The sequence below is a fragment of the Barbus barbus genome, assembly GCF_936440315.1.
Source record: "Barbus barbus genome assembly, chromosome: 2".
Lineage (NCBI taxonomy): Eukaryota > Metazoa > Chordata > Actinopteri > Cypriniformes > Cyprinidae > Barbus > Barbus barbus.
The window spans coordinates 9,414,392-9,486,480 of record NC_136730.1 but is presented as its reverse complement, the minus strand read 5'-3'; the positions used below and the strand labels follow the sequence as shown (position 1 = coordinate 9,486,480).

At 38.9% G+C, this 72,089-nt stretch overlaps 5 protein-coding genes across 5 annotated transcripts in view; 2 read left to right on the top strand and 3 right to left on the bottom strand.

The window, feature by feature from the left end:
* Window positions 1-1,650, top strand: part of slc6a5 (solute carrier family 6 member 5) — a gene marked incomplete at its 5' end in the record, with an annotated part of 9,313 nt that extends 7,663 nt beyond the window's left edge. The window contains one exon of the mRNA XM_079434917.1: window positions 386-1,650. Within this exon, the coding sequence (XP_079291043.1) occupies window positions 386-544 (159 nt within the window). The 3' untranslated portion in view covers window positions 545-1,650. The remainder of the gene's footprint in view (window positions 1-385) is intronic.
* Window positions 1,651-25,804: 24,154 nt separating this feature from the next.
* nitr12 (novel immune-type receptor 12) lies at window positions 25,805-36,139 on the bottom strand (the record flags this gene model as incomplete). Its single annotated transcript, XM_079434914.1, has 5 exons — window positions 36,066-36,139; window positions 35,595-35,948; window positions 35,122-35,499; window positions 34,913-35,041; window positions 25,805-25,941 (listed from the first exon to the last, which is right to left on the bottom strand). The coding sequence occupies exons 1-5, from the start codon at window positions 36,136-36,138 to the stop codon at window positions 25,805-25,807; spliced, it is 1,071 nt and encodes a 356-aa protein (XP_079291040.1). The 5' UTR covers window position 36,139.
* Window positions 36,140-39,343: 3,204 nt separating this feature from the next.
* On the bottom strand, window positions 39,344-41,687 carry LOC306888214 (uncharacterized protein). Its single transcript, XM_079446408.1, has 6 exons — window positions 41,626-41,687; window positions 41,106-41,456; window positions 40,892-40,939; window positions 40,635-40,787; window positions 40,457-40,509; window positions 39,344-39,623 (listed from the first exon to the last, which is right to left on the bottom strand). The coding sequence occupies exons 1-6, from the start codon at window positions 41,666-41,668 to the stop codon at window positions 39,516-39,518; spliced, it is 756 nt and encodes a 251-aa protein (XP_079302534.1). The 5' UTR covers window positions 41,669-41,687; the 3' UTR covers window positions 39,344-39,515.
* Window positions 41,688-41,953: 266 nt separating this feature from the next.
* On the bottom strand, window positions 41,954-44,627 carry LOC306888205 (uncharacterized protein). The gene is made up of 6 exons (XM_079446396.1): window positions 44,552-44,627; window positions 44,020-44,370; window positions 43,826-43,942; window positions 43,511-43,663; window positions 43,336-43,373; window positions 41,954-42,477 (listed from the first exon to the last, which is right to left on the bottom strand). Exons 1-6 carry the CDS (start codon window positions 44,592-44,594, stop codon window positions 42,370-42,372), a joined length of 810 nt encoding a protein of 269 aa, XP_079302522.1. The 5' UTR covers window positions 44,595-44,627; the 3' UTR covers window positions 41,954-42,369.
* A 4,553-nt stretch (window positions 44,628-49,180) lies between these two features.
* On the top strand, window positions 49,181-51,336 carry LOC306882154 (uncharacterized protein). The gene is made up of 4 exons (XM_079436638.1): window positions 49,181-49,302; window positions 49,394-49,738; window positions 50,547-50,891; window positions 50,975-51,336. Exons 1-4 carry the CDS (start codon window positions 49,266-49,268, stop codon window positions 51,196-51,198), a joined length of 951 nt encoding a protein of 316 aa, XP_079292764.1. The 5' UTR covers window positions 49,181-49,265; the 3' UTR covers window positions 51,199-51,336.
* The last annotated feature ends 20,753 nt before the right edge of the window (window positions 51,337-72,089 follow it).

Below are 72,089 nucleotides of genomic sequence, written 5' to 3'. Positions count from 1 at the left end.
CTAGCTGAAATTGGTTTTTAGAAACTTAGACAGAAATCTTTTGAAATTGCATTTTATTTCAGTTAATATTTATTTCAAGTAATGAAAATGTTCTTTTTATGGTTTTATTTTTATTTTTACTATATTAAATAACTCTGGTAAGAACAAAATTTTTGCATGCATAATTATAAAGAATTATGGAAATATCGTGGATAATAAAACAACATGTTTTATACACATGAACAATGTTAACATCAAAATAATGAATCAAAGTGAGACTTTTCAGTAATTCTGTTAAACTCTATTTTTTGAAAAAGATCAAACAAGCGTAATAAATGAATCAATTTCTAGGATGCAAACCAAGCACCCAGCATGCAATTTAGATGGCCCTTCTCATTCTCTGCAGCGTCTGAAATTGGTGTGCTCTCCTCAACCCGACTGGGGTCCATTCCTGATGAAACACCGCGGGGAACGCTACAAGAACATGATCGACCCTCTGGGCACCAACTCTCTTGGCCTCAAACTTCCCCCCAAAGATTTCCAGCTATCAGCCCAATATCAATAATCCTCCTCAATTCCCTGTGAGTGTGAAACTCCCCGAGGCCTGTGAGGGTGAGACCTGCACTCACGTCAAACTCTTTCCCTATTCAACCTCCCCTCTTTTCCATAGCGTTCTCTTTCAGCCATATTCCCCCTCTTCTGACACTTTTAGAGGGGTTTTTCAGGTGGAATACACAGACAACTCCCTATGATTTTTTTGTGTTTTCTGAATAATTATTCGTAGTCAGTCTGAGAGTTTCGCACACATTCTGATACACCGATCCCAGCGGAACCTTTTTCTCAAAGGCAATATAATGATGCAGTTGCAACTGTTGAGGCAATATTTGACTGATCGCGCATCATGCAGTGGTTGTTTTTTAATATTTTGTTTCATTCCGAAGTGACTGCTGATGTTAAAAAGAAAATAATGAAGAGAATAACATTTATATTTCTTGTCTATTTGCTTGTCATCTCTTAAATGTAGCAAACATAATGAGATAAAATGCTGAGTAGTGCACAGTGAACTCGAACTCTTTTCTGGTATCGTACTATCTATCGCTCTCCACCTGTGTCCACTTATAGCCGTACCTTGTGCCTCAAACTTCCTCTGTTTATAAAATACCGCATAGTATAGTGCTAATTAAACCAATCGTACTACATTATGGAGGGAAGTGAGCACATTTCAGTCTCTGTGAAATATAAGCTATCCTACTCTTTTACTAACCTGTCGGAAATATCTCTAAAATGTTATAGAAGCCAAACTCATAGCGTAGGCTCCAGTAGTATAGATCCATCCATGTCTTCAAGAAAACCTAGCCATGCAAAACTGTAATAATACCTTTCAATGTTGTTTAGAGTAGTACTCAACAGCCAACTAGCAGTTATGTATGTATACTAATATTATAGAGTATGCTTTGGAGTTTGTGTCGTGATCTGTTCATAGACTTTGTGAATCCTCCTATTCTTATGCAGTACGCAGTTATAGTGGAGTACACAAAGAAAAATAGAGGAAAAACAAGGAGTGTGGTATGTGTGGCAAACCAATCGTCTCATAAAATGTGTATATTTTAGAAACTTCAACTAGCTTAGACAATATTTTCAACAATTGCTTGCAGAGGATATGTAGATTACAAAAAAAAAAAAAATCATCTGAAATCATGTGCTTGGGGACCACACTCCTTTTTTAAAAGTTTCCCATCTGTTTGTCTGTTTGCTTTCATGAAACAGGGTCTCAGGTATTACTCCATTCCATCAACCTTATTAGATGTTGGATTAGAATTGAACATATTTGTGGAAACTTGATGTGATTCACATATAACTAGGGCTGCACGATGAGTTGTATTTTAATCGTGATCATGATTTCTGCTTCTCTCGATTTATTAAGCATAATCGCCTGTGATATTTACCCGTTTTCTTTGCAAGCTTCCATTCATGGTTGCTGTTGCCAGATTTCAAGAGTTTAAATACCCCAATCAGAGTATTTTTTTCATAAATCGATACATGGTTTACTTAATCTTCCTAATCATGTACACGCTCTCTCTAGATAACGAAAAAAGCTCAGATGAGCAGAAAACACCGGCAAACATGTAGGCTGGAGTTTAGAGATATTCTACTGAGATTTTCTGCTCCAATAAAAGTGCAATACAACCAGTCTGGTATCGTTTAAGCGACTGTTTGCTGAGATTAAATCTGCGAGCAAACCATGTGAGTTGACTTTCTCTTATTTTGTGTTTATGTGAAAGTGCAATATTTCTGATGAAATTAAATATATATATATATATTCAGCAAAGAAATTAACCATTTAACCATTATCGTGCAGCCCTACATATAACCGATTCTCTATACGATTTGTGAAAGTGGACATTTTCAGAATATTATGCCATATATTGACAATTTGAATCATTATATATTTTCCCGCTTCTTGACTGTAAATATGGTTACAGATAAAATGCTTTCATAGTATTACTTTAAGCAACAGTTATTTAGAGTTGTGCTGTTTAGTTGTTGTGCTGATCAGTCGCAGCACTACAAAAAGCACTTTGATTAAATGTCACATAAAAATATAAAGTGGTTTTAGTTCAGAATGTATGCCTAAACGAATAGTACTGTGGATATGATTTAGTTAGTGAAAAGAGCCAAACTGCCGACGCAATGCAAGTAATAACTCTGAGATTTTGCCTGGGCATGATGGGTTTCAAAAGCCACCTTGAATATAAAGCATTTATAAAACAGAAAAAGAAAAAAAGGTATTCCTCAGTATATTAGTGTCACAAAAGAAATGCTTTTTCTGATACATGTTTAATCTTACTCTCTGTGTAGTATATGTGTGTGAATGTGTGGAATAATATGCAGCGCTTAATGTTTAGATTTATACTTATCCAACCATCCAGACGTGGTCAAATGCAGCCTGATGGTCAGTTTGAGGTTTTCCTATTCATTGCATTGTTTTTTCTGCAAGAGCTGATTTTACTCGAATAGAAGCTCTGGGTTATGTAGCACAACGAACAGTATACAAAGCACACAAATAGTAGATGGCTGCTGCGATTGTTGTAATATTTAAGGTTCTGGATGGAGTTTCTGTTAGTCCTTGTGTTGCTGTACGTCTGTCCGAGAGCTATTGTTACAAGCCCTTTCACATAAATATTCTATGGGAAAAAAATAATAGGTAACAGTCTTGCATGTGCTGTTTGTGTTGCTGTGGGTTATTTGTCCATGTATGCCTCCCCTTTACGCTCCTTTTCTCGAATGTGTCCCTCGCTTAGCAGCTGCAGCTGAGTTTACCACCTCTTCCTACCTACAGGGCGACACTGGGCAGTAGGCAACCAAAGAAGGAGAACTTCTCAAAGGGTTCTGAAAAAAAAGCTTAAAAAAAAGAACATATATTCTAAAAGAAAATACATATATATATATATATATACAAATAGCCTATATGAAGAAATGAAATATATTATTCTGTGTATTTAGGAGACTGAGATACTGCCACTCATCCTTCATTTAGTGGTCATTATTGATGTGTGTCAATATGTTATATGACATCTTCAGGTAACCTTTGGCCTTATAGATGTCCTCTGGTAATAAACTATGTGTGTTTCAGAATAATGATACAGAGTAGCTTCCAATCAGTCATTATGTGGTCAGTCTATATTGTAATGTATGTCGTGTCATTTGGCACTTTGCTGTGGACCTATCGGAGCATAGGTAAAATTTCTTATTACTTGGGTAATGTCATATATTTCTGTGTGTTTTACATGAGGGAAATCTGCCTATGGATACAGATATGTACCTCCTACAGATCATGGCATCATTTGAGTTGAATTGTGGAGTAGAAATATGAAAAATATCTAGATTTTGAATCCTGTGCCGGACATTAAAAAGCAAAACATATAAAAAGAAGAAAATAAACATATATGAAAAGGCATCATTTATTTTAAATGTCATTAATCCTTGAGGCCCTACCTCAGATTTTGTATTTATGTATAGAAATGCAATTTGAATCATAGTATCTTTGCCAATAATACAATAAAAGACCATATTTATCATAAAATGTATAACCTCTTAATCAATAAATAAATGTTAATGTTTATATGCCTGAGGTGTTTGGAGTGATATTTTGTTCAAGAACACACGCGCACACATGCTGTACAAACTTACACAAGCGTCACACTGGGTGATGTAAAACAGACAAAAATGGTTGCAGTTTAAAAAAAAAAAACATCAGGAATTTCATATCAAGAAAAAATATCAATAGAAGTATCTGGAATTTTTCTTTCAAAATTTTAAATAAAACATGTTTTGAAAGAAAATACTATTGCAGTCATTCTACTTCAAAATGTCACATTTAATTCAATGTGTTACATGCTGTTACTTTAATTATTTGTGAAATTTAGTGGCAATTTGTGAGTACAAAATTGTTTCAAAGTAAACCCAACACCCATTTTTTCAGTGTACTGTACCCTCCTGCTCTTGAGTGTTTTTCATGCGTGTGAAACACTACACAAGAAATCATTTGAAAACTAGTTACATTTTCTGATGCATTAAACAACAGAAATATTGTATTGAAGCAGTCAGTTGGGCATGACATTGCAGATTGTTCTAGTACACTGCATATTTACTACACCGCACAAATTATACAGGTCAAAACGGGCATTTAGCATTTTAATTGTTAGAAAAAAATTCTTTGAATTAGTTATACTGTAGGTCAATTCCTTGCAAGATCAAATTATTTTAAATGATCGTTTCAAATTCACTAATTATCTTGATGCCTCACAGCTCCGTATATTACCTGCGGCTCTTGATCTTCTTTCAATCTCTGTTTAGTTTTCCTCTGATTGTGAGCAAATGTTAATGCTGCATAGTTCACCTCCTCCATTATTGACTAAAACAAACAAAAAAAAAAAAAGTTTAAAACATAGATTACAATATTTAACAGCTATTAAATAGTTTATAGCACCAAATCATGTAGAATATGTCGAAAATGTCTATGATTTTGACTTGCGTTAGTTTGTGACATGCCTGAAAAAAAATGGACAAAAGTGAGATATGAGAAACTAAGACTGGGCATACTTTGAAAATACCAGTATAGGTGGCACATAAATATTAGGCCTACCTGCTCTATGTTTCTTTAAGATGTAACACAGAATGATGTTGAGAAGTATCGACATCACAATGATTGTCATCAGTGTTGGTCGAACATAGTCAGACTGTTTCCCTATAAGATGAAATGCAGAGTATGCTGAAATGATCATAAATCAATGTCTCATTTATTAACATGAGTTGCATTTGCTTGAACAACGAAAAAAAAAAAAAACATTGTACTTTATTAATCTATGTTAATGTAAGTTTAAGTGCTTTAACTAATTAACAACACTGAATTAAAAAAAAAAATCAAAATGAGTAAATGTTGAAATTTTTATTAAGATTAATAATGTTACCATTATTCTTTTAAATTACTACAACAACTGTAAAATTGCACTGTAAACATTTTTTTTATTTTTTTATTGTAAATAAAACCAAACTGGAATATGTTGAAGAAAATACCAATTAAGTCATTCTACTTCAAAATATGATGTTTAATAATTGCCATTTCTTTGTAATTATTTATGAAATTTACTAGCGGTTTCTGAGTGAAAATTATTTAAAAGTGAATCTTGCACTAGTTATTTTCAGTGTACCAAACACATTTTTGAATGTTTTAAAATATTTTATTTTATCATTTTAAGTAAAATATTTGATTTCATAATCTTTACTATTCAGCTATATTAATTGACATTTACATTTATTCATTTAGCAGACGCTTTTATCCAAAGCGACTTACAATTGAGGAATACAATAAGCGATTTAAATCTTAAATCTATCTTGAATCTATTGAAATCTTAGTTATCTTCTAATGAATATCAAAGTGGACCTACTTTTCCTTGATTATTTCCGTTCCTATAAACAAAGCAAGTCATTTCATATTATAATAAGTCACAATGTATAACACAATATCTGAAAATAACTAAATGATGAAACTAAGGCTATACGCAAAGTATTTCTTCTCACACTTAAGGTGCACGAAATAATGCTGGGTACACCCCAATATCAATGCTTACCATTAAAATACTCTTCAAACATCAGTCTTGTTCCATTTCCAAAAAACGTCCTATTATAAATAATAATCCCACAGTAGTACACAGCGATGTCTGTTTGCTCAGTGTTCAGTATTGAGAGATTGAAGCTGAGCTGGTTCCATGTTGATCTATACTTTGAAGAATCCTGAAATTTTTCTTCAACTGTTATGCCAGTTTTGTCTGATTCAGCCAAAGCCACAGGGACTGGAGCAGAACGGTTTTGTAACTTTAACCAGAACACTTTAAAGTGTCCTTCGTCTGGTGTGAAGCAGTGAAGAGTTGTGGTGTGTCCAGGCTGAACTCTCACTGCTGACTCTGGTTGAGACACATGCAGTAAAAACACAGCAAATGCACCTGAAATAAATTGAAATCAACTTTAAGTGTTTGAAATGGTAACAGCTTGTTCCTAGTCAACTCTAGAAGGAGTCTTTTATCACGACTTTTTTTTTTTTTTTTTTTAAGTCATACATGTTAAAGTATATTTAAAAGGAATAACAGGTTAAAAATCTGTGTGTACTTACACTGTTTAAGGAATAGACATATGAAGTATAATAATCTAGACATGTTTGAGGTGCTGTGTGTATACACTCCTCGCCTGAATTGAAATGTGACAGCTTTGATCTTATCTTCCTGTACCTTCTCTTAAATGCTCATTCACTGGTTTGGTTTTTGGGCTAAGAAGGTGGTTCACCGCAGCATAGGCGGCGCTTGTGTAAGACTGGGCAAGGTTTATAGCCTTAGTCTGACCACAGGCTAAAATTAACAGCGACTTGAGGCAAAATTTCCACCAAACTGGACAAAAATTCAACTACATATCTGAACTAAATATATTACGGTTGTTGCGAATAATGTGAAAATGAAATGAAATGGGTCATTTGCAGCATCAAATTAGATCTGCTCATGTTGCATCATATCGGTTCATGCGTTTTTAAAGCATTTAGCATTATAACCAATCACATGTTATTCTGTTGAGTTTTTGAATGCAATGTCCAATCAGAGGCGTTCAGATTAGTCATCACTGAAACGTTCTGTTCAGTGCACGCGCTCGATGGCTGAATTCTGCACTCTCGTGAATTGTCATCAAACATCAAAGTGTAGCTTAATTGATTGTAACGGGAGTCTTTTGAGAGTGCTTAAAGTCAGAGATAATGTTCTTTGAAAATGCAAATTATCTTTGCTTGCTGACTGAAAACTGTGGAAATTAAATAAAATAATGAAATAATTAGTAACAGAATATTTTTTTCTTAAATTTGTGAGTAACATGTTGAATTCAGTCATATTAAAAAAATGTGTATTTTATGACACAACAGCCATTTATGGTTTATGATATGCATAATTAATAGATTACACTAACAACTTTTAGCCTTAACCTGAAGTCAGGGCCGGTTCTAGACATTAGGAGGCCCTAGGCAAATTCATGTTGGAGGCCCCCACCTCCTAAAAACAAAGCACTTTAAACAAATATGATTCCTAACTTTTATTTATACAACATTTAATTTTAAATTTTGCATATTTTTTCTTGTACAGTACAAAAGTTTGGACACATTGCTAACCTATTTTTAATTTTTATTTGGTCTTGAATACATTTTATTTGATCAAATTTATTTATGTGATCAAAAATACAGAAAAACAATAATATTGTGAAATATTATTACAATTTAAGATAATGGTTTACTATACTTTAAAATATATTTCTGTGAAAGTTGAATTTTCATCAGCCATTACTCCAGTCAGTGTCACATGATCATACAGAAATCATTCTTATATATATATATATATATATATATATATATATATATATATATATATATATATATATATATAAATAATATCATCTTTTATAACAATATAAGTCACTTTACTATCACTTTTTATTTTTATTGATTTAACATATCCTTGCTGAATATTACTGTTTTGTTCTGTATTTTTTGATCAAATAAATGCAGACTGAATAAGAATTAGAAATTTCTTTCAAAAACACTTACAAAAATTGGAATGGGTCCAAACTTTTGACCAGTACTGTATGCACATATTAATCAGAGTTTATCTAAGGTAATCTCTTTTTTGTTTAATGAAGATGTTATTGTTGTTGTTATTATTTTGTTGTTTTATTCAATCTATTCACAGTTCCAGAATACCACTTCATTAGATGAACATAAGTGCTTCATCAATTTTTTCCTAGCTGGGCATGGACAGTATTTCCACTTCCCATTTAATCAATATTGACTACAGATATTGCCGTCATATTAATAGCAATTATATGATAATACATACATACATACATACATACATACATACACATAAACACAAACAAATCAAGTGTAAGAGAAAGAAAAAGTTATTTTCTAATTAGTTGAAACTGAAATTAGGCTATGTTACAGTATGTTAGAGCGTCAGCAGGATAATCATCTCCAGCCAGTGGTCTTCTTTTTCTTTAACTAGCACTGTTCCTGTAAACAAAACAAATATTTTAATGAATAATAATCATTACAGACACCACCATAATCATCATCTGAAAGGCCTTTTTTAAGACTACTTGCAAACTACTTTACTTGCATGCACGTGTTAAAGTATGTGTTAGGTAAATAGTCCTTCACATTTCAGTCTTTCTTTTCTTGATTATTCACTGCTTACCATTTAAATGCTTTTCAAACATTAGTCTTGTTCCATTTCCAAAAAAACATCCTATTAAAAATAATCATCCCACAGAAGTACACAGCGATGTCTGTTTGCTTGATATTGAGTACTGAGAGATTGAAGCTGAGCTGGTTCCATGTTAATCTATGAAAATCTTAAATTCAAAAATCTTAAATTAATACCCACACAGGTTAACTATAATGCATGTGATCTATGATAATTTAGTCATCTTAACTGATCTGTAGAAGACTACACATGCCACAGGCCTTTCTGCAGGACAAAAGATCAATCTTGAAAGGGTTATTAAGTGTTGGGGTGAAGGCTTTGTGCACATTATACAACTTGACCGCTTTAGCCACATCTTCCTGTCATGTGGTCTAAGCTGGTCATTTATTGGGTTGGTTTTAGTAAGGAAAGCTTTGTTGTACCTGTATAAAGGTCATTATTTTGTATTCCTTCATATTACTAAGTTCCAGCAAATGGATTAGCTACGATTTAGCTAAGGATTCAGCTAAGCCTACGTTTTATTAGTCATTTGCAGCATATACGGTATAAAACAAGGCACATAAACAGTTCAACAAGAACAAGAGGTTCAAAAATAAAGTACATCTTTTAAAGAAGTATGCACATATTACATGCATTAATTCATGCAATAATTTTAGCTTACTGGCCTTACTACAAAATCTATTGCGTCAGTCTGAGTTTCCTCAAAAATGTAAAGGAATATAACAATGAAACTAACAATATAAATAGGCCTAGTTTATTTTTCTTTCATGTGGCTGACAGCATAAGGTCTCTTCTCAGAACTGACCAATCAGAATAAATACATTCTATTCTTTCATTCTTGGGAACTCTCATTTTCAGTAGTTTTTGAAGTTTTATTTTCTTTATTTCCTTGCTACACATTTAGATAAAAACAAGAAAAACACGTTCAGTGTTATTTGATCAACCTTATTAATAACCAGTCATTGTTCCAATAACATCATACAATATAATTACGTTTATATGTAGTCTAGAAATACAGGGAACATTTAAAGGTTGTACAGTAGCTCATCCAGTTATGAGCTGTTCCAGATAATTAAGATTGTCATGACTGCTGGACACACTTTTTGATGCTTAATTGATTATTTAACCCTCAGAACATGTCCACTAACAATATTATCCTGTAAAACATCTCAGCTAATGAACTAGTGCCCCCTATGTGCAGTCATTGGACAAACACAGGCTCTAAACACCTCCCTGCTGTCACACCACTGCAGACCAACTAGTCATACAGTGCTTTGATCAGTCAGTTTCCCTCAAAATATAAGAATCCCTCAAATTATTTAATGCAAATAAAAGCATATTTATTCTTTTAAAGTCTAGCAGTTTCCTCAATGTATATTTCTGTAGGTCAGGGGTGTCCAGACCTGTTTCTTCGAGATTGAAGATTTTTTATTTGTCACATTGCTGGTTATACTCTGTATAATTGTGTATGTGACAAATAAAAAATCTTGAATCTTGAAGAAACAGGTCTGGACACCCCTGACCTACAGAAATATACATTGCTAGACTGAGGAAACTGCTGCAGTATCTATATGAGCTTAGAGTTTAAAAGAATGACAGTGCAATTATATACAATACAAAAAACACAGAATGTACATAAATATTAAGAAAAAGAAAAGTAGAAAAAATAAAAGAATAAAATAAAATAAAAGATAAAAAAATATAAATATGTGCAGGTCGGTATGTTTGTTGACTTAAATAGTAATATATGAAGGAATGTGCAAAATGTTACAGGGTATTTACATAGCAGCAATACGAGGTAGAAAACAATTATGAGTAACTTATTGATATGGTGATATTTACATGGAGTCGTGAGATGTTATGACAGTTAGAGTTTAGGAGACTGATGGCCTGGGGGAAGAAGCTCCTCCTAAGTCTCTCAGTTTTTGCCACCAGGCTACGGGAACGCTTACCAGATGGTAGCAGAGTGAATAGACGCTTACCAGGGTGATTAGAGTCCTTGATGATTTTGACAGCTCTACTTTTGATGTCCTGCAGAGAGGGGAGAGCAGACCCTGAGATGCGCTCAGCTAAGCGCACAACTCTGTAGTGCTTTGCAGTCCTGATTGGAGCTGTTTCCATACCACACTGAGATGCACTGAGTCAATACACTTTCTATGGTCCCTGAATAGAAAGTTTTCAGGATTTCCTCAGCTGTCGCAGATGGTACAGTTTTTGCCTGGCTTTCTTAACCTGTGTTTGGATGTGTGTAGTCCAAGTCAGGTTCTCGGAGAGGGGCATTGTCCTGTAGAGTTTTACTCCAACAGGAATTGAAGCTCTCTGTAGGATACTGGCCCTCCAGGAGCAGGATTGGACATCCCTCCTGTAAGTCATGTGATTTTGGGGTTTTAAAACAACAGTAGTTGAAAATAAATAAATATTAACATTTGATATTACAAATGGGATTTAGCAAGATCTTTGCTTTGAGAAAAGTGAAATATGGAATTAATTTCAAACTCATTTTAACTTGCACCTTCAGGTGAAAAGCATGTAGTTCAATTATCTGTTAGCAAGTTAAAGTACAAAATCCTGTTAACGTGGCATATTTTGAACCAGGGGAAAAACAGCATGATGATTCAGTACATTAAAGAGGTGCTTGAATAATCAGTATCTGTGGAGGGTTGCTTGATAATGCTGGAGGAGAAACTCATACATACTCATACAACTCGAACATAGCCAGATCACAGCTGTCTGCACTTTGCTTTGATGCTTGTGTTTCACTGCAATAAGATGATGTATGGAAACTTTTACTCACAGAGACCTAAGCATGCTTAAGGCTGCTTGTTTATTCTGTTACTTTTAGAAACAAAAGCTGACCGCAACCTGAGAGCTGTGCACCGAATTCATTGTCTTATATGTATTTAGTGGCATAAGTCTGTTTCTGAAACTAACATGTGGTATTATGCAGTTGCACACTTTAACAGTGCATTGTGATAAAATTGCTGTGACACAGAGACTTCAAAACATCTTACTAAAGATAAGACATATTACTATATTAGATCATCATATCACTGTTAAATTATGGCACTTGCAAAGATGCAAAGGTGTCAAGTTTCAGTGGAGCACAGTGATAAACAATTCATCATGCATTAAGAGAAATATTGTTTCTCTTCCTCACACTAAGAAAAGTCTGTAAAAATAGGACCCACAGAATCTTAGAATAGAATCGAATTTACAGTATTGATCTATTTTTCCCATGTTTTGGATTACATGTGGCATTGTGTTGTGTTTTAGAGCTAAAGAAAATTTCTGTTAACAAAACAGACAATGCCCTGGCAGAAAATTACCAGCTCTTTTTCCATTTTTCTACAGTGCTGGACAGGAGCATGTAACATGTTTTGGACTGCAGTTTGGATCAAGATAAGTGACAGATCATATTAAACGAGTAAAGTTTTTGATTTTAATAATGAGCCTGGCCTGCCACTTTTCAAGTAGTTCAGAGTATTACTTTATATTATACTATAAATTATATATTTACAAATAAAAAAATATATATAAATATAGCATTACAAAAGTTAATTTCTTAAAAAGATAAATATTTTTAAATGTAAAGTCTATTGGCATTGCTGTCTCAAAATAATATTATATTTTTTTTTTTTAAATTCCAAATCAAGTTATTGTCATCTGTGACTTAACACCTCACTTAAAAACAAGGGGTATTTTGTCTGTGGTTATGGAAAGTAGTGTGAAAGGCATGTAGTGTGATGGTGTTTGTGTGGTTGAGAGATGAGCGGGGGGTCAGTCTGGTGGGTGGAAAACAGTCAAACTGTGATGGTCTCGTGTGCTAACAGGTGCACACACTGGTATGCAGATAGCTAAAGCTATTATCTGATATAAACAGTTTACACACACATTTAATCAGATTTAAACAATGTTTTAATTTAAATTGTTATGAGTAATATTATCAATATTCATAATGATCAGGCTATACTGCTGCTGCTCACAAAGTACTACATTTTTGTCAAATGTGAGCATAGTTAATAAGAGTTTTAATAATTTGTACAGCTACACTGTAAAAAATCTAAAGTTGAGAAAACTTAGTCTAAGGCAACCAGCTTCAGGACATTTTTGAGTTTTCTCAACTTTCTGTATTCAGTTTATACAACAAAAAGTTGAGAAAACTCAAAAATCTCCAATAAAAACAAGTTGAGAAAACTCAAAAATCTCCTGAAGCTGGTTGCCTTTGACTAAGTTTTCTCAACTTTTGATTTTTTTTTTTACTGTGTATGTTTGGTGTGTATATTTACAGCTTTGTAATCTGGTCCGCTGAAGTTCCCCTCAGCATGTCTCATTATACACTGAACAGCTTCTTCCTGTCAGGGTCTGTATAGGAAATGATATCATTCACAAGCCCTGCCTCTTGAGAAACGGCCTGCTTATATCTTAATTACAGAGAACATAAACACATATAAATTAAACTTTCAAATGCATTTGATCTTTACAACTTTTATTGTATTGAAAATGCTAAACATTGCAGAGCTCACATTCACTTTAAATGTAAGGCATTAGTAATAGCGTATAAATATTAGTCTTAATGAACACATGGCTTTTAAACATTACAGTAGGCTACAATATTTGATCGTGTGCCATTTTTGGACTATCTAGTAGCCGAATACACAACATCTGTATCGTCTGTATTTCTGGCTGCTCTTCTGGATTTGTGTTTTGAGAATTGTAGAGCGGCATAAACTGATGAATAAGGCTCCTGCAACAGATTGAAAGATGCATTTAACAACATTTAAAAACAAGTTGAATTAAAACATGTACAGAAGAAAATAAGATAAACAAAACAATCAAGAAACAAGGACTTTGTGTGTGTGTGTGTATATATATATATATATATATAAAGCTTATTAGCATCCGAATACATTCTCACACTTTATACCATTACTATTTTTTGTACCTTATTTTTACTTCTAACAATTAACCATAGAAAATGTCCCTAATATAGAGAAATATTCTACTCAAGAGTTCTGCTCAAATCATTTCAACTATGCAGTCCTTTTTAAAGACATGGTTAGAGCTAAACAGAAAAGGCCCGCAGGCCGTATGCAAAACAATCTCAAGAAACATTACTTAAAAGTAATGTTTAAATATAAATAATTTATGGTTTATAACTATTCTCATTATTAATCATTTGAACAGCATAGATTTGCATATTTAAATATTTTTGATTTAAAAAGGTCGGCCTGGTCTTTAATTTCAAGGATTTTTGTCAATACTATTGATGTTGCAGATCTTAGAGGACTTCTGAGTTAAAAAAAAAAAAAAAAACTTTACTTTTTGGTCATGGATTCAAATTAAATTTTTCTCAATTCAGAGAATGGACATTTTTTATTTTAGCAATAAGTTTACCTCGTGATGTTGTGTTTCATGGCCATCAGCATCTGCGGCGACTGAAAAAAAGAGGTTTAGCTTTTTTTAAAAACTATTTCACAGTTATTTCCCAAATTATATCCATACCGCAATATAAATCTTCTGAACTGAATAGATGTATTGTTACCTTTTCCCTGTGTTTTTCTGTTCTGGATCATAATGATGAGCATGGTGAGCAGAATGATGGTAAGAATAAAAATAATACCACCAAAAATAAAGGTCAGCTTATAAAAGATGTTTTCAGAACAGTCTACTGTAGAAATCCAGCTCTTGTTCAAATCTGTTAAGATTAAATTACACTTTACTATTCAGATATAACCATTATTGTATATGAATGTTATGAGTGTTAAAGAAACTCAGATGATAAACACCTTTATTTGTATTTTCTGCTTCATTTTGCAGTGGTGTTACACTCCTCTCTGCACAATAAATAAAGACTTTAAATATATTTAGTCATTACTCATTTAACATATTAAAAATTATCCACATATATGTGTATTATGTCATTTCTTTTGTTATATTTTGCTACTAAACACGAAACAAAAACAATTCCTTTACAATAATGTTACTGAAAAGAACAGATTACCTTTAATGTCTAGCTGTGTTCCATCACCAAATGCCATAATCCAAGAGTCCCAACCACAGAAGTACAGACCAGTATCAGAAACATTCACATTTAAAATTCGTAGGGAGGTGTTTTTGGTGTTCAGAGACATCACCAGATGATCTTTTTGAAAATCATTTAAATAATTAGTATGTATTTCCTTAAGCTGGTAGGTTATCATCATGTACACAATGGCAATAGGTACAGAACTCTTTGTTTGCTTGAACCAGTGTATGTTCTTTCCAGATTTTGAGTTGTGTTGACACCAAATAGTGACATTCTGTCCTGGTTGAGCTGACAAATTGTCTATCTGAGATGCTTTAACAGCTGTAAGCAAGCCTAAAACCCACAGAGGAATAACATGTTTTAATGTTTATATTTAAAATCTTGATAAAAATGCTCCCAAAAAAGTCCCCAAAATATTTTAAAGCTGATAGAACTATTTCACACCTAATGTTTACTAATTGTTATTGAATTAATAATTCATTAATCTTGCATGACTGAAGTAATTATAGTGCAGTAATGCTTACCCGTGCCAAAGACCAACAGCGCTGAAATGATCATATGCACCATTGCTGTACTGAATCAGACTAGAACCAACGAGGAAATTAAGATGAGGAAATCAATGTGCTTTTTATGTGAGGGGGTGTGGCTTATGCGTGCATCAAACTATGACAGACCTGTCAATCAACAAGCAAGTCCACGGCTACTATTGCCAGTTCAAAGATTCATTATTGATCAAATATATTGATATTTACTGGCTCTCTATAATTTCTGTATAGCACTGTTGAGAATATATGGCTCCAAAGCAGCAAAGAACTAAAAGCATGTTTGACTGTAATGTATCTTTGAATATGTCTTTTATCGATCATTTCTGAATTATTAACATTTTACATTTTACCTTAATTGATAAACTTGATTTTATCCAGATTTTAATTCTCTGAAGGCCCAGCAAGTGACACTCAGTCGGGACTGTAGCTTTCCGCCTAACCATTCAACTTAAGGTGAATGAAAGTGACAACCCAGGCTCATGAAAAAACATGCAACATGACTACGTAGAACTACTATTGAGCCATGAGTGAGCAAACTTTAAATGGTATTAGTTAACACTACATTCTATGAGTTTGTAACCATGAGATCCATGTATAATAACCAGTGTGACACTTTAAGCGGCATCCGAACTGAGATGCAACCTAAAACTCTAAGGCCCGGTTTCACAGACAGGGCTTAGACAATGCCAGGATTAGGCCATAGTTCAATTAGGACATTTAAGTCATTTTTATAAATGTGCTTAGAAAAAAAAACATTACTGGTGGTGCTTTTTGAGACAAGACAAAGGCACTGATATATTTTAAGATCAGTCAGTGCAAGTTTCTTTCAGATGAAACCGCTCAGACTTACATTTTAGTCTAGGACTAGGCTTAAGCCTTGTCTCTGAAACCAGGGGTAAATGTTTAATTGTCATCTCAACCTAAATTCAAGGGCTTTGTGTAATGTGTCAGAGTGAATTAATATTAGGAGTCAAAGTATTGCAACCAAATTTAATAATCTTAACCATTATTTACAATAGTGCAAAGAAAAGACAGATCTCTGATCACCTGAATAATTACATTTTTAAAGAATAAAACAGTGATGTTGTTAAAAAATAAAACATAGTTAATTAACAAATAATATGTTTCCTTTTTCAAGTAGTATTAGTGTACACAGCAGTTGTATCCTCAGTATGTCGTCCCGCTGTTTTGAGTCTCTTGTTTGAGAAATGCACAGCAGCATATTCTACTGAATCATTTTCCTGCAAAGAAGTACAAACATGTATGTCAGGATCCTAATCCAGGTGATCATATACAACAACATAAATTTGATTCTGGAGCCTTAGTTTTCCTTTTCCTAACCCTCCAAAATAAATTATACAGCAAAAATAATGTTATTCACATCCTTAACAGCCAACAGAATTAGAAATAATATCGTTCAGTTGGAATCATAAGATAATAATAATAATAACAACAACACTCATATAGCAATAATTAATGAGAAGTAATTCATTTATAAAAATTATCAAAAAAAAAAGAAGGAGCTCTTTTTATAAGGTGAAGCTGGGATTGTCTGTAAAATATTTTATTTAGTCTTTAGAGTTATATAAGTCTGTGGAGTTTACCTTGTCATTACGCTGTTGTGCTTGACATTCAGCGACCACTACAAAGCACAGAAAAAGGCAATCGGTTGCTCTTACGATAATGAGAGAATTTCGTGATTTAACTTAATTTTTCTAACTGTGGAAAGAGTTTACCTCTTTTATGCTTCTGCTTTCTTTGTTCCCTGATAATCGCCAAAATAAGAGGAACGATACATGTAAAAAAAATGATTCCACCAAATAGGAGGGTCAGTTTGAAATAGATGTCTCCAGAACACTCCTCAGTAGACACGGATGATTGCTCATGATCTGTAAAGAGTGGATATCATTTCAAATACATTTTAAGTGATGCCACAAACAACACAATATAAATATTTATTTTCCCCGTAATTTGAGTTAACAGATTAAACAAGAACATTAATATACAGATATATATATGTATATATGTTTAATCTATAAACACCTGCAGTTATAATTGGAATATTAAAGGTAAAACAACATACCCTTTTTTGAGGTTCCTGTGTAATTTTTCTCTGATATAAAAACAGATGGCAAGGATAAGTCATTTACCATTGTGGCATTTACAGTCAAATTGTGGTGTTTTTCAACATGTGCTAGTAATGACAAAGTGAAACGAAGAGCTATAAAAATGATATGAAAGTGAGAGGTTTTTTGAAAGAGGTTAAAAAAAGATTACCTTTCACTTGAAGCCTTGTTCCATTGCCAAATTTCACATCATAACCCCCAGCTCCACAAAAGTAGAAGCCAGAATCAGATATTTTCACTTGCTTAATTGTTAGGGAGGTATTTTTGCTGAACTGATCCATGACCATGTGGTCTTTTGTGAAATTGTTGAAATAACTTGGCTCAATCTTCTGAAGACTTGCAGTGTATAACATACGCACAACAGTAATGGGCACAGCACCATCTGTTTGTTTTAACCAGTACAGATTTCCAGAAACATGGATATTGTGTGGACACCACATAGTAACATTTTGTCCTGGATGAGCCTGTATTGCTATCGAAAACATAACTTGGAGAAAACCTGAAAGCCATTAAACAAGAAAAGTAAAACCATAGCACACTACAAAACAATATCATTAAATTAAAATAATTATTAAATTAAAATGTATATCTCCCCATATTGTTCACAGTAGAAAATAATTCTTACCTGTCCCAAAGAGCATTAAAGCTGCAGCTGAAATGTGTAACATTTCTGCACGGAGTCAAACCAGAACTGAAGAGGAAATTAAATGAGTGATATCAAATATTTAAGGAGGAGGAGCAACTATGGTAGACCAATGAAATGGCCAGTCAGGGTCAGACACATATTTAATAGTTATGATACAGGAAATGAGTTTTTTGTGCTCTGGAAATAATTATTTTCTGAATGAATAATTTTGAAACATATTATTGGATAACTAAATGTAACATCTTACAGTACAGCTAAATGTGCTAATTTATTCTTGTGAATAAATACCTCTGCGTACATACTTGTGTCATTGAATACATTATTCATGCGGTATTCATAAATGGTCAGTGAAATAGAGATACTTCAGATAATGTAATGTGTAGTAGGCTATTATTGTACATTTCAAAGGGAGCTAGGTGTTTCTTTTTATGATGTATATTTATTTAGGCATGTTATTGTTTATCTGCTGCAGTTGCCTGGCCTTCTGCTTTATTTTCAGCGATTATTATAATTTATATTTAATCTATATGACATTAGTGAAGTCACTTTTTTATTCACATTTTCCTAGAAACTTAAGGGCTTTTCATACTGCACTTTCACACTAAAAGTTAAAGCAAGATAACCCAGGATACCATTTACCTTGGGTTTAGGACAGCCCAGGGTTAACTATTTAAGGTATGAAATGCCCTCTGCTGTCTTCCTTCTAGACCAGGTTGCAAGTCTGCTGCAATACTGTATGATGTTACACTCATTCAGTTAAAATATCTTGAGTAGATTACTATCCCTCACTACAGCCCCCTAGTGGTTTTCAAAATCATTGCCAGCACCCTCCTTTTATCTACAACAGTGCTTCTCAAACCTGTCCTGACTCCTGGGGACCCTTAACCACTGCACATTTTGTATGTCTCCATCATAGAATTTACACAATATGAATTCACATTTACACATATGAAGAGATGCCTGTCTTCATAAAAATCAGATCACAATTTTGATGACAGCACAGTTTTGTGATCATATGTTGATTTCCCTTCATCTTCTATGCATGTGATCAAGAAGCACTTATAACGCAAGAAACCACAACTCTTCATTAATTCAATACTTCATTGATATATTAATGTCGCCTGTTAGAAGAAGTCGTGGCCTAATGGTTAGAGAGTCGGACTCGTAATCGAAAGGTTGCGAGTTCGAGCCCCCGGCCGGCAGGAATTGTAGGTGGGGGGAGGGAATGTCCAGCGCTCTCTCCACCCTCAATACCACGACTGAGGTGCCCTTGAGCAAGGCACCGAACCCCCAACTGCTCCCCGGGCGCTGCAGCATGGCTGCCCACTGGTGTGTGTGTGCGTGCGTGCGTGCGTGCGTGCGCGTGCATTTGTTCACTACTCACTGCTGTGTCTGTGCACTTGGATGGGTTAAACGCAGAGCACCAATTTGGGTCACCATACTTGACAATACGTCACGACTTTACTTTTTTTTTACTTTAGAAGGAGCTTAATATCAGGCTCACCTCAAAATATTGCAGATAGTTGCTTGACATTCATATTCACATGGTAGAACTTATAAAAAAAGAAGTGTCTGCTGTCTTGACAAAAATTTGATTGATACATTGCACAAAAATAATAAATGTAACTTTTCAAAAGTGAGGAAAAAAACAACTATACAAAATACAAATGACTGACACAGTGGAGAGACAAAGAAAGTGAAGGGTAGTGTCACAGTGCACACAGTGCGTCGCAGACGAGGACGTAAATTCAAACAATATGTCTTTAGTGTCGACATCAGGACAGGGCATGCAGGGCAGGATAGGACAGGACAGGACAGGGCAGGATAGGACAGGACAGGACAGGGCAGGATAGGACAGGACAGGACAGGACAGGGCAAGGCAGGACAGGACAGGACAGGACAGGGCAGGGCAGGGCAGAGCAGGGCAGAGCAGGGCAGGATAGGACAGGACAGGGCAAGGCAGGACAGGGCAGGACAGGGCAGGACAGGACAGGACAGGACAGGACAGGACAGGGCAGGGCAGAGCAGGACAGGGCAAGGCAAGGCAGACACAGACAGGAACACCGGGGAGTAACGAGTAGACCAGACGAAATAACACTGAACAGACAGGACTATAAATACACAGGATAATTAACTCAAACACACCTGAAACATAATAAACTACTAATCACGTATAACATGGACAGGAAACAAACCAAATATGGGCATGGAAACACAGGGAGCACGTGGAAACACAAGACACACACAACAGAGGTCTGACAGGTAGGGAAGAACAAAAGAAAAAGAAACAAGAAAAAATAAACATTTAAAGGCAGAAGAAGTTAAATTATGATAAAAAGTAATCAACAAGCTGACATAGGATATAAACTACAAAAAGCTGACAAAAGGGGGCCAGGTTTGTGTGAAGGAATCAGTCTTACGGTATGTGCAAATGCGGTTATTTTCTTCAGGTTTGAGTAATTTGAGCAAACGATTTCTGTATTTTCAAGTGAGTTGAAAGTTTTTTTATTTTTTTTTAACGAGATTAAAAAAATGGTTTGACGTGAGTAGAAATCTTAAATGTAGAATGTGTGAGCTATTACAGGTCAAACTGGGATGACAGGATAGACAGTTATTTTTAATGTAAGCAATGCACTGAAGTTTGTATGTTGTGATGTGTGTTCTGTGTAGGTCTGAGGGATAAAACGATATCGAGTTGTGATAAAATTTATTTCGATATCAATGATAAGCTTTGGACATTTTCACTCGATGGATTAATCTAACAGCAGAAATAAGTGTGACAACAGCCAGCCAGTGCTTGTTGCTAATAGACTAACTGCATGTAACTGGACTTACCAGCAGGCTGTTCTTGATGCACAGGATCTGAAATGTTGAAAGCCGCTGAAAACAAGATAACATGACTGTGTTTCATTAGGTCTGCACATTCTAAGGTGCAAGTAATTTATTGTATATGAAAAAAAGACCCACAGTGGCTACTTTCACTTCAGCAAATTATCTTTTTCTTAGTGTTATTTGTCACCAGTTTATGGGGAAGTGATGATTTTGCTCTCTTTGTCTGACTCTTTGACTCCAGTTGCATGTTCATATAGACAGTATTCGAGACGCTACTGTTAAGTTGCTGTTTAAACAGGACATTTCGAGACCTGCAAGTAAATATCTTTGTCAGTACTAAAAATTGACAATGTGAACTTATGTGCCAAAAAGACAATATCCCAAAAAGACCTTCTTGCAGAATACTTTCGCCCATGCCATTGGATTCTGTCATTGGGCCATTGGGTGATCAATCTGAAAGACTTTTCAAACATCAGTCTTGTTCCATTTGCCAAAAATAAAAAATAAAATAAATAAATAAATAAATATCCCACAGAAGTACACAACGATTTCTGTTTGCTCGATGTTCAGTACTGAGAGATTGAAGCTGGGCTGGTTCCTTGTTTATATTTTGAGCGATCCTTAAATTTTTCTCCAACTATTATGCAAGTTTTTTCTGATTCAGCCAAAGCCACAAGGACAGCAGAACTGTTGTAATTTTAACCAGAACACTTTAAAGTGTCCATCGTCTGGTGTGAAGCAGTGAAGAGGTGTGGAGTGTCCAGGTCGAACTGCTGACTCTAGTTGAGACACATGCAGTAAAGTACCTAAATTCAGAATGCAGCGGCACGACTGATCTTCAACGAGCCCAAAAGAGCGCATGTTACACCTCTCTTCATCTCCTTGCACTGGCTACCAGTGGCAGCTCGCATCCAGTTCAAGACACTGATGCTTGCGTACAGAACTACCACAGGCTCAGCACCCTCCTACTTCCACTCACTATTACGAACCTACATCCCCTCCAGAAGTCTGAGATCTGCTAGTGAGCGACGCCTTGTGGTACCATCACAGAGAGGCTCAAAATCACTCTCCAGAACATTCTCGTTCACCATTCCTGGCTGGTGGAATAATCTTCCCACCCCTATCCGGAACGCTGGATCCCTGGCAATCTTCAAGAAACATCTGAAAACTCATCTCTTTCGGCAGTACTTGACTTCACCCTAAACTCAAAAAAAAAAAAAAAAGATAGAGGCTTCCCTCTACCTTTCTTTCCGCTTACTAGCTTGTACTTATTTGAACAATGACTGAGACTTGGTGTTACGAGCACTTCCTCTGTCTGATTGCCTCTTCAAGATTAATCGCTTTTTGTATTCCCCAATTGTAAGTCGCTTTGGATAAAAGTGTCTGCCAAATGACTAAATGTAAATGTAAATATATAAAAATAAAAATTTAACTACCCGCACAATTATGTATACTACTTGTTGCAAATAGTGGCAATTATCTGCACCTCAGTATTGTAGTAAAAAAAAAAAAAAAACAGTATGCAATAATACCTACCCGATACTTTATTTTCAACTTTTGGATTGTTTCCTTAATTTTTATTTGAAATAAATGCCTTTCCGATGCGATAGGAGATTTGAAAAGGAAGAAAAAAAAAGTTGCGCCACTGGAGCTGCGCCACTGGAGCTGATGCTTTAATTAACTCTACTGTTCTTCTTCTGGTTCTTCCTGTACACCTTGATTGACAGATGTCTCGTCCAGTCAGCGGTGAGTAATCTGCGTTTCCTCAAAAATGAAGTTAAAAAAAAATGTAACAATGAAGCTAAAAATAGTTAGTTATAGCCTAGTTATTTTTCTTGGGGTGGACAAAGTACACAACTCCATTTCTTGAGTAAAAGTACAGATACTGCTTGTCAAATATTACTCCATTACAAGTGAAAGTTGTAAAGACAGATTTTTACTTAACCCTCTGGTATTGTTCATTTGGGGGTCACACTTGTGTTGTTCGTGGTCAAAACTGACTGAACACCCAAAATGTAACTTTTTTCATTTCAAAGTTTCATGGTAGCTACTAATTAATATTTATGCAATAATTACGATCAATATTTTCCCATTGAAAATAATACAAAACAGTTTTTGTTATTACTTTTGATAAGATTTTGATATTACTTTTCAATTATGGCAGTATTTCATGTTAAAATAGAGACAATGCCTTTAAAATACAATTTTTGAAGTCAGATTAGTGCCATCTGGTCGGAGTTAAAAAAAAGAAAAACATCTGCAATTCCATGGTTTAGCCACTAAATTTCTATATACAGTAGATCTCCATATAATAGGCTTATAAACTCTCTAGTGGTAGGCATAAAGACTTATTTATATTAAGTTGTGCATCTGGATATATATTTAGACATTCTCAAAGACAACTTTTTGTAAAAGTTTAGATTTTTTTTGTTTGAAATGTTTGTTTGAAATGTTAGTTTTTGCATACTTTTACTACAGTCAAACCTGAACACAGAGAAAGGCATTTTATTACAGATATCAAAATTCAACAACAACAAAAATGGAACAAAAATGAACAGGAATGCTTTATCAGTAATTAATAATAAAGTTGATCTGATTTAAACCTATTATTTGAGTCTTCTGGCTCAATTTCGCCATATTGTTATAGTCACACCAGTTAATTTGTGTGTGTATAATAGTGTGATGTGTGTGTGTGTGTGTGTGTGTCTGTGAGTGCGTGTAAATGATCGTGTGTCTTTGTACTCTTGATGTTTTAGTGTGTAACCCCTTCCTTGGTGTCTGTGTTTTGACTGCATTTTTGGCTGAATGATTGATTTTATTTCATGCATTTGCAGAAACATGTTTTGTGTTACAGTTGTAATAGTTCATATATCTGTGTCTGTGGTGTGGGGGGTGGGCAGAGTGTGATATTTTAGAGTATCACCCCTTTATTGTTATGCATGATTGTTATGTCATGATCATCATGACTGATTTGTAGATTGAAAATTCTATGTATTTTTGCACATTTCTCATTCATTTCCAATGAATGCAGTCATTTTTGACTGCGATCAACACAAGTGTGACTATTTTTATGTAGTATTTACACTAAGTGCAAATAGCTTGCCTTGTTGGCAGTTAGTCAACACTAAAAAAGAAAACACACTTTTAACATCAATTTCAGTAGTGTAAACTTGCCAAAGTTTTTTTTCTCCCTTTTCAAATCTCATATTGCATCAGAAAGGCATTTATTTTCAATAAAAATTAAGGAAATAATAAAAAAGTTGAAAATAAGAGTATCAGGTAGGGTTAGGGTAGGTGTAGGGAGGGCTTTATTGTCCCAATAAGGTGGCATCCATTTAATAATTTGAATTAAAACTATAATTTACACTCAATACCTTATTATTGCATACTGTTTTATAATGTATTACAATACTGAGGTGCAGATAATTGCCACTATTTGCAATGTTGTGGAAGTTACTTCCAAACTGTAATACATTATAGATTACTTATTACTGTTATTTAAAAGTAATTCCTTACCTTACAATATCGTGACACTTGCTTGAGCGCTTGTGACTGTTTTCGGGCTTTATCTGAATGTTTAAAGAAATAATACCCTGACGAGCTCTTTATCCACACTTTATTCTCCATTCACCTTCTCCTCTCCTTCTTTTCTCTCCGACTTCCGCCCCGTCAGAATAAAAGTCCTCATAACTACAGACACTTTAGCATGGGGCATTTCTAACACAAAAATAAAATTGGGTTTAATTTTTTTTTTAACTCTTACACTACTTCCCCCTTATGAAAATAAACGTCCTCGTTTTCTAAAAAACACAACAACATAAGCTTTCCAGACCTTTGTAATTTCAACACAAAACACTTTCAGGTACAGAAAAAAAAATAATAATTCAGAGGTTTCAACAACAGTAAACTTTTTCAACATACAAATAACAACTTGAATGTGTTATGTTTCTGACCTCATTTGACATTATTCCACTGTGAATGTATTAGCAAATGAGAAGGAACCAAAAATTATGTTTTATTAACAAAGTTCGGGAGGAGCACGTTCAGATAATTAACCTAATTAACACAAGAGGAGCACAATCAGTAATCAACCCAGTTAACAAGATAAGAGGTGTGTATATATACACAGCAGATTTACCTCTGTTCCTTGACAGTTTTCCAGCATTTGATCTCTGCTCCTAGCACGATGTCGCAAAACGAACTGTCGCCATCCAACGAGTCCGGATCATCCCCGGATCCTACGCCACAACCTGCCGGCCCCAGCATCACCACTCCTCCTCCAAACGAAGCCGCCGAGCTCGAGGCTTCATCGCGCAGCCAGCCGCTCTGCTCGGCTAGCTACATGCCCACCAAGAGACCGAGGACAATTCTCGCCTCCACCAGTGAGACCTCCAAATGCTTCACCAGCCTCCTCCTATTGTTCAGCAGGATCATCAATTCCTCCTATTGAGAAGTGGACCGTATTAAGCTTGAGGCAAGCGCTTATCAATTCTGAAGTGCAGTTCTCATGAAGGATGAACAAAGCAGAATTGTACGATCTCTACGCTACCTTGCAATCAACCAACCTCACGCCAAAATCCACTGCAGCCTCAAAGGGGGCCAACAAAGCGAGCAATGCTCGTAAGATCCCGGATTTGCCCGGATCCCGGATCCCCGGATTGCCTCGCTCAACTCCTCGTTTATCCTGCTCAAGGTCCGGTCCGTCTCGAACACCGGCTCGCAGCGGCAGGCCTTCAGCGAGCCTGGGCCACTGCCTCTGCTAGCGGCGCAAGTTACTCAACCCCTTCAGGGTGTCACAAACCCCACCCCCTTCCCGTGGCCCGGAGTAGCTGAAACAAGCGCGAGGCTGCCTCAGCTTGCTATTCATGCACACTCATCTCAGTCTTTTCCTCCTTCCTATTACAACCTGCCACCTCAAATTTCAGAGCCCGATCCAAGCGTGAGGTTGCCTCTGCCGACGATCGCGGCTCCTCCTCCTCTCCCTCACTCCTCTTTACTGCACTCAAAATCACCATATTCTCTATTTACAGCAACACCTCTGCCTGTCCCAGCAAATGCTGTTGCATTGGAGCCTCCACCAGTGGCTTACAACATCCGGGCACATATTCTAGCAGGTGCGGACATAGACCTCTCAAGTCTTCTTTTCTTGATTCCTGCGCCTGAATCTAACCGCCAAATGGACTGCGGAGAATTTTCAGTAACTCTTAAAAATCAAAACCCACTATCATCACGCATACTGTCACTTTCCGAATTCACCATTGCATTCAGCCGCTACACTAAAATAATCTGCTCAGCCTTCCCCCATAGGTGGCGCGAGCTGAATGATTATTTGGCGCTAATAGCTGAACTCACGTTGTCCTACGGGGGAGGGCATTTCTGTACCTACCACAAGCTCTTCTCTGCAAAATGTGCCGTACGGGTCTCACAGTGGAACCAATGTTCCTACTGGGGCGCAATCGACTCCAACCTTTACAGCAGAGTGTTTCTGGGCTGCAGAAACATCTCATGCGTGGTCTACAGGTCAGTGGCCCATTCCACTATGCTATGCCCACAAATTAACCCCTCTATTCTCCCCTGCCTAGTCACATCCCCTGTTAAATCCACTAGCTACGTGCCAAGACACGCAAATAAAGTGAATTTGGATTTCAGAAGGAATGCTCCTTCTACCGATAGCAGGCAGCCCTGCCACCATTTCAACATCGGCAAATGTGTCAGACAACGTAGCCGGTATCTTCGTATCTGCAGTTTTTGCGGCGGTGCTCATGCCCGTCATGTATGTCCTGTAAGAAAATCAGCTAATAAAAAAATCACAAAATTACTTATCGACTCCTGTGAATATCTCTCACCTATCTATCAAACTATGTAACCACCCAGACACCGAATTCACAAATTATCTGCTGTCAGGCCTCAAACACGGTTTTAAACCCTGCGTAGAATGCCCACTTTCTGAAAGCATTACACGTAACAACCTCCAATCTGCTCTCGCAGAGCCCGACATCGTTGACAATTTGATTAAAAAAAGAAGTAGATTCAGGCTTCATGATCAGCCCTTTTGACGCTCCCTCCCAACCCCCCCTTCCAGTTTTCCAAATCAGCCCCATTGGAGTAGCCACCAGGAAATTTTCAGGTAAGAAACGCCTTATAATCGACCTGTCAGCTCCTCATAATTCCCCGTTCCCAAGCATAAACAGCTTGATTCCTCTCAATGAATTTTCTCCCAAATACCATGATATTGATCACGCGATCGATATGTTAAAAATAGTAGGTCACGGCGCTTGGATGGCAAAAATTGACATCACCTCAGCATTTAAAGTGATGCCCATCCATTTGGATTCGTGGCACCTTTTCGGGGTGTGCTGGCACGGGAAATTCTATTTTTCGGTGTGTTTAACTTTCGGATGCAAAAGCAGCCTCAAGATATTTGACATGCTATCAGAGGTCGTTTGTTGGATTTTATCAAAAAATTATGCAATCCCTCACCTCATTCATTTACTCGATGATTTTTTAATAATCTCGCCTCTAGGGCTGGGTATCGAGTTCAATACTTTTTAGGCACCGATCGAATTGCCTCGATACCACCGAGTATCGAAAAACGTCTTGTCGTTCGGTACCAAATTTCGATACCTAAGGGGTTAATCTCATTAACGTCAGTGAGCCAATAAGCCTGCAGCACTAGGTGTGTTTGACTAGAAGTGACGCGGTGCTGATTGATCAGTGTTTGACAGCCGCGAGAGCAATTCGAAAGCGTACGGAGCAGTCTGCTCTCTATATCGCGCAGTTTCGCTTACTTGACACAGACTGAAGCTCGCGTGACATTTCAGCGTCTGCCGTCTCACTAAATGAGGAGAGTCACTTCATGAGCATTTTACCGTTTAAGTAAAACTTGTGTCATATCATATACACACAGAACTGTAAAGGTATTCCCGGAAACACGTCAAAATAAAAGTTCGGATTAACTTGGAAGACACTGCGGCAGAAATATATTAATATTGTTCAGCAGAGTGTACATACTGCTACTACTAGGCTACTATTAAAATTATTAAAACTCTTATTTTTTAATTAATGATCACACAACATTTCTTCCATGTTTTAATTTTAATAGTAAAATTTTGTTTGCCAAAATAAATAAAGTTTTATTTTCAATAATTTAAAAGAAAAATGAAATTAATGTTTTATGTCTTCATTTGAAAACCAGATACAGAACACAGAATTTCTGAGGAAAAAGAAAACATTTCATAAGGCTGTTTTAAGAATAAATTTGAAACTAAGTAGTTTTTATGCATTCAAATAATTAGACATACTACAACATAGAATTTAATAACAATAAAACATATTGTGAAAGAAAATAAAACACCCACTTATGAAAGTGGATAAAGATTTAAAATTTCTTGAAGTCTTTAACAACCTAGAATAAATAAATAGAAATGATGATTCTGTCTGAGCTATGCGTTTTAAAACGAGCACGCACTAGAGCACGCACTAGTGAAAACTATTTGAGCTTTATTAAAATTATTTGTACTGATTTATTGTGTTGGCTATATTTTGTTCCTTTGTGCAGTGGCTCAGGAGATGAGTCTTTGAGTCTGTATACATGTCAACAAGCTAAAAAAAATAAAACCAAAGTTTTTTGAGATAATGTAATCTTGTTAAAACTGTTTTCATAAAATTGGTATCGAAAAAAGTATCGTTCAGGAACCGGTATCGAACTCAAGGTATCGGTATCGATATAGATATCGAACATTTTTGAACGATACCCAGACCTACTCGCCTCCCAATGCCATTCCAGCAGCACACATCCTTTCAGTTCAAAAAGTTTTTTCTGAGCTCGGTATCCCCATTGCCCAGGAAAAAAACTATGGGCCCTGCCACTTCCATCGAGTTCCTGGGGATCATATTAGACTCAATCAAATTCCAGGCATCTCTGCCCAAGGAAAAAATTGACAGAATAATTCTCGTAGCATCCACCCTCTCAGATAACTCAAACTGTTCAAAATGTGAACTCCTATCCTTGCTCGGCTACCTTAACTTCGCCATGCTTATCATCCCTCAGGGCCGCCCTTTCATTTTGCATCTCCTCTCCCTCGCGTCCTCTGTTTACGCGCTAGAGGATAGGATTTCTATAAATCAGGCATGTCACGAGGAACTCTCATTATGGATAACATCCCTTATCCTTTTTCTACAACAATCTCATATCCTCTCCCGTTGACATCCAACTGTTCACAGACGCAGCTCCCTCAGTCGGTTTTGGGGGCTTCTATCATGGTTCGCATCCCCATGGCCCCCCCAGCTCCAGGACACAACACAGTCCTCAGCACTGTTTGAGCTTTACCCTGTTGTAGTAGCAGCCTTCCTGTGGGGGAAAGAATGGACTGCTAACAGTATTTTAGTACATTGTGACAATGAAGCAACAGTCCAGTGCATCAATAAAAGCTGTTCTCATTCACACGTTCTGATGCCTTTTTTTTAAGACGCCTCACCTGGATCTCAGCATGTGACCAATTTATCATAATTGGCAAACATGCTCCCGGTTCAAAAAAATCAAATCGCTGACTCTCTTTCTCGTTTTCTGTTTCAGAAATTCAGGACACTGGCTCCAGACGCGGACCAATTCCCAACTCCAGTGCCTCACTATTCAGAACTAATATTTCCGTAGCCCACCTGTTAAAACCCCTTCTCGACGTATCGCTCGACACCATCCTCCAAGCAATGTCTCCCAGAACCCTCCAATCTTACGTGACAGCATGGAGGTGTTTTAAATCATTCCACCTTTCATACAACCTACCGTTTCCTGATTTTTCTCTTCTCTCAATCTCCTCATTTGTCTCCTACCTTAACAGCTTTAAGGGCCTCCTAGTTGGGTCCATCAAAGGGTACCTAAGCAGCGTCCAATTTTTTCACAAACTAATTTTCGGCACTTCCTCTCCCGAAATAAACAACTCTCAAATCTCCCTATTGATCAACGATCTCAACCCACCCGCCCTGACTCCAGACAACCAATAACACTATACATTCACAAAATGTTTTCATACACTCTGTTCAGGCTACCAGCCCATCAATACCGCCCGCACACTCGACACTATGTTTATCTTGGTTTTTTTTGGTTTTCTCAGATGTTCAGAACTCGCTATCACTCCTAAATTCAATCCAAAAATCCACCCCACCATCTCAGGCTTATCCATCCTCGACAGTGAAACAATCTCCTTTTTGATTAAACAAAGCAAGACCAAGCCAGGAAAGGCCATTTTATCTATATTGTCAACCTCCCGTCATCAATCCAACCATATCAAACTGTTCTCGCATACATCCAATCTAGAAACTCCCAAGCAAAGTCCCCTATCAAACCCCTATTTCTTGACGACTCCAACAAACCCGTAACTCGCTTTTGGTTCCAAAAACACCTCAAATCTGTTCTCCAACAATCAGGCATCCCAGAGGATAACTACTCCAGCCACTCTTTTTGCATCGGTGCAGCAACCTCAGCAGCTCAGAAAGGCCTCTCTAAGCATCAAATCCAAGCTGGTCTTCAGACGCTTTCAAAAGCTACATCAGGACTAATCGATCTCAATTTAAAAAACTCACCAAACCCTCATCGACTGAAAAAAAAAAAAAAAAAAAAAAAAAAAAAAAACAAGTGTCACTTGCCCGTCTGACACAGCAAGTATCGCACTCCCGTCAGATTTCTGCAAGTGCCTCCCGGTCAGGAAAAGATTGGCTTTATCCGTCCGCCTACCAAACGAGGCTTACCCGTCTGACACAGTGGGTATTGAACTCCTGTCAGACGCTGCAAGTACCTCCCGGTCAGGAAACATTGGCTTTTACGTCCGTCTACCAACGAGGCTTACCCATCTGACACAGTGAGTACTGAACTCCCATCGGATGCCATCTAGCTTTTGCAGCCAGCACTTCAAAATTAATTCAACCGTCAATCAGCCGGTAAGGTCCACCCATCCGACACTGTGAGCTGCTCACATCAAAGCTACGTGGACCTTCCCGGTCAGTCGATTCAAGCCCGTTCTCTATGCCATCGACCAGTAGGTCTCACCCATCCGACGCTGTGAGCTGCTCCCGTCAGAGAAGCAGTGTGAGCCCTCCCGATCGGGCTTCCCAAATCATGTTGCTCCTCGTCCATCGGCTAGTGGGGCCCATCTTCCCAGCGCTGTGAGCTGCTCCCGTCAAAATGTGGTTTGAGCCTTCCCGATCATGCGACCCAAATCACGCTGTTCCTCGTCCATAGGCCGGTAGGGCTCATTTATCCGGCGCCATGAGCTGCTCCCGTTGGAGTTCGTATAGGCCCCCCTGGTCAAGAGACTAAGTTTCTTTCTGAAACACCAGCCCGCCAAATTTTCGGCGCTCATTTTGGGGGGGTTATTCGTTAGGCGGCTGTCCTTTGCTATGTTGCTTTTGGAGGGTACTCAGGGTTCGGGCCAAAGTTCCGAGCTCGGAGCCCTCCCCTCAGACAACACGCCAAATACGCATAAACTTTATTCTATTTATTATATGTAAGTGTGAACTCGTGAAATTATGTTTTATTACCAAAGTTCGGGAGGAGCACGTTCAGATAATTAACCTAATTAACACAAGAGGAGCACAATCAGTAATCAACCCAGTTAACAAGATAAAAGGTGTGTATATATACACAGCAGATTTACCTCAGTTCCTTGACAGTTTTCCAGCATCCCTCTGCCACCCTTTCTCCGCACTTACAACCATTCCTGTCCTAACCTATAGGGGGGTATTCAGGATTCGGGCCAAAGTTCCGAGCCCTCCCCTCGGACAGTACACAAAATACGCATAAACTTTATTCTATTTAATATATGTAAGTGTGAACTCGTGAAACCACTATAGAGATTAATAAAGACATTAAAAGTCCCTATAACGTATTGGAGGACGCACAGAACGTCGTGACCTTGTTTTCGTGCCCTCTGCTGGTCTGTCACAAGGGATTTCTACTGGCAATTCAGCTCTAGACCCCTCAGACAGTTCATTCTGAACAGGAGGTAATGTATCATCCCTCTCTTGCACCCCTTGAATGGGTCTCACAGACTTGGGTACCGAGGAATCTTGATGAACATAAGGTCTGGACCCTGATAGCCCTGTAAGCGGAGGGCGTCCATTTTGAGGGGTTCCCAGAACTGGATGTGGTTCAGGGGACCACACAGAGCGGTAAGGTTTTAGCCGATTATAGTGAATCACTTTAGGCTTTGACCTAGGATAAAGCAGATCTAACACTTTATATGTCACTCCAATGTCACCTGTGGATGAATCCAATCTGCTCAATCTACTGAGCTGGGGACTACTTTCAGGCGCTGCGTAATATCATTGCGCCTGCTGCACCCATGGAACGGCAGCAAAGTTCCTTGATTATTACGCCGAAATGAGAGTATAGTTCCTAGCCATATCAGCCTAGAAAATCGCAACTTTTCATTTTCCGTCAGTCTTAGTACACGATGTAACTACAGAAGTGTCAAGTTTTAAATAGGAAAATATATTGAAACTCTTTGGTCATTTTTGATGACCAAATGCTAATGGTCTAATCCAATTCAATGATCTATGCTAAGCTAAGCTAAAAGTACTACCGCCAGACCCGGAGATCGGCTGATTCAAAAACGGTAAAACTCAACTGTTTAACTCTATTTCCCAAAAAAGTGGAGTGTTCCTTTAAAGGATATAAAAAAATGACATGAACCACGAACAATATAGAAAAGAAACAAGAAAAGAACCAAGTTTGAGTGAACGAAAAGAGTACACTCGTTCAATCACTATCCTCCGAAAAGAGCAACAACCACAACAACAGCTCAACTGGGAATAAGGTGTTCAGATTTAAGTTCAGAGAATAACAAAGACTACGCTTAAATTTCAGCTTTCGAGTAAAGATTTAAGAGCCCAAAGTAAAAGTAAATAATTAACAATAAAAAATATATAAGTATAAATATATATATATAAAATATTATAAAAAAACAAAACAAATAAATAAATAGATAAAAAAACAACAACTCATAAGTTACACTTATTACACTTATCAAGCTAATCACAGAAACAGTTGCTTGTTGAATAAGCATTGCCAACATGTTAAGTGTTGGCTACATCTTTAGCGGTCACTCTTTTACCCTCAATCACAGCAAATGGACCCACCCTCACAATAGCAGTATGGTAGTGATCTCACACAGCTGGCAGCATGAGCACACATCTACGTGTAGCCATCATTCATCCACATTTGAACCGAGTGGACAGTGAAATTGCTGTAAAGGCAGACTATAAAGAAAAAAGTCAAAACTGTATAAAACCCAGCAACACAACTCGAGCTGTGTAACTTTACAGCAGCAACACTGCTTCAACAAAAAAGCAAAACAGCACGGTTTATTTGACATCAAATCAAACATTTCAAAAATACTCTCATATGTTTATAATGGTCATAATCCATATATTGTGCGGTTTGTTCTGCTGATTTACTTGAGTTGGTGATGAGAGATTATCATCAATAGGATATTATCCGTATATGTGATCTTAATTATCAATAAATGTAAAAAGTTATGCTATCATTTATTGGTTTGATCAATATTGTATCAGCCTCACCGAAAAATTCCTTAACTGGCCACCAATTGTCAGTAACACCAGATTTGGAAGTTCACCAAAAGTTGTATCATGCTCACTTGATCTCAGGACCTCTAGTACAAACTTGAAATTTAGTATACATGAGGCTGGATTGGAAACATTTCAGTTCTTGAACTGCATTTTGAGACTAACTGCTTCACCTTTGCAATTTCGATTCTCAACAACAGGGGGAGTTGAATAGCCAAACTGTGCACGCCGGTGAAACTCTGCTTCAGCTGGCTCAGATAGTTATTTATGTTATAAACCTTAATTTAACTAAGGTTTGCTTAAACTGCTTACAAATGACATGTATTATTATTATTATTATTATTATTATTATTTATTTTATGTGCATATATAGGTTCAGGTGATAACATGTGCCAATGAGCAAAAAGGGCAGATTTCTTTTTATTAGGGGTATGAGCACTGAAGATGTTTAGCTCCTGTTGTATGTTGTCCCCAGGCATACAAGTATTATATTGTTGTATATCTTGCAATATATCAGTTTTGCTTCACTGATCAATAATATAAGAAATCTCTTAGTGAAAGAATGAGTCTGTCAACAACTTAAAAGGCCTTTTTCATAAAATGTGTTTTTTCCACCAATGGATTTAAATGTCTTTTACCTTATGTTTTACTATTTAAATTAATATAAATACTAAAAAAGACAAAAGTTTTGGTGAAACAATGGCATTCTTTTTATTAGCACTCATAACACTCGGCCACATCAAATATAACTAGTACACATATATAGGACCGTATTAGTTTATCATGTTATATCACAGAATTGTTATTTAATACTAGAGCATCTAGCAGTGGAATATACAACATGTGAGTATGAGCTTCTTTCAGTCTCGTGTCTGTTTGAGTTTCTTCCAGAGAAATGTACTGCCGCATAGCTCAACTCCTCTTCTACACCCTAAAACCAACAGCAATGTAATCCATACATAAATAAAACATAAAATATAATGAATATAGAAATATTGTTTATTTAAATTTTACCTCATTAGCAGGAGATGAAGAATGTGTTGTTTGCAGTGGCTGGGTGTCTGAAAAGAATATGAACCTTTTCAGTTGCAGTAATCGGTGAGTTTTTAAAGATACATTTGAAAAGTATATACAGTTTTAATATTTACACTTTTAGATATGTTAATATGTACATGTATATTTTGCAGTGTGTGCTCCAAAATAATCAAACTTCTCTCAATCATATCTCAATGATAAAATCAGAATTCATCATATTTTACAATAGAACAATTTTTTAATTAAGGTGGATTTAATTTCATCATCAAAATCACTGTCGGTAATGCTCTAATAATCAAGATTATCATACAATATGATCATCAGTGAATATTTTTTATATGAAAATGGCTTACCAGAAAATGCTTTTTGTCGTTTTTGTACTCTCTTACATAGAAGAATAGCGATGATCACCAACCACAAGATATTTGTTGCTACCAAAACTGGGACCATTAAGTCAGTCCAGATGAACTCAGAAATTGGTCCTAAGATTTAAAAAAAAAAAGTCTAAATATTTACATTGCAATTAAAATGTGATTCGATCTATCATATGCATTTTTCTCACCTCCAATTTCAAGCCTACTTCCATTTCCAAACAGAATCTCTCCACACATGACCACAGCGCAGTAGTAAGTCCCAGCATCAGTTAAACTGAGGTTCGTCTTGGGGAGATTGTAGATACAGGACTGTACATGTGAATCTTTCTCAGAGCTCTTCTCACATTGATCATTTATGTTTCCATGCTTGTAAATGATTCCTGGATGTGTATCTCCTGATTCATGTCTAAACCAGTAGATGCTGTTATTTCCTACAGATTTCTCAGTGAGAACTGAACACTGAAGATTCACAGAGTCTCCCGGGTTAAACTCATGCTCATTTACCTGAGTACCCAAGTCCATTGCAGACAAAAACTGCTTAATATGATGTTGTCTTGTATTTACCCCTGAAATTACAAAACTAGTACATTATTTAGATGTTCAGAGATGGTTTTTTTTCTTCAGGACAAGCAATTTGACTTCTTGCTATAGGTTTGCTTACCTTTGTAGTTTAAAAACAGCCCACTACTAAAAGTTATAAGATCATAGTCACGTGCACCACAGTAATAGATTCCAGTATCCGATGGCTTTGCATCTTTTATGGTTAGAGAAAAAATAATTCCTTGCTTTAGAACTGTAAATCTCTTGTCATTCTTGAAGTCTCCGTAAAATGTTGGTGTTAAAGTGTCAGCATAGAGACTGAGGATGCATGTTGGAGCTTCGCCTAAAGATTGCTTGAACCAAGAGAAATAGTTTTCGTGGTCTTGAGATATCAAGCACTCTAAGGTTATAGTTTCGCCTACGGTGAAGGTCTCCAGGACTTTCTTTTGAACTACAGCAGCAGATGCGATGAAGCCTGAGAAGAAAAAAGTACAAACAGTGTCATCAGAACAGATCAGAATAACATTTTCTTAAATATTATAAGGTGAGAATTAACTTTGCAGAACAAATTTCCATTCCCCAACAAACACACCTGTCCTGAAGGATAGAAAAAATATCAGAAGTACTTTAAACATAGTTGAGGACCTCTGTGCATTTGACAACATCTTATGGAGTGTTTGTAAGACATGTGGGTGTGAAACGCCAGGGTTTAGGGGAGTCAAGACTTGCCTTTCTGATTTAGATGGCAGGTGATTGGCTGTTGTCATTTTTCCATTCAGGCCTTCTGACCCAAGACATATAGCATGCGATGTGGCTTATTTTTTGTTCTTATGATCATGACTGGAGCCTCTGTGTATCTGGCTCTGGTGTCTCCTAATGATCAACTGGTAATTTAATTCTTGCAAACTCTATTGTTCTGTAGTGTTTTACCTTTTATTTTCTGTATTTCCTTGCTACACAATAAGCTCAGAATGGGAAACAAACAAACAAACAAACAAACAAAAAAACAGGTCCAGTGTTATTTGATCAACCTTATAGAAAACAGTTTTAATAACATCATACTCACAAAATTACATTTAAATGTAGTATGTAGTCTAGAAATACAGGGAACATTTAAATGTTGTACAGTAGCTCATCCAGTTATGAGCTGTTCCTGATAATTAAACCTGTCATGGCTATTGGACACACTTACATGCTTTTTGATGACTAATTGATTATTTAACCCTCAGAACATGTCCATTAACATGACCACTAACAATATTATCCTGTAAAACATCTCAGCTAATGAACTAGTGCCCCCTATGTGCAGTCATTGGAAAAACACAGGGTCAAAACACATCTAAACACACCACTACATTAAAAAGATTTAATGAACTCTGTAATGGAAACTAGCATGTATAAACCTTAATTAAACAATTTAATAATCAATAAATAAGAAATCTGTACCTGAATGATGTTGTACCCACATTAGACAAGTGGTTTGGAGAATGGATGGATGATTCAGCTTCTTCTGGTGAGATGCAGGAATTTATTCGATACGACCCACACAGTGCATTATTGTATTCTCTTGCTGCTGAGTGTACATCGGCTGTACTCTCATTATTGCGGTGCATTATGGGACTGAATGAGTGCACTCAATAATGTCCACTATGGTTTCAGACACCACAATAAATGGCCGTCCCCTCTAATTGTGCCCTATTTAATGGTATAAGGAGGATTTCGGGCGCAGCCAAGGTCTTCAGACTCACTGGCTGGGTCCGAAAGCTTTATTTATTTCAATAATATTTTTTTTTGTTAAATAGTCACGGCATGGAACTCAGGATTATGGGATGTCAAAGGCAGCGAAGAATGCATCTCTGCTACCTTCAAAAATCGATCAGTTGAAGACATCTCAGAAGACAGGAAGTGAATCTAACATTAGATTTGGACATGCCTTGATTCCTACCTTGGAATGCATCCTCTGAAGGCAGCATTTTTCAGCTTTCAGACGCATCCACTAGAAACTTCCAGGCAAGTGTGTTAAAGCTGTTTGGAGCTAATCTCTGTAGGATACTGGCCCTCCGGGAACAGGATTGGATATCCCTCCTGTAGGTCATGCAATTTTGGGTTTAAAAACAACATTAGTTGAAAGCAACTGAATATTAACATATGATATTACAAAAGGGCAAGATCTTTGCTTTGAGAAATATATGATGGAATGAACTTCAAATTTGTTTTAACTTCTAGAGCAATTAGTTAAATTATCTGTCAGCAGGTTAAAGTATCATATCTAATTAGCAAGTGTCAAATTTTGAACCACAAAAAACAAAAAACAAAATGCATGGTGACTTCTATTGAAGAGGTGCATATTAGTGAGTAATCGCTATTTATGTAGTGTTGCTTAATATTGCTGGAGGAGAAACTCTAAATAGAGCCAGATCACAGCTGTCTGCACTACCCTTTAACACTTGTGTTTCACTGCAATAAGATGATGTATGGAAACTTTTACCCACAGAGACCTAAGTGCGCTTAAGTTCTCGTTTATTCTGTTACTTTCAGAAACAAAAGCTGACCGCAACCTGAGCACTGTGCAACAAATTCATTGTCTTACATGTATTTATGGCATAAGTCTGATTCCGAAACCATTAGTCAACGTGTGAAAGGAACTAACATGTGGCGCGCATGCAGTTGCACACTTTAACGATGCATTGTGATAAAATTGCATTTGCAGAGACACTTCAAAAGACTATACTAAAGATAAAACTTATTACTATATTAGATCCAGTGCACTGTTCATATTATGGAATTTTCAGCTTTTTTTCACCTATATTTTGAATTACACGTTGTACTGTTTTGTGTTTTAAGGTTAAAGAAAATGTCTGTAATTACCAGCGTTTGTACGTGTAAAATGTTTTGGACTGCAGGTTGGACCAAGATAAGTGACAGATCATATAAACAAGAGCAAAGTTTTTGATTTTATTAATGAGCCTGGCCTGGAAAATTCTACTTTTGAAAGGTGCATTCATTCATTCGTTTGTTCTATCATTCGTCCGTTTTTTTTTTTTTTTTCAAAAATAAAAAATACACCCATTTAAGAGAAGGCAGATTCTGCACACAACAATTACATGCTTTGAAAGACAACAAATCAATTTTTAAATACTGTGGTCTTGAATTGAAATTCTCTTTTATTAGTGCCACCAGTACCATCATTTAAAAATTGCTTAGCACTACAGTTATGGGGATTTTAAATTTTAAATTTATTTTCATGGCTGTTTCATAATAAAAGTGCATTTTTTAAGTTATTGTCATCTGTGACTTAACACCTCACTTAAAAACAAGGGGTATTTTGTCTGTGGTTATGGAAAGTAGCGTGAAAGGCATGTAGTGTGATGGTGTTTGTGTGGTTGAGAGATGAGCGGGGGGTCAGTCTGGTGGGTGGAAAACAGTCAAACTGTTGTGCTCTCATGTGCACACACTGGCACACAGACATTTAAGAAAGCCTTTATTTGTTTTTTTAAAAAAAACATAGTTTACACACATTTAAAATAAATTTAAATAATGTGCTTAAAATAAATAATGAGTTTATTCATAATGATCAGGCTATACTGCTGCTGCTCACAAAGTATATTTTTGTGAAATGTGTGCATAGTTAATAATAGTTTTAATAATTTGTACAGCTATGTTTTGTTGTGTATATTTACAGCTTTGTAATCTGGTCCGCTGAAGTTCCCCTCAGCACGTTTCATTCTACACTGAAGAGCTTCTTCCTGTCAGGGTCTGTATAGGAAATGATATCACTCACAACCCCTGCCTTTTGAGAAAGGGCCTGCTTATATCTTAATTACAGAGAACATAAACACATATAAATGACACTTCTTAGAACTTTCAAATGCATTTGATCTTTACAACTTTTATTGCATTGAAAATACTGAACATTGCAGAGCTCATATTCACTTTAAATGTAAGGCATTAGTAATAGTGTTTCAATATTAGAGTCTTGGTGATCATATGGCTTTTAAACATTACAGTAGGCTACAATATTTGACTCTGTGCTACTGTTAGACTATCTAGTAGCAGAATACACAACATCTGTATCGTCTGTATTTCTGGCTGCTCTTCTGGATTTGTGTTTTGAGAATTGTAGAGCGGCATACACTGATGAATAAGGCTCCTGCAACAGATTGAAAGATGATTTTAATGACATTTTAATTCATTTTATTTAATTCATTTTAATTTGACATTTTAACAAATTTAATTCAAATATGTACTGAAGAAACTCGTATAAGTGAACGCACACAAACACTTACACATGCATCTATAGACTTATTTGTATCCAAATGCATTCTCTGGTGTTAGAATTATAATTAATTGCTAATTGTGATGTTGGGGACAGTTAGGAAATAGTCTGGAAATGTGATTTTATTTTTTTTTTTTTACTGATATTGTTGCTGTTTGTACTCCATACATACAAAATGCAAGATATGTTTTACCCAAGCTTTACTTTATCACTTTTTTTTGCCTTATTTTTCCTTTTAAAAATTAACTATATTAAATTTCCTCAAGACAGAGCAATATTCGTCTCAAGAGTTGGGTTCTCACAAATACATTTCAACCATGCTGTTCTTTTTAAAGACATGGTTAGAGCTAAACAGAAAAGGGAAGCAGGACCGCAGGCCGTATGAAAAACAATCTCAAAACACACTATATTTCACCTAAAGAATTTTCAACATAAATATAATATTGAAAAACACTGATATTAGAACATTTACTTTATAGCCATAGTCATTATAACTTGCGTATAGACTTGCGTATTTTTTATATTGCGTATCTTTTTTGACCCAGTCTTTAATTTAACTGTACAATTATTTTTGTCAATACATGTTGCAGATCTTAGATGAATTCTAAAAAAAACAAAAAAAAAAACCTTTACTCTTTGGCTAAGAATTCAAATGCATTTATTCCACATTCAGAGAATGGACATTTTTATTATAACAATTAGCTTACCTCATGATGTTGTGTTTCATGGAGATCAGCATCTGCGGCGACAGAAATGGAAACTAAAAAAAAAAAAGAGAGGTATAGTTTTATATTATTTACAATTATTTCACTACACAGTTATTTGCAAATGATATCCATACAGCATTGTGAGTAAATCTTTTGAACTGAATAGACGTACTGTTACCTTTTCCCTGCGTGTTTCTGCCCTGTATCTTAATGATGAGCATGGTGAGCAGAGTGATGATGAGAATAACAATAAACCCACCAAAAATAAAGGTCAGCTTATAAAAGATTTTTTCAGAACAGTCTTTCGTAGAAATCGGACTCGTTTTCAGATCTGTTAAAAGTAAATCACATTTTACTCTAACACACCCCCATCTAGACAAAAGCATTATTGTATATGAATATTACAAGCATTAGAGAAAGGCAGATGATAAACACCTTTATTTGTTATTTCTGTTTCATTTTGCAGTGGTGTAGCACTCCTCTCTGCATAATAAATTAAGACTTGAAATGTAGGAGGCAAATCAACACAGCTTCTTATCCACACAGCATCACAGAAGCATTTTGGAAATCATAAGGATGGATAAGGATTTTCTACTGTACATATTGTGTGCAAGCTATTCAACAAATGTGAACATTGAAAGATGATTACCTTTAACGTCTAGGTGTGTTCCATCACCAAATGTCATCACCCAGTTTTGCCAACCACAGTAGTACAGACCAGAATCAGAAATTTTCACATCTAAAATTCTTAGGGATGTGTTTTTGCTGTTCAGAGACATCACAAGACGGTCTGGTTGAAAATCATTTAAATATGTTGCCTTTACTTCAAGCTCGTAGGGTAACATCATGTATACAATGCTAAGAGGTACAGCACTGCTTGTTTGCTTGAACCAGTGTATGTTGTTTCCAATTGTTGAGGTGTGTTGACACCAAATTATCACATTATCTCCTGGCTGAGCTGTGATATTGGCTGACTGAGATGCTTTAGCTGTGAGAAAACCTAAATCCAACAGAGGAAAACTTTAAAAATAATAATATTTAGAACATTGATAACACACAAGAAATGCTGTGTATAGAACTGTCTTAAACCTAATGTTTACTAATCAGTCTTGAATTAATCATTCATTAATCTTGCATGATTGAAGTAATTATAGTGCAGTAATGCTTACCCGTGCCACAGATCACCAGTGCTGAAATTATTATATGCACCATTGCTGTACTGAATCAGACTAGAGCCAACGAGGAAATTAAGATGAGGAAATCAATGTGCTTTTTTATGTGAAGGGGTGTGGCTTATGCTTACATCAAACTATGGCAAACCTGTCAATCAACAGGCGAGTCCACAGGGACTAATGGTTCAATATAAGAAGATTCATTATTGATCAGAGGTATTGTTTTGTTTACTGCTTTAGCAGCCCATAGTTTCCCCATAACACTTTTGGGAATAAATTGTTTCAAAGCAGCTTTACGAAGAACTAGAAGCATATTTGACAAATGTATCTTTGAATATGTCTTTTATTGATCCTTCCTGAATTATATTATTGATAAACATTTTACCTGCCCCACAAATAGTTAAACTTTAATTCTCTGAAGGCCCAGGGTTTGAAGGAGCATGCAAAACTCAGTTGGAACCACATCCAAATTGAGATGCAACCTAAAACACTGATGATTGGAATATAAATTCAAGAGCTCAGATTAGGTCTAGATTCAGATTTAATTAATATGAGGAGTCAAGTAAATTACAATGCAATGTTAATAAATTTAGCCATTATGTACAGTAATACATGGAAAAGACAGATCTCCGATCACCTCAATAATTGAAAATAAGTAAAACAGTGATAATATTTAGCTGTTAAAAATAAACCATAGTTAATAAATTAATAATATGTTTCATTCATAGTAAGTTTCATGCTTCAGGTAGTATCAGTGTACACAGCAGTTGTATCCTCAGTATGTCGTCCTCCTGTTTTGAGTCTCTTGTTTGAGAAATACACAGCAGCATATTCTACTGAATCATTTTCCTGAAAAGTACAAACATGTATTTCAAGATTCTAATCCAGGTGATCATATGTGACCCTGGAGCACAAAAGAGGTCTTAAGTCGCTGGGGTATATTTGTAGCAATGGCCAAAAATACATTGTATGGGTCAAAATTATCAATTTTTCTTTTATGCCAAAAATCATTAGGATATTAAGTAAAGGCCATGTTCCATGGAGATATTTTGTAAATTTCTTACCGTAAATATATCAAAACTTAATTTTTGATTAGTAATATGCATTGCTAAGAACTTCATTTGGACAACTTTAAAGGTGATTTTCTCAATATTTAGATTTTTTTGCACCCTCAGATTTCAGATTTTCAAATAGTTATATCTCAGCCAAATATTGCCTGATCCTAACCAACCATACATCAATGGAAAGCTTATTTATTCATCTTTCAGATTATATATACATCTAAATTTCGAAAAATTGAGACTGGTTTTGTGGTCCAGGGTCACACGTCTTTGATTTTATTCTATAGCCTTTGGATACCGTTTTCCTTTCCCCTAGCCTCCAAAAAAAAAATCTACAGAAAAAAGTAGAAAATGCAACTATTCACATCCTTAACAGCCAAATAAAATTGGAAATAATATTGTGAAGATGATAATTAATAACACACACACACACGCAAACACAAGACCTATACAAAAAATTAAATTAGATTTATGCTTAATGCTTTTAAAGTACAACACATGTTGTTGAAAATGCCAATATATATATATATATATAGCACAATCTGGAAGAAAACAAAGCTTTGCTTGTTATCATATGGGGAAACTGGGATTTTTTAAAAATAGTTTTTACTTAGCCATTAGAGTTATATAAGTCTGTGGAGTTTACCTTGTCATTAAGCTGTTGTGCTTGACATTCAGCGACCGCTACAAAGCACAGAAAAAGACAATCAGTTGCTATTAAAATATTGAGAGAATTCCAATGATTTCTAAAGCCTTTTTTTAAATATTCGTTCCACATTTGTGATTTAGTTGATCTTTTTAACCATGTGTAAAGAGTTTACCTCTTTTATGCTTCTGCTTTCTGTGTTCCCTGATAATCGCCAAAATAAGAGGAACGATACATGTAAAAAAAATGATTCCACCAAATAGGAGGGTCAGTTTGAAATAGATGTCTCCAGAACACTCCTCAATAGACACGGATGATTGCTCATGATCTGTAAAGAGTGGATATCATTTCGATGATACATTTTAAGTGATGCCACAAAGAACACATTTTATGACCCCCCCCCATAATTTGAATTAATAGATTAAACAAGAACATTCATATATTAAACACCTGCAGTTTTCATTTTGATAATGAAAGTAAAATAACATACCTTTTTTTGAGGTTCTTGTGTATTTTTTCTCTGATATGAAAACAGTTGGCGAGGATAAGTCATTTACCATTGTGGCATTTACAGTGGTTTTCAAATTGTGGTGTTTTTCAACATGTGCTATTAATAACAAAGAGAGAAAAAAGAGCTATAAGCAGTAAATAAAATGAGAGTATAGTGAGTGTAAAAAAGATTACCTTTCACTTCAAGTCTGGTTCCATTGCCAAAATTCACATCATAACCCCCAGCTCCACAAAAGTAGAAGCCAGAATCCCAAATTTCCACACGCTTAATTGTTAGGCTGGTGCTTTTGCTGAACTGATGCATGACCATGTGGTCTTTTGTGAAATTGTTGAAATATCTTGGCTCAACCTTCTGAAGACTTTCAGTGCATAACATACGCACAATAGTAATAGGCACATCACCATCTGTTTGTTTGAACCAGAACAGATTTCCAGAAATATGAATATTGTGTGGACACCACACTGTGACACTGTTTCCTGGATGAGCCTGTATAGTTGCTATCGAAAACATAACTTGGAGAAAACCTGAAAGCCATTAAACAAGAAAAGTAAAACCATAACACACCACAAAACAACATTTTCTGTGTTAAAATGTCTCCCCGTTTTAATCTGTGTCTTCCCATTTTAAACTCTACAAAGATTTTATTATGTGTCTCTAATCATAGAATTGTAGTTTACAGTAAAATAAATAAAAAATAATTCTTACCTGTCCCAAAGAGCAATAAAGCTGCAGCTGAAATACGTAACATTTCTACACTGAGTCAAAACTGAGCTGAAGAGGAAATTAAGTGGGCGATATTGATGCGTTTTATATATAAGGAGGAGTGGCTTTTGGCACAGCTAAACTATGGTAGACCTATCACTGAAAAGGCCAGTTAAGGTCAGACCCATATCTGATATAGCTGCAATAAAAAAACTACAAAAAAACTAAACAAAACAAAAAAAAACCGTCTACAAAGAGCATAACCAACTACAAAATATGCTCTGATGATGACTATACTGTTTAGTTGGTGTTGTTTTTTTCAGTGCTCTGAAAATATTTGCTATTTTTTGAATGATTTAGGTTAGTAAATGGAAATTTTATGGGATAAATCTTGAAATTACTAACATATATTAACAATATTAGTACAACTAAAACTTTACTTTTTTTTTTTTTTTTGTAAATAAATACCTCCGCATTTTCTGGTATATTTAATTAGACACATATTTTTATTTATCTGTTTACCTACAATTTGTGCTTGGTCATCTGTTATATTTTCAGTCTATTAGTTGTAATCCATTTGTAAGTTGTTTTGCATCTAACTGAGATTATTATTATGATTATGATATGTTTAATAAACATTTGCTAAGAGAAACCTATACTGTATATCGTCTAAAACAGGTTGCACGCCTGCTGCACTGTATATAATGTTACAGGTGATGTCCATTGGACATATCCCAAGCATGTACAGTAGGCTTCTTAATACACTTTGTCAAGTGAAGTATGCAGTACAAGTTTATTATTTTACACTGTTTTAAATCTTTCGCATATGCAGTTTAAAGTTAAAATATCTGTTTAGCAAATTTGAGTAACTGCCATCCTTCACTACAGCCCTCTGGTGGTTTTCAAAATCATAGCCAGCACCCTCCTTTTGTCTACAAAAACACTGGGCTGGATGGTGGGTGGGCCTAGAAGGGGGGGTGATGACATGAAGTGTTGACAAAAATGTTTGTTATAATTATAAGTGTATATCATTAATGGGTTTCTTAATTTTATTCTTAATTTTTACTTTTCCTACACTGTAAACCCTAATAAGTTGAGAGTACTCAAATGATTTGAGGAAAGTGATTCCCTCAGTTCGTTTGAGTAATGGAAAATTGACAACTCGATTTATTGAGTTAACCAAATGTGGTCTCTTCATTGAATTAACTTAAATGTTTAAGTACAGATAACTTAAAAAGGCTAATAGACAAAACTTACCAAATTTTCAGCTTATATATTCTTTACTTGTATTAAATAATTTATAAATCATTAAAACAAGTTGTTTTTTTCCCCAAATCAACCACTTTATTAGGCTTATACTGCATTTACATTTCATTTCTTATAACAGTAAGCCCACATTTTTAAAAGACATGAACAAAATCATGAGCTCATTTTAACAGCAAACTCCTATTTTCATCTGTAAAATCACATTCAGTCATTTTTAAGACATGAAAATCATAAGCTCACATTTTTAGAAGACCTGAACTCAATTTTAACAGAAAAGGTATTTTTAACTGCAAGCTCACATTTTTAAAAGATGCACAAACAACGAAATAGCTAATTTTTAAACAGTAAGCTCACATTTTTAAAAGACATGAACATAAGCTATTTTTTTGAACGGTAAACTGTTTTTAGATGTAAACCTATTATTTATCACACTTTAAAAGACACATTAACAACCAAATGCTAAGCTTATTTTTATCTAGACATTTTGTCACATTTTCAGAAGAGACAAAACTGTAAACTAATTTTTGGTTTGAGATTTTCCAGTTCCTTGTGCGTTATAAATACCATGGTATTAATCTGGACCTACCACAGTGTTTTGTACGGTAGGTTTGTCGTCATTCCACAGAATCGTGCAACAAATTTGAGTGTGCTGTCATTGAATGTGAACAAACTACATTCTCTGCAAGTAAAAGGTTAGAGAACAAGGAAAAAAGACAAGTTTCCACTTTGCTGGTAAAAGTCTTACTGACTGTTAACATTAAAATGTTTTTAATTTCCAATGTAAAGGTCTTTTTTTTTTATCTCAGCTGACAAGAAAAAGCACAAAACAGAAAGGGACCCCTCCATGCTGTATCTTAAGTGTTTTTTTTGTTTTTAAGAAAATGCATGTGCTGATCTTGTTTATCCATTTTAATGGAACAGCTGGTTAGCCAAGGATTGTATCTTAGGCTGCAGGTCTTTCTGCCCCATGGAAAGGAGAATGCGTTGAATAAATTCAAATGTGTACTTCAGTGACTTTGGGTAATTTAAGTACAACTTAAATTACCAGCAAAGTGGAAACTTGACTTTTTTTCCTTGTTCTCTAACCTTTTACTTGGAGAGAATGTAGTTTGTTCACATTCAATGACAGGACACTCAAATTTGTTGCACAATTCTGTGGAATGACGACAAACCTACCGTACAAAACACTGTGGTAGGTCCAGATTAATACCATGGTATTTATAACGCACAAGGAACTGGAAAATCTCAAACCAAAAATAAATTAGTCCAAACAGAAGACACATTGATTCAGGAAGGTCATGTAGATTGTCCATCACCACTTTTCCCTCAATTACTATCCCAAATGAGGAGAGGCTGAAGAGTAGTCCCATCTTCAACTATTACAATCCCCACTGGAACGTCAAGATTCGAGCTGCGATCATCGGACATCTAGTGAAGATGAATAAACATTATCAAATTAAAGTTAATTCACATGGTTGCAAGCTCATGTTCATATTAACCTAAACGCATTTAACGTTATACCTTGTCCATCCGTATAAAATAAAACATTTTACAGACAATAAACCAAAACGTGCAGACGTGTTAAACGTTAACTTACCAGTGTAATCCATGGGCCTTCATAACTACTCCATCCCTGTCACGCCTGCTTCACGACCGCCTGCCTGCAAGTGCCGCTGGGGGAGGAAAACGGTTAGGCGGGAAATTCAAATGTTCTTACAGAAAATTAGAAACTCAGGCGTGTTTATAACTACAAAATAAAACCTTTTACAGACAATAAACCAAAACGTGCAGACGTGTTAAACATTAACTTACCAGCGTAATCCATGGGCCTTTATCACGACTCCATGCGTGTCCCCGCCTGCTTCACAATCGCCTGCAGCAAGTGCAGCTGGGGGAAGAAACCAAAAAAATTAAACGGGAAATTAAAATGTTCTTACAGAAAGTTAGTAACTCATGCGTGTTTATAACTACAAAATTCTCCAAAAATAAAACGGCAACCAAGCGAATTTTACACTTAAATATTTATCATTAACCTACCTGTGCAACTCTCTTCCCACCTGCTTTACCGCCAGCGTACTTGTGCTGCTACTGGAGTGAAACGAAAAACGTAACATTAGAATAAGGTGTAAATCAATAAAGAAAAGTGTATATGAGCGTTTAAATCTCTACTTACTAATTTAACTTTTGTCTTTCTTCTGTCAGATGGTTTCTGCTAGTGCCTCTGTCCTGCTGCTGCTTCAGCAAAATTCAGCACGACAAAGAAAAAAAAAAACCCGCCTTGTGTCATATAACTTATATCGACCAATCAGCGCGGTTGTCAAAGCAGAATTTCAAGCGCGACCAATCATTTTAAACAGAGACATGGTGAAACATTTAAATGAATTAAAATGTTGAGTTCAGAGAACTTAAAATATTAATTAAAACGTTTTTGCTGCCAAATGAGTAAGTGAAATACACCTGTTTAAGTTTTGATGCCAAAACTTAGTACTTTAAGTAATGTCAAGTTATATTAACTTAATTTCTTTATTAATGACAACAGTGGGGTTTACAGTGTAAGGAGTATGGGCACTAGTGATGTGTGTTCATTTAAAAAAAAAAAAATCCATCATTTGGATTAAATTTTAATACGTTTTTTTACAATCATTTAAAAAAGCAACAGAAAAAATCTTCAATTTAGGAATATGTAGGCATCACGATGCCACTATTAGTTTAAAACAAAAAAAATGGAGTTTAAACTTTTTAGGACATTCAGACCTTCCACATGATCATATTATATAGCCTTTCACAGTTTAAGAAGCTAATGTGATGTGTACCTGTGAAGCCACAATGCTACAGGTCTTGGATGTCGTTGTGATTTTGTTGTGGTCATCACAGATTTGAGTTTAGTCCATCCTCCAGTAATGTTTTTAGTGTAGCCTATTAAAAAGCTTCTTGATTAATATCAGGCTCATCTGACGAGAGAGTTATTGGACACATTTACACTGTCTGCTGTGTTCAGTAAAAACATAAGACTGCAATTTTGATGACTGCACAGTTTTGTGATCACATTTGATTTCCCTTCATCTGCTATGCAGTCAAGAAACACTTACTTAGAATTTAAGAAGGTCAAGTTACCACATGACCAGCAGAAAACCACAACTAGCACACAGCCTTTATGTCTTTGTTTTTATAAATAATTCCCCCTAAACATACTTCTTTTAAAAATGCCATGTATAAAGGTATTTACTGATGGTGGCTGCTGGTGTTACTCGTGCAATTATTTGTCTGAGAAATTAAAAGTAGATTATGAAATCCTCTCTGAAAGAAAAGATCAGTGGGGGGGAAAAATCTGGCACAGCACTTTTTAACATAAACACATCCTACTGCTCACATCATTCACTGCCTCTCTGGTGATGTTCGTTTTGTCATTGCTCACCTGCTTCTTACTAGATTAGGATAAATCTGTCCAAATATGATAAACTTGGGATATTTGCTTCTCTTTCTCATCGGTGAGTTGAACTGTCTTTATCAGAACTAAACTGTATTTACATTCATTTAAGCTAAATTTTTTTGCTTGTTACTTTTAATATTTTTGTTTAGGCCTTACTGCATCACTCCTGAATAATCCACCTGTGAATGCCAAACTGGGAGAAACCATTAATATGTCTTGCTTTTACCAGAGCCACATGGCTATATACTTCTCATGGTACAAGCATGAACTTGGAAAGAATCCTAGGCTCATCTCCACCATATACAAGTATGGCAACAAAGCCCAGTTTTACCATAATTTCGAGAATAGCTCACGCTTCTTTGTGCAGAATGACAAGGGTGTGCATCGTTTGGTGATAAGAAACATACAGCTCTCAGACTCTGCAACATACTACTGTGGAAGCACTTATTCCAATGTAATGGAATTTGTCGAAGGGACAGAGTTGATCGTTGAAGGTAATTGTAATGTATTTTCGTTTTAAATAATTTTGAATTATTTATAATTATTTTGAGTTACTTCAAAGTTTCAAAAGGGAGTTTTGGCAGCAATGCAGTAGAAAACCATGTTGGGTTCCTACCAGAGCCTTTCAGTGAACACTTCTTAAACATTTACATTACATTTACCTTTAGTCATTTAGCAGACAGTTTTATCCAAAGGGGAACAATGGAAGCAATCAAAATCAACAAAGGAGCAATGATATGCAAGTGCTATGACAAGTCACAGTTGGCCTAACACAGTGCACATTGCAAAGTTATAATTTTTTTTAATGATGTATTTAAAAACAACAACAACAACAACAACAAAACCAGATAGAATAGAAAAAGAATAGAGCAAGCTAGTGTTAGAGGACTTTTTTTTTTTTGCTTTTTGTTAATTGTAGAATAAATAAATAAATAAATAAAAATAAAAGAAAAAAGAAAAAGAAAACAAATAGATAGAATACAAAAAGAATAGAGAAGCTAGTGTTTTTTTTTTTATTAAGAAAATAGAATAGAGAGTGATAGATTAAAAACGATTATATATACGTATATAAAGAACCTTTTTGTGGAATGAAAAGGTCCCTTGGATATTAAAGGTTCTTCATGGAACCATCTATGTCAATAAAGAACCTTATTTAAAAGTGTTTATAGAGTGAACCTATATTTATAGTGGTAGTAAAACTATTACCTAAATGCTAACTTTTAAAAAATAAAGTACAATATTTGAATGCCATGTCCATAACATCTTTCACAAAAGTCACTCATTAATTACCTTTCCATACAGGGGTGAAAAGCTACACTGTTGTAAAACAACCTGCTTTAATTCCATCACATCATGGAGATTCAGTGAGTCTTACCTGCACAGTTTTAAATCAGAAGTGTGTGGGAAACAACAGTGTGTACTGGATTATACAGGAATCAGAAGAATCTCGCCCAAGATTCATTAGCGCACATGTGATGAATGTTGGTCGGTGTGAGTGGAACTCTGAAGCTGGTTTTAAAACACGTCGATGTGTCTACAGCTTCTCTAAGAAAGACCTCAAAATTTCTGATTCTGAGACTTACAACTGCACTGTTGCTGCATGTGGGGAGACACTATTTTGGAATGGCACCAAACTGGGCATTATAGGTATGTTCTTCAAGAAGTAACTCGTAAAACAATAGCACTTTTATGGTGTGTTAACATTACATCCACCATTTTGTCTTTTTCAGGCACTGATTCAGCAGAACAGATGATGACTTTTGTAATTATTTCCATTGTTAGAACATTCCTTCTTTTGATTACAATTTCCACGATTACTTTTTGGTACTGCATGAATTCAAAAAGAATTTCAAAAGATAGCTGTTCTCCATCTGCCATTGCTCACCGAGATAGACAATCCCGACCAGAAGGAAGACCAGGCCTGTTTATGAAATCAGCTTCTGATCATCTGTAATATGTAACATATCAGTCCAAATTCATGTATGATGGAATAACCAAAGACATAATCTGAACCTTTGAACATAATTTTCTTTCATGACTGTCTCCTTATTAGAAATAAACAAATAATAATAATAATTAATTATTTTACGTTACACTGCTCCGAGTGTGTGTTCACTGTGTGTGTGTTCACTGCTGTGTGTGTGAACTTTGGATGGGTTAAATGCAGAGCACGAATTCCGAGTATGGGTCACCATACTTGGCAGTATGTCACTTCACTTTTTCACTTCTAAGAGAAAAAAACAGTCCCATGCAGGGCGCAGGCGCATTTGTTTAGGTTCAAAAAGAGGACATGTCCTGGGAAAAGAGAACGTATGGTCACCAGTCATGTACTTGTCCCATGAACCAGAAACAAATAGGCTGTGGTTTGACACTGGACAGTTTACATATACATTTACATTTAGCAGACACTTTTATCCAAAGAGACTTGCAAATGAGGACAATAAAAGCAATCAAAACCAACAAAAGAGCAATAATATGCAAGTGCTATGAGAAGTCTCGGTTAGCCTAACGCAGTACACGTAGAAAGGTTGTTGTTTTTTCTCACTACACACACACACAGTCTGGTCAGCTATGCTTGCAGGTACTCTCCATTAGCTTAATGGTTTTTACTGTACAAACCATATATACTATCGCCCTACACATACCCTACCCCTTACAGGAAACTTTGTTACTTTCTCAAAAAAAAAAAAAAACTAATTCTGTATGATTTATAAGCTTTTGTACCCATGGGGACCTAAATTTAGGTCCCCACCGTGACACGAGTCACCATATGTATTCAGGTTTAAGTTCCCACCAGGATATATAAACATGTCCACACACAGACACACACACACACACAATAAAAAGAAAACAAGTCGATAAAATATAAAAAGAATAGAGAAAGCTAGTGTTAGAGGCCTTTTTTTTTAAGAAAACAAGCAGTTAGAAAAAAAATAGAAAGTGCAAGTGTTAGAGGGTCAAGTGTTTTTCTTTAAATAATAAAAAAGAAAACGAAAACAAATAGATAAAATAAAATTAGAATCGATAGTGCTAGAGTTAGAGCAGTGCAACTCATTGCGCTGCTCGCATACTTTAATCTGTATATGCATTTCTCATGTAGCAAATTAGCTTAAAAGGGAATTGTATATAAATAAGGTAACACTTTATTTCGATAGTCCACTTTAGACATTCTACTAACAGTAAGTAACTTTGCAACTACAAGTCAACTAGCAGTCAATAGAGTATTAGTAGAGTCTGCTTAATATCTTCTAACACTTTATTTTGATGGGTTCACAACATACAACATACTGAGTATTTGAAACTTTGCAAGTATATGTCAACTTATTCTGCTAACCCTAAACCTACCCTACTGAGAGTTAGTAGACATGTAGCTGCAAATTAATGAGAATTAGTTGACATGTAGTTGACATGTAGTTGCATTTGGTCGTGACGAGTCTCAGATGAAAGTCCTAATGGTTTCAAGGTTTTGGACTCCCGATCACGTTCTTCCGGGTTGAAGAGTGATGAATTCCAAAGATGTTCTGAGGTAGAAATGTTCTTCCAGGTAGAGAGTGGAAAAAGAGCTAAGAAAGAGATCTGCTGAGGTCTGAGGAGCTTTGAATGGAAAGACAAGGCCGCAAGGCCTGGCAAAAACTTAGAGAGAGGACGTAAGCGCGGTAAGCGTGGAGGTATACGAGCTAGGCTAAGGGCTAACCCCACAAGACCGGCTCTTCCAACAGTTATGCTCTCAAACGTTCGCTCTCTGGAAAACAAACTGGACTTAATTCAACTCAGTCGGTCTACACAGCATGAGGCAAGGGATTGTTGTGTGTTTGTTTTCACCGAAACATGGCTAAACGACAACATCCCGGACTCCGCCATTCAGCAGCACTGGCTAACCAGCTACCGAGCGGATAGAGATTCATCACTATCTGGTAAGACCTGCGGAGGTGGCTTGTGTGTGTATATCAACAAAGACTGGTGTAACAATGCTGTGGTATTATCAAAACACTGTTCATCGCGGAGTTTATGTTTGTGAAGTGTCGACCATTCTATGTGCCGCGGGAGTTCACGGCCATTATTATTGTTGCGGTTTACATTCCCCCGTGTGCAAACGCTAAGGATGCGCTTCGTGAACAGTATAGCGCCATCAGTGAACAACAAACAAATAACCCCGACGGCTTTTTCATCATTTTCTTCAACAACACAAACTTAAAGACAGTTTTGCCAAAGTTCTTCCGACATGTGAACTTTGCAACAAGGGGAAACAACACACTGGACTTTGTTTACACAACAGTAAAGAACGCTTACAAGGCTGTATCCCGCCCCCACCTCGGGTACTCGGACCACATCTCTGTTATGCTAATCCCAGCATACAGACCACTTCTCAAACTTGCCAAACCGGTTCAAAAACTCATCACAATTTGGCCAAATGATGCTACCTCAACACTACAGGACTGCTTTCAGTGCACAGACTGGAACATGTTTAAAGAGGCAACTACCTACAACAACCACACAGATCTGCATGAGTACACTGAAACAGTGACTGCTTACATCAAAAAGTGCACTGATGATGTGACAGTCACCAAGACCATCACCACACGTGAAGCCATGGATGACAGCAGAGGTTCGTGGGCTGCTAAAGACCAGAGATGAAGCATTCAGATCAGGAGATAAAGCAGCCCTCAAAACAGCAAGAGCCAGTCTGTCCTGTGGCATTAAAAATGCAAAACATATGCTCAAAAAATCAACAATCACAATCACAGACAGCAGAGACACACGGAGCCTGTGGCAAGCCATTCAGACCATCACTGACTACAAGCCCCCGCCACAGGCCTGTGATGATGACAGATCCCTCCCCGATGCACTCAACCACTTTTATTCACGATTTGAAATGCAGAATGACACACCTGCACAAAAACTGCCCACACCTCCCAACGACCGGGCGCTCTGTCTGTCTCCAGCCGACGTAAGGAAGACCCTATCTATCAACATACCTGGCCGTGTTCTGAGAGACTGTGCTGCACAGCTGACAGATGTGCTTACAGATATCTTCAACGCCTCGCTGAGCCAGGCAGTTATCCCCACATGTCTCAAATCCACAACAATCATACCGGTACCAAAGAAATCACCTGTGTCCTGTCTAAATGACTACCGTCCCATAGCACTCCAATCATGATAAAGTGCTTTGAGAGGTTAGTCATGCACAACATCAAAACCAGCTTCCCCAACACACTCGATCCGCTCCAGTTTGCATACTGTCCAAACCGCTCTACAGACGATGCAATTTCCTCCACCCTCCACCTGGCTCTTGCCCACCTAGACAATAAAGACTCTTATGTTAGAATGCTGTTCATTGACTTCAGCTCAGCATTCAACACAATAATCCCACAACAGCTCATAAATAAACTAAACCTGCTGGGTCTTAACAATTCCCTTTGTAATTGGATCCTGGACTGTCTAACCGGAAGACCTCAGTCAGTCCATGTTGGCCACAACACCTCGAGCACTACCACACTGAGCACAGGTGCCCCACAAGGCTGTGTGCTCAGCCCTAAGTCAGAGTTTGGACTTCAGCTCTGGCTGCATGCAGATGGCCTTCTAAGGTCTTAGTTCTGGTGTCACTCTCATTAAGTTCCAAATACACTGTTTTTAACAGTGACTTTGTGTGAAACAGTTCTCTTTCCATGTCCTGTCTGATGGCTTTTTCCAGCTGCGCTTGGTGTCCAGCAGCTTTTAGAGCCTCCTGAAGACTAGCGATTTCCTTCTGTTGTGCCATTCTGTAAGGTTCTTTGCATCCGTTCTGTGCCTTTTCTCGCTGAGTGGGTCTCAGTTCCCTGTAGAACTCTGTGACTTGCAGGTTCAGTTCATTTACCTTCTGTTTGAGGCCCTTGAGGGTGTGGGCCAGGGAGATGATGATGCTAGTCAGCTCCTGAAGGATGTCCATCACAGTGCTCTGCCAGGTTTTCAGGTGGTCCTGGTGAGCTGGCAGGGCTGGATGTCTGTGGAATGTCTGAGACACACTGGCACACTTGGGGAACACCAGAGAGTGAGAGGCAGAAGGCAAGTGCAAGTACGTACAGAGGCGTTAGGCTATCTGTATAGCCCGGTACACACCAAGCCGACAAACTAGTGGTGACGAAAGCAGACTGCGGGGTCGGCAGCGTCTGGGTCCAAAGTTGCCCTGACACACCAAGCCGACGCTCGACACCCGACGGCCAAGTAGCACGTCCGTTCTATGCCTGCGTAAAGAAGAAATTCCTTTCCGTGCCAGCAGGTGGCAGTAGTCTGTGTTTGTTACTCAAAGCCGGAAACCGGAAGAGCTAAAGGGATACAAAACATAAACAAAGGTGCCTGAAAAATCAGCTCAGAATCTCGCTCACCACAGACGGATTCTTGATATTTCGGAAATGTCTGACACATTGCAAATGGCCCAGGCAATGTCAGCCCTTTGTCTTTTGCTTGTGGAAGAGGAAAAGAAGAAGCGGCCGTGAAAAATACGGAGAAAGCGCACTAAATGGGTAAAAACATGGATACTCCAGAGACAGGCTCAAGGGGCTTTCCCGAACCTGTGTCGAGAGCTCGAGTTAGGTGAAACCTCTGATTTAAAAAATTTTGCTCGGCTTTTTCCTGTTCAGTTTAACAGGTTAAAAGAACTTATCAGTCCAATCGTACAGAGGAGAAACATGAACTACCGGGATTGTATCTCCGTAGGGGAACGTCTGATGATTACACTGCGGTTCTTGGCAACAGGTAAGCAAGCTAAAGGTTATTCGTTATTTGAATAGTACATTTTCAGTTGTGTTTATTTCGGTGTATCATTAAGCATTATAAAAAAGAAAATAATTAGATTATTTCGGATGGCAGTTGGAGCTTACTTAAAAAGAGACAACATATAAAACAACATATATTGTGGTTGTTTATAGCACAATGCCTTTAATAATTGATAACAATAATCTGATTGTTAAGGTATGGCCTTGGTGGAACAGGAGACTCAGGAGGCCATGGCGGGACAGGAGACTCAGGAGGCCATGGTGGATCAGGAGACTCAGGAGGCCATGGCGAGTCTGGGAGCTCGGACGGCAATGGCGGGACTTGGCCCTTGGCCTGGCCACACAGGCCGTGACCCTATAGCCCCCCCAAAATTTTCTTGGGGAAGTTCCCCTCTGGGAGCCTTTGAGGAGGAGCGGGCTCTGTGGGGTGCTCTGGAGGAGTGGGCTCTGTGGGGCACTCTGGAAGAGCGGGCACTTGAGGGCGCTCTGGGGGGCGCTCTGGAAGTGTGGACACTTGGGGGTGCTCTTGCAGCGCGGACACTTGGGGGCGCTCTGGAAGCGCGGACACTTGGGAGCGCTCTTGAAGCGCGGGCTCTTGCAGCGCGGACACTTGGGGGATTCCTGGGGATCGGGATCGGCACTCCTGGCCGTGGTCTGAAAATTGGATTCTCGGGGATCGGGATCGGCACTCCTGTCCGTGGCTTGAGAACTGGATTCTCGGGGATCGAGATCGGCACTCCTAGCCATGGTCTGAGAACTGGATTCTCGGGGGCGCTCGGACAGCGCTAATTCTAGGAGGCGCTCAGGCAGCGCAAATTCTCAGAGGTGCTCTGGAAGTGCGGACTCTCGTGACTTGAGAACTGGATTCTCGGGGATCGGGATCGGCACTCCTGGCCGTGGTCTGAGAATTGGATTCTCGGGGATCGGGATCGGCACTCCTGGCCGTGGCTTGAGAACTGGATTCTCGGGGATCGAGATCGGCACTCCTAGCCGTGGTCTGAGAACTGGATTCTCGGGGATCGGGATCGGCACTCCTGGCCGTGGCTTGAGAACTGGATTCTCGGGGATCGTGGTCGGCACTCCTGGCCGTGGCTTGAGAACTGGATTCTCGGGGATCAGGATCGGCACTCCTGGCCGTGGGCTCAGAACGGGATTCTCGGGGGCGCTCGGACAGCGCTAATTCTAGGAGGCGCTCAGGCAGCGCAAATTCTCAGAGGTGCTCTGGAAGTGCGGACTCTCGGGGATGTTCTGCCAGCGCGGCTTCTCGGGGGAACTCTGGAAGCGCGGACCTGTACGGGACCAGCGGAGACTTAGGAGGGCCAAACGGGACCAGCGGGGACTCAGAAGGGCTGGACCGGAAGAGCAGGGATCCAGGAGAATACTTGCGAGTAGCAGGCACTGGAGGGCACTTGCGAAGAGCAGGCACTGGAGGGCACTTACGAAGAGCAGGCACTGGAGGGCACTTGTGAGGAGCAGGCACAGGGATAGACTCCGGACTCCAAGTCATCCCCTCGAACTCAACTAAAATGCCTACCGGCACGTGAGCGTCCGTCGACAGGCTTGCGTGGGCCGTGACTAATGGTGGAACCATCTTTGCCTCGGAGGGCGGAACTAACTTCGCCGTGGGCGGAACCATCATCGCCTCGAACGGCGGCATCATCATCGCCGGGAGCGGAGGAAGCTCGCTGTACATCCCCGAACCTCCCTTGCAGGGAATTAGAACCAGCTGCTTCCTCATCTTCTGTTCGGTCAAGTCTTCTGTTATGGTACGCTCCTCGAAGGACTGCAGGAACCAGCGGGTAAGTGGAAAACAGAATCTTTAATAACACAAGAGTTTCAGGATACAATAAATCATTTTATAAACCACGTAAGTTCTAATGGCACTGGTTGACAGCAATTACAGATTCCTGTATGTTGATGTGGGCTGCATTGGGCGTATTTCAGATGGAGTATTTGGTGGATGCTCTTTGCCTTTGAGAAAAGAACATCTAACATACCTGCCCCTGCACCACTTCCTGAATCTGACCAGCTGGCCCCTTACTGCATTGTGGCAGATGAGGCATTTCCCTTGAAGGACTACCTAATGAAGCCATATCCAAACCGCAGGCTATCTGTAGAGCAACGCATATTCAATTACAGGCTTTCGCGAGCTCGGAGGGTGGTTGAAAATGCATTTGGCATCCTGGCAAATCGATTTTGAGTCCTTCTAACCACCATTAATATTCAAAACACCACCAAAGTGGAGGACATTGTTTTGGCTTGCTGTGCCTTGCACAACTTTCTGCGTACAGAGTGCTGTGAAGTATACATGGCAGGAATCGACCAGGAAGGACTAGATCATGACACTCTCCCAGGAAGATGGAGACAAGACCCTGGCCTACAGCAGGCCTCTCTGCCACACACAACCAACAGTAAAACACACGCCAAACAGCTCAGGGATAAACTGTGCCAGTACTTTAATTCAGACATTGGAGCAGATCCCTTTCAGTGGGGCAAAATATAAGCATGTGACAAACATGTTTGTTTCCAGTCTTTGACCTTGGTTTCTGTTTTATGAAGATGGTGTGACATTGCTAAATAAAGATTAGGATTTTACATCATTTTGTTTTGTGATCCTTTTTTACATAAAGAATTGTGAATGCAAGTGCCTATTACCCAAAGTCAAAGTGTTTTATTTTCAGTGCTTGGTTGTGGCCCACTGAGTATCTGAAAATGCAATTGTCAACCTCATGCTGGAAATGTGGCAGCACATGTGGTGGCAAATTCTGCATTCTGTGTTCTAAATTACTGCAGTAAGCTGAGATGGCATCATTGGTGTTTTCCTGTGATGCCAACTTTTCCAGAGTTTTGCTGATGGTGAGTATCAAGTATGTAGACTCCTCGCTGGAGGATTCGTCCTGCATCTTCCCATTAGGCCTTGGAGTATTTGGCTTTATGTAGGTGCTTTGCAAAGGCTCCTTTCTCATGGCTGTGGACTCAGCTCCACAGATGGTGGACTCAGCCAAGGGTGTACTGGGACGTAGCTCAGCCTCAATGAAACTGGACTATTCATGGATGCCAGTCCAGGTGTCACTGTTGGTACCATCAGATGGTGAACAGGAGTCACTGTCAGTCGAAGGGTCCTTAAAAAACATAAGATAAAGTCAAAATGTGAACAATGCAATACCATAGATTCTTACAACTGTTCACCTATCACCCATAAAAATAACAGGGCATAGCTAAAACAATACCCTGCAAATTGGCAAAATGGCTCTATTCAGATGCAGTTTATGACACATTGCAGAAGATAACATGACATTAATTTATCGGCTTGTGTTAATATGTTGATTTACTTGAGTTACTTGTAAATACACCCATCTGAACAATCAGTGGCCACTTTACAAAAAGCAAAATGTTTCTTTTTATTCTGAAATTAAAAAAAAAAAAATAAAAAGAGAGAGAGATTTGTTTATTTACCCTGATCGTTAGATTTACTTTACTTACTTTACTTTTGTCATTTAGCAGACGCTTTTGTCCAAAGCGACTTACAAATAAGAAAAAGTAACTAAAACTAAAAAGTTACAACTCTATAAATACTATCTACCCACATATTTAAGAAAATAAAGAAATTAAATAAAATTAACACATGCATATAACAACAACATTTCAATAATAAACTTATCAATGAAAAAATTAAATAAAAAGCTACTACTATCCCTTGCCGGTGTCCCTGCCCGGTGGAGTCGCACGGTAGAGTCGATGGTCTTTACACTCTTTGGTCTTCACACTAAGAGGGCTTCACACGACGACTGCCGCGACCGCTGCCGCGGTATAATAACCTTTATTATACCAAACCAACAAATGATCATTTCAATTCAGCTGGACCCACTTTCCTGTTTATCAACTACAAATGGCCAAGCAAGTGCACACACTGACAAGATACACGATACAGTACGAGACCAAACGCGATTTCAGCAACTCTCATCCTAGTAAACAAAATAAGCGTTTCCTAGCAACGGCAAATGCGCTAAACACTGAGACAAGTAAATACACTTACGAGCTGATTTTAAACTTCCGCTGATAGACTGCTTCTCTTAAAGACCACTTCATTACACTGCCTTCTGCTGGCGCTTGAACCCACTTTCCTGTTTATCAACTACAAATGGCCAAGCAAGTGCACACACTGACAAGATACACGATACAGTACGAGACCAAACGCGATTTCAGCAACTCTCATCCTAGTAAACAAAATAAGCGTTTCCTAGCAACGGCAAATGCGCTAAACACTGAGACAAGTAAATACACTTACGAGCTGATTTTAAACTTCCGCTGATAGACTGCTTCTCTTAAAGACCACTTCATTACACTGCCTTCTGCTGGCGCTTGAACCCACTTTCCTGTTTATCAACTACAAATGGCCAAGCAAGTGCACACACTGACAAGATACACGATACAGTACGAGACCAAACGCGATTTCAGCAACTCTCATCCTAGTAAACAAAATAAGCGTTTCCTAGCAACGGCAAATGCGCTAAACACTGAGACAAGTAAATACACTTACGAGCTGATTTTAAACTTCCGCTGATAGACTGCTTCTCTTAAAGACCACTTCATTACACTGCCTTCTGCTGGCGCTTGAACCCACTTTCCTGTTTATCAACTACAAATGGCCAAGCAAGTGCACACACTGACAAGATACACGATACAGTACGAGACCAAACGCGATTTCAGCAACTCTCATCCTAGTAAACAAAATAAGCGTTTCCTAGCAACGGCAAATGCGCTAAACACTGAGACAAGTAAATACACTTACGAGCTGATTTTAAACTTCCGCTGATAGACTGCTTCTCTTAAAGACCACTTCATTACACTGCCTTCGGCTGGCGCTTGAACCCACTTTCCTGTTTATCAACTACAAATGGCCAAGCAAGTGCACACACTGACAAGATACACGATACAGTACGAGACCAAACGCGATTTCAGCAACTCTCTGAAGTTCTTCAAATCTGGCTGATTTGAAGTGCTCTCCTTCCTTTTTGTGTGAGGCTCTAGAAACTGCAGGTGGTTCAGTATCCATTGCTGCCTGCCAGTCTTCTGAGCTCCAAAACTTCCTGAGGGTCCATGTTTCTTGTAACGCATGTACTGGGTTCGCAATGAATCCCACCGCTTCATGAGCTCTTTCTCTGGGGGCAAAGTAAATTTTTGTAAGCATTATGTCTAGTTATTAGGTCAATTTCATGACTATTTGTAATACCAACAAATGTTACTTTTTGCTCTACAAGATTCATGGACTATTGAAAAATAACAAACACGTTTCTAAAGACCTCAATTGACAAAAAGGAGATCTTACCTGAATATGACAAGTTTATTTTTGATCTCACGCCATAGTTCAGCTTTTGCCACATGGTTGACATAACATTTTTCCGTAATGTCATACAAAGCTGGCCTTTCCTGGATCATGCTTATCAATTCATCTTCACTTGCCTCGTTCCAGACAGCCATATCTTTTTTAAATATTCACGTATCGGAATGAGAAATGCAAATAAATAAGATGAGCGTTCTGTGTATTCCCTCTTGACTTCATTGTTTACTTCGTCACTTCCGGGTTTTTTTTTCTTGCGCACTGGTTCGCCTGCTGAACAGCCAGTTAGAATGATCAGATGGCCTAACTGACCGACGAGCCCCGACGCCGATTCAACATGTCGAATCGGCCGAAAACAAGCCGACGAGGACCAACTTCAGCTGACGTGACGGAACACACTAAGAAGACTTCGTCGGCCGACGAACAAAAACTGCCCAACGGCCGACCGTCGGCTTGGTGTGTACCGGGCTTATGGGGAACGGCTCTGTAGGCCGTGTAAGGTGTGAATAGCTGGTGAGGGGCAGCTAGTGAGGTAGGGTGCTAAGAACACAAGTAGAGGGTTGGAGTAACTTTGTTGACGGGGCTGTAAGCAGGGGTCAGCTGATGACCTGGCTATACGTGTGGTCAAACTATTACTCGAGGCACTGATGGTTCACAGGTTTGGTCACTATGAAGATATCAAATAAACAAAATTGAAATAAAATCAGGAAGAGGCAGAGGGAGAAAGAAGGGCTTTCCTTATTTAGTTTAAACTAGGAGATATGACTAAGCAGTTGTCACTTGCTCAAAGGAATGTAGCAGGGTCATAAAACGTAGGGAGATTGTTGGCTACGCTAGCAGGAACACATCAACCACTTCAAGGTAAACAAACAGAAACAATAGGAAGTGATTCTAGTCTGCTCAGGGCCCTGGTGTAAGAGGGTAATAGAAAAGACAGGAATTAGTCTATTAATAACCTGTATAGCTCATTAAGGGGACAACAGTTGCTAGAACTGCTCTAATCTTATACCGAGAGGGAGGATGTCAAATAACTAAAATAAAGTAAAGGTAAAATGAAAATGTCCTAATAGCTTTAGAAAACTAAAAGGAAAAAATAAAATAAATAAAATAAAATAAACAAACTGATTTAATTAAATCTCAGATTTAATTAAAATCAATTTAGCTGAATTGTACATTCAAGCTAAAAAGGTAAATGAATGAAAACAAAATCAAAGAGAGGTAGAATGAAGTCAAAATAAAAATAAAACAAATAGAACCAACATATGTGAGGAGGGGCGTACCTGAATCTAACAGAAGGTGATAGCACAAACAGGAAATGAAACCAAGAGTGAGGAGGGAAGAGAGAGAGAGAGAGAGTGAGAGGAGTGGTTCAGACGCTACATTTTACACTCACACAGTGTCAGTTAGTCGGATGCTAACAGCTAACAGCTGAGGTAAAGGGCTTAGTTAGCTTATATACCTGCTCGGCTGCTAAAGAGTTAGCTTTGGCTACACTCAGTTACTTGTTTACACAAGGGTCTGCGACGTGTGTGCTGTTATCAAATTGAACCGGAAGAGGCTGCTCTCAACTCCCGGGGTCAGACGTTGCTAAGCGACCGATGCAAGCTTACAACACGCGCAAGTGGACCAGAACTTGCACTACTGTAAACATGAATGGGCACTGACGCGCAGTCAGTTATGACGCATCGCACACAACTTTTCACAAATCAAAACAGCACATTCACTTCACAGACAATGGCAATTACTAGTTAGCTAGGCTAGAATTACACCATTAATTCGCTATTGAGTTGCATCACTTCAGTGCCTTAACTCTGGGAAGATGAGGAAAATCGCTCAAATCACCATTTAACTAAATGTACTGTAGCAAGATTTCTTCGTTGCCCTGTTTTAATATCACTGCAAGTGAGATTGCTTCGCCACACAGATTAATTTGTGCCGCTAATCTGAGATTTGTTCATCAGAGAAGATTTACACATTTAAAGCTGAAATGGGGATTTCTTTTCCCAAGATCAGATTTATTTAGTCTGGTACCATCTATAGGGGCTGCTAATCTGAGATTTTGTCAGAGAAGGCTTACACTCTACTAACTACAGAAATGAGAATTTCTTTTCTAATATCAGATTAGTTCCTTATCGTACGATTTAAACACGCTTTATAGCATTGATCAAATTTCTACTGCTCGTAGTAAGGTGCATTCCAGCTATAGTCTATCTGATTTTATCAGAAACTGCATGTGTAAGACATTCATAAAATTATGAGACAAACACACAAGTTTGATACTGAGTCTGCTTGCAAATAATGTTTAAACGATTGCCACCGTTCTCCACCATCTGTAACAAATTAGTTTATAAGGGAATTGTATATAAATAATTACAATTAATTATGATTAATTACAATTATTTATATCGGCTGACAGTAATAACTGTAGCAGAAGTAAATTGCCATCAACTGATCTGTCCGTCCAGCGAACATTGAGTGCAAGTTCATATCAACTATAAGAAAGGATATTTTCTTGGCCACAGAAAATACTTTCCTAAGTATTAATACGTTAGAGCATGTACTAAGGATCAAAAATCGTAAAGGGACATTAATTTGCAAGGCAGAATCAGAAACTCGTGTAATTTGTGCACAAGAGTTTTATTAACTAAACACTAACGCAGACTAGTCTAACAAACAAACAAACATACATACATACAATCACTGATACATGGGGAAATGGCTAATGAGAGTTGATGGATGAAAACATCAGGAAAACCAGAGAATGCAGTTATGGAAAGTCATTTAACCACCTGAGTAAAACCATCAGCGCCGTTTATAACGGGGTCTATAACTTGTATTAATAACCTCTGTTTCGTTTAGTTAAATGTACAATACTTGCAATGCATTTGGTCGTGACGAGTGTCCGGAATGCAGTCTCAGATGAAAGTCTTAATGGTTTCAAGGTTTTGGACTCCCGATCATGTTCTTCCGGGTTGAAGAGTGATGAATTCCAAAAATGTTCTGAGGTAGAAATGTTCTTCCAGGTAGAGAGTAGAAAAAGAGCTAAGAAAGAGATCTGCTGAGGTCTGAGGAGCTTTGGCTGAATGGAAAGACAAGGCCTGGCAAAAAACTTAAGGTGTTCAGAAGAGTTTTAGCTCACATCTTCCTCATCCTCTTAGGATCTAACAGAACCGCAGACTGCCGGGGCGTCACTGAATGTGAGAGCTTTATCTGCTATAGAGGTCACACCTCTGGGGAGTCAAAGAGCCTATGGTGACTTGAACTTCTGGAGGGAAAGTTTTACGACTCTTTGTCTCCATGCATGGTAATTTGCATAGGTTAATGCACAAACTACTAAAGATTCTTAGGACACCAGTATGTTGCATAGGTATCAACATATAATATTCACTCTCAATTAGATCATCCGAAGACAAATTGATAGAGACCAAACATATTACAGTTAAAGTGATATTAACTAGTGATCTATCGTAAGCATGCATAAAACATACAATACACAAAACATATACAAGAACAGTAATAATATACACAATGACCTAAAGATATGTGTGTTCATTCAAAGAAGGGTTTTACTATGAATTAATTAGAGAAGAGTCCATTTTTATGGCATAATGTCTTTCCTAAAGGAGAATGAAGTTGCTCTGCTCGCATTCCTCTCCATCAACAAGTGTTATCAGATTGGTTGCCATGGAACCAGCCTTTCTTAGGTGTTAGATGCATTTCGGGAGAAGGGTCCACAGACCCTCATAGTTGGCCTTTTGGTTAGGTGAGGGGGCATTAGAGATAATGTTTTAAATATAACAAATAGTTGTGTGTCTGATTGGTCCAAATGTTACACTCATTTCTGTATATGCATTATAATTTCTGTATATGCATTAATCCCGCTCCTGCTGAATTTCTGACCATTACTGCCCGCTCCCGCAAACATTCTAATATTGAATATAATTTTTAAATTATAATATTATCATTTTAATATTGAATATAATTTAAAACACTTTGGATGCAGTTCGTGTTGAATGCAGGGTTGCCAAATCCGCATTTTTTTTGCACGAAAATGTGCTGATTTTAAATTGTTGCGAAGGGTTGATTTTCTCCCCTGGGTTAAAGGTTTGAAATATTGCATAAATTACATTTGACTGAAATGCTTGTATTGAAACATTTTGCATTCTAGCTATGATAAAACTGTGGTAGATGTTAAGTTTTGTGAAGGACGGCCACTGGTAGGATGTTTTTTGTAGCTGTGTTTATGATCAGTCTGCATAACATTGACTGTAAAATATGTATTTTAGGTATGGAAATGACTTTTTTTTTAGTTTTTATTTGGGATGGATATGGTCATTGTGCTACTTTGGGGGCTAATTTAACCCCCTTCAAACCCAACAAGCCTTCCTCCCCCTCCCTTTTCTGCATCCTGCCCCAGCTGTCCTCTTTTTTGTTAAACTAGTCTGTTCTCATGTCTTGCATTTAGTGAAATATCTGAATAATGCAGAAATGAGAAATGCATATACATTCAACAGAGATTAAAATGTTCCTAATTCATACATTAATTCCATAACAGATAGTGGATGTTCTTTAGGACACACAAACAAAACATTTGATAAATGCATTAAACCAATGATTAAACAGATGTTTGACAATTAAAGAAAATCACAATAATAACACAAATGATAAGGATATTGACAGGCCCAGAAAAGGTTGAACCTTTAGCATGGTAGTTTGTATTGTACAGGAAACATTCTGGTTAGCAACAAGTTTGGTGATTTTTCTGGAATGCATGCATCTGATTTAGTGAATGTCCTAGCAAAACCTATTAGGGGAAGTAGAAATAGCCATGAGAATATATATATATATATATATATATATATATATATATATATATATATATATATATATATATATATATAATATATTAGGGCTGCACGATTAATCGCATGCCATTGTCATGTGCATCTCCTCAGTAAAGCCGGTTCTTTGATTAGCGGTAAATCTCCATCACCTGCTTTCAGATGGAGCGGCATTTAATACACGGAGTCGTAGTTCGCTGATAAGCCACGCAAAATCGCGTTCATAATCGAAGTTCATAATCGATATATATATGCGCATTACCTTTACTTGCAAATAATGCAACAGTGTTTAGAAGATGCAAAAGGCCTATATATTCTACTAGTAAATAATGCATTAGTTTATTATTGTATAAACCAAAAATATGACTGTAAAATGAAAAAGATAAAAATGGAATAGAATGTACAGTACTTAACCCATAACAGCTATTTAGGGTAATTGTGATTTGTCTGTTTTGAATATTCAGTTCCCTTCCAGGAACTTCGAGCTGCGTCGAAACGCATATGGGAACGCCTTCAGCGTGACCAGGCTCTGAATATGATGTGTAATCAGTCAAACAAGGGCGAGGCATCACGGGCGGGGTGACGTCACGACTAGGAAGCATATAAGCACGTGCGGCGGAGCCGGCTTCAGCTTTTTGTCATTCAGTGAAGCGCTCTGTGTGTGTCAGTCTTATTTACTGTTGTTTGTCCTAGTTTTAAGTGGAAAGCATTCAGTATCATGCCAAAGCCAAGGGCAAGCTCAGGGGTGAAGCTTTCAGACCACGTTTTGAGTCGTGTGTGCATCCTTGCCCTCGCTATATCACGAGTGAGGACACACACGATTTGTGCGTGGTCTGCCTGGGTGCGGAGCACGCAGAATCGGTCTCCGCACCCGGAGGGCTCTCTTCGAGAAGGGAGCCTTCGCGAGCTCCCCACGCGGTGCCGGTCCCGCTGCTGCCGAGGCAGAGCGGCGGTAGCACTCGTGGGGCTCGCAGGCTGATCTGGCTGGCGAGTGTGAGACGGTCATGTCCTTATCTCCTCCCGTATCCGCCAGATCTGGCGCCCCGTCTCTCGGTGTGGAAGCTGTCTCTTCCCCCGAGACGAGGGGTCAATGCTTCGTCTCTCTTCCTCTGAGGAGGTTGATGTGACAAGCGTTCACGAGGTTTCGCCGCCTCTGTCACCCCAATATGATATAACTATGAGCTTTGTAAGCTGCAGTGTTTGCACAAGCATAAAATGAATAAAGCCGGTCCCGCTTCTGCCTTTAAATCAGAGAGAGAAAAAAAAGGCAGAGCGGCGGCTGCGCTCGCGGGGCTTGCAGAGAGAAAAAAAAAAAAAAGAGAAAAAGGCTGATCTGGCTGGCGAGAGTCAGACGGGCATGTCCCTATCTCCTCTCGCGCCTGATCTGGCGCCCCGTCTCTCGGTTTGGAAGCGGTCTCTTCCCCCCGAGACGAGGGCTCAATGCTTCGTCTCTCTTCCTCCGAGGAGGTTGATGTGAGGAGCTTTGAAGAGGTTTCGCCGCCTCTCTCGCCCCAGAGAGCTACTTCTACACAGGAGCCTTCCGTTTTCCCCGATCTCCTCACTGAGGTGTCGAGATCGCGGGTGAAATCTTTTCGTCCCGGCCATTCGTTCCCGCGGGAACTGAATGAGCGCGGGTATGCGGCGATGCCGCGGGTTGAACAGACGCTTGCGAGCTATCTGTCTCCCTTTACGGCATCGCCTTTGAAGGCTCCTGCTCTGCTTACAACATCTTTGGTGGGCAGAGGGTATGCGCGCTCTCTAAACTCAGGTGGCTGCTGGGCGGGCGCAGCCTCCTCCGCATACCAGCTCCTCGCTCAAAAGGTCCTGACGGGCGAGCCCCAGGACCGCGGAGGGCGACCCCTACTGGGGTGGAGTGGCTTGCACCGCGGCACTCGGTGACCACTTCACCTCGGTGCCCTCCAGGGACTTGTCTGCTGACCCTGCCGCTGTTCCAGGGCACAGCCGGTCCCAGCGAGTATATTTCTCAGGTTTGTCTGCCCGGCAGCGCGGAGCCGAGAAACTCGCCTCAGCCGCCAGATTACGCGTCTCATTCCGGTGCGCCGCATCGAGACAGCGGTCTGGCCGCTTCTCTGAACCCAGAGGTCAGTCTCGAGAGACTGATTCCCTTAGAAGATCATTGGGCAGCGAGCTGCCGAATGTGTCTCTTTGGGTCCTGCCTTGCAGGGTCTGGTTCGTTCAGAGGTCCTGACGGGTGAGCCCCAGGACTATGGAGGACGACCCCTACTGGGGTGGAGCGGCTTACACCGCGGCACACGGTGACGTCTCCCCTCGGTGCCCTCCGGGGATTTGTCTGTCAACCCTGCAGTTCCAGGGCACAGCAGGTCCCAGCGAGTATTACTCTCAGGTTTTTCCGCCTGTGATTTCAGCGGGCCTGAGAAACTCGCCTCGGCCGCCAGATTACGCATCTCCTGCCGGTGCGCCGCAGCGAGGCAGCGGTCTGGCCGCTTCTCTAACACCAGAGGTCAGTCTCGAGAGACTGATTCCCTTAGTAGAGCGTTTGGCAGCCTGGCAGCGACTGCCGAATGTGTCTCTTTGGGTCCTGCGGACGGTAGAGGCTGGCTATTCCATCCAGTTCGATGGGCCACCTCCGCTGTTCAACGGGGTCTGTGTGACTACGGTCCGCCCCGAGCAGGCTCTGGTCTTGGAACAGGAAGTCGATACTTTGCTGAGGAAGGAAGCCATCGAGTTGGTTCCTCCTCACGAAATCCACGCCGGCTGCTACAGCCTGTACTTCATTGTTCCAAAGAAGGATGGGGGGCTGAGGCCCATACTGGATTTGAGTCTTCTGAACCGCTCAGCCAGAAAGCTGAAGTTCAAGATGCTCACTGTCAGGCAGATCGTGTCTCAAATCAGGTCCGAGGACTGATTTGTCACGACAGACCTCAAAGATGTCTATTTCCATGTACCCACCCTTCCCTCTCACAGGGAGTTCCTAAGGTTCGCTTTCGGGGGCAAAGCGTATCAGTATCGGGTTCTTCCCCTCGGCCTAGCACTCTCACCCCGCACTTTCACCAAGTGTGTGGATGCGGCACTGGTCCCGTTGCGACTGCAGGGCATCCGCATACTCAATTATATCGACGATTGGTCGATCCTCGCTCAATTAGAGCGGACGGCGATTCGGCATCGAGGTGTCGTTCTCGCCCACATGAAAGATTTGGGGGGTTAAGACTAAACGCCAAGGAAAGTGTGCTTTCTCCAGCTCAGAGAACCACTTATCCAGGTGTAGTGTGGGATTCGACCACGATGCAGGCTCGTTTGACCCCTGCTCGGATCGAGTCGATCCTCACGGCAGTCGAGAGAGTGTGAGAAGGCCAGCCATTCACTGTCAAGCAGTTTCAGAGACTGCTTGGGCTCATGGCAGCTGCATCCAGCGTGATTCCTTCTGGCCTGCTGTACATGAGGCCCCTACAGTGGTGGCTCAAGACCAAGGGGGTCTCCCTGAGGGGAGACTCGCTCCGCGCTGTCAAAGTGTCAAGCCGCTGTCCGTGCCTTAGACATGTGGAGGAATCCTTGGTTCTTGTCCCGGGGGCCCGGTGCTGGGAGCTCCTTGTCGCCGCGTCTCGCTAGCGACGGACGCTTCCCTCACCAGTTGGGGTGCGGTCATGAGTGGCCACCCTGCCCGCGGTCTGTGGAGTGGTCGCCACCTGACGTGGCATATCAACCAGCTAGAGATTCTAGCTGTGTTCTGTGCGCTCAAGCACTTCCTCCCAGACCTAAGAGATCACCACGTGCTGGTGCGCACCGACAGCACGGCAGTGGTCTCTTACAGCAACCACCAAGGAGGTCTGCGGTCGCGCCCCTTGTATAAGCTGGCACACCAGATCCTTGTGTGGTCCCAGGGCAAGCTCCTATCACTGAGAGCTGTGCACATTCCTGGGCATCTTTATGTGGGAGCAGGCGTCCTGTCGAGACAGGGGCCGAGGCCCGGGGTATGGATGCTTCACCCTGAGGGGTGAAGCAGATGTGGAAAGTTTTGGCCAGGCACAGGTGGACCTCTTCGCCACTCGAGAGTCAGCGCAATGTCCCCTCTGGTTCCTCCAGCTCCTCCGGGACTGGACGCTATGGTACAGACGTGACAGAGGCTCCGTCTCTACGCCTTCCCCCCCGATCGCTCTGCTCCCTGGAGTTCTGGCGAGAGTGCGCCGGGACGAGGTCAGTCTACTGTTAGTAGCACCGTTCTGGCCGGGCCGAGTATGGTTCTCGGACCTGATATCTCTCCTCGACGGCACTCCGTGGGAAGTGCCCGTCAGGAGGGACCTCCTCTCACAGGCCGGGGGCACCGAGGTGCACCCTCGCCCGGAGTGATGGAAGCTGTTGGTGTGACCCCTGAGGGGGCACAGCTCATAGCTTCCGGTCTGTCAACCGAGGTTGTCGAGACCATCCTCCAATCCAGAGCTCCCTCTACGAGGAAACTGTACGCCTTGAAGTGGAGGCTCTTCACTTCTTGGTGCGGGGACCGCCAGCTCGATCCAGTCAACTGCCCCGTTGGTGCAGTACTGGAGTTCCTGCAGGCCCGTTTCTCCGCAGGGGTAACCCATTACACTGTTAAGGTCTGCGTGGCAGCTATTTCGTCATACCACGCCCTTACCGGTGGCCAGTCAGTGGGTAGACACCCCCTGGTTACACGTTTCCTCCGCGGTGCGCTGAGGCTGAGGCCTCCGGTACGATCTCGTCCCTACGTGGGATCTGGCTGTGGTTCTGGAGGCTCTGTGCAATGCACCTTTCGAGCCCATTCAGGAGATAACTGAGAGACTCCTCACTATCAAGACCGTTTTCTTATTGGCTATCACCTCTCTGAGGAGGGTGAGTGACCTTCAGGCTCTGACTACGGCCTCTATTCACTTTGCGCCCGGTTCGGCGAAAGTATTCCTCTACCCCCGTGTGGGGTATGTTCCGAAGGTCCCATCGGTCATTCCACAGCCGGTCGTACTGCGGGCCTTCTGTCCTCCTCCCTTCGGGGAGCCAGACCAGGAGAAGCACAACCGTATGTGTCCAGTGCGAGCACTAGACGCATACATCCACAGCTCCTCCCTGTGGAGAAAGTCGGACCAGCTGCCCGTGTGCTATGGTCCGCCTAAGAGGGGTCTTCCTGCTACGAAGCCCTCCTCTTAGTAGGTGGATTGTGGGTGCCATGGCTTTGGCATACGAGGCCTCTGAGCTCCCCCCGCCGGTGGGAGTCAGAGCGCATTCAACCCGAGGTGTGGCGGCCTCCAAGGCCTTCTGGGCAGGTGTTCCATGCAGGACATCTGCAACGCAGCTGGGTGGTCCACGCCCCTGACTTTCGTTAGGTTCTATGACCTCGACATCCGAGCCACTCCCGGCTCCTCTGTCCTTTCGTCCTGACACCAGGCAGGGACTTGTCAGTCTGGCGGCGTTGGTATCTCGTTCCCATATGCGTTTCGACGCAGCTCGAAGTTCCTGGAAGGGAACGTCTCAGGTTACGTATGTAACCATGGTTCCCTGAAGGGAACGAGACGCTGCGTCGCGTTGCCACACTTCCGGCATCCCTGCCAGCGCTTGCTTCATGACTTGAAGCTGAAGCCGGCTCCGCCGCACGTGCTTATATGCTTCCTGGTCGTGACGTCACCCCGCCCGTGACGCCTCGCCCTTGTTTGACTGATTACACATCATATTCAGAGCCTGGTCACGCTGAAGGCGTTCCCATATGCGTTTCGACGCAGCGTCTCGTTCCATTCAGGGAACCATGGTTACATACGTAACCTGAGACGTTTCTCATTAACGAGTGTCGATATAGTACAGCAGCAAAATAGCCAATAGATAATCTGGAAAAGTATTTCACATTAGACTTATTTAGACAAATAGATAGAAAAGACTTACTTGGACAGAGGAAGATGTCTCAATTCAGTGAGCTTTCAGAAGTAAAAGAGAT

Bases quoted from the DNA above. Each gene is read 5' to 3' on its own strand.
- LOC306882154 (XM_079436638.1), top strand. From the start codon at position 49,266: ATGATAAACTTGGGATATTTGCTTCTCTTTCTCATCG. The intron at 49,303-49,393 runs GTGAGTTGAACT...ATTTTTGTTTAG, and splicing joins TTTGCTTCTCTTTCTCATCG to GCCTTACTGCATCACTCCTG. The intron at 50,892-50,974 runs GTATGTTCTTCA...TGTCTTTTTCAG, and splicing joins CACCAAACTGGGCATTATAG to GCACTGATTCAGCAGAACAG.
- LOC306888205 (XM_079446396.1), bottom strand. From the start codon at position 44,594: ATGTTACGTATTTCAGCTGCAGCTTTATTGCTCTTTGGGACAG. The intron at 43,943-44,019 runs GTAATCTTTTTT...TGTTATTAATAG, and splicing joins AACCAGACTTGAAGTGAAAG to CACATGTTGAAAAACACCAC. The intron at 43,664-43,825 runs GTATGTTATTTT...CACTCTTTACAG, and splicing joins CACAAGAACCTCAAAAAAAG to ATCATGAGCAATCATCCGTG.
- LOC306888214 (XM_079446408.1), bottom strand. From the start codon at position 41,668: ATGGTGCATATAATAATTTCAGCACTGGTGATCTGTGGCACGG. The intron at 40,788-40,891 runs GTGTTTATCATC...TACTTTTAACAG, and splicing joins AACAGAAATAACAAATAAAG to ATCTGAAAACGAGTCCGATT. The intron at 39,624-40,456 runs GTAAGCTAATTG...AATCTGTTGCAG, and splicing joins ATGAAACACAACATCATGAG to GAGCCTTATTCATCAGTGTA.